Raw genomic sequence first — 72,089 nt, 5'->3', positions numbered from 1 at the left:
GTTTGACTTTGAAAAATCACTAAAAATAGTAGAAATGGAATTAAATAATGAATAAATTATGGAATCGAATCTCGATGAGTCTATTTTCATATGGAAGAAGCAAAACAGGTATATGAGCTATATTTTATGAGATGTTTAAATTTTTGTGAAACAGGGCCAGAGCAATTTCTGGATCCCCTGTTCTGACTTTGGAAATTCACCATAAATTTTACAAAGATAATTAGAAGTCATACTTTATATGTACAGATTCCTTATTGAGTCTAGTTTTATTAGAGACAAACGGCATAGTCATTGAAGCTCTGTACAGAGAGATATCTGATTCGTAATACACAAAGGTCAGAGTAGTCAAACCCTGAAATAGGGAGATTTTAAATAATAAACTGTACTAATTGACTTGACCAAAATTCTAGAAAAAATTGGTAAGTAGATATATGAGTATAAATTCAGAGAAAATTTACGGATTTGGATTTCGAGTTTTATAACTCGAGATATGAATTATTTAGCAACTATGACACAGTTGGACAGCTTGTCTGGAAAGTGTGATATAAATTGTTTGAATTTGTTTAAGTGCTCAAATAAGTTTAGTAATGCCTCGTGCTCGACTCATGACGGTCTCGGGTAAAGGGGCGTTACATTTATTGGTATCGAGCCTGGTTTAGTCGATTCTCGAACGAATTTGATGTGTAAGGTGTTTAAAAATACATGCCATATAAATCAGTGATAGTGTGATGTGAATGATCCGATCTAATTACTAATTTTGTTATAGATTGTAAAGATGTCCGATAGACCGATGGTGCTAGTCGGAAGAGGAAGTTAATAGTAGAATACGACTTCGAAAGCAGGGAACAAGTGGTAATGTCCTGATTTCTTTGATGATAGAGGAAGAACTTAAAATATGATTTACGGATTAATGAATCGGTGGTATCATGAAACAATATAAGGAAGAAGTCAGCACAACAACCTCCTCCTCCCCATCTGTACCACCGCCATAACCCAGTTGCTGTTCCTCCTTTAATAGATGAATCTAGCAAAAGAACACCAATTGAAAAACTTAGAAAGTTTGGAGTGAAGAATTTCGAGGAGATCGGACGATGATCCGGTTAAAGCGAGTATTGGTTAAAGAGTTTGAGAGAGTTTTTAAACAGATGATGTGTTCTCCTGAGGACTATTTGGGATGTGCGTTTCGCTATTGAAAGAAGAAGCGATAATTGGTGGGAAACCATTGAGGCAAATGGTACCGCAGATAAACTTACGGGAATTCTTCCAAAACGAATTTAAGAAGAAGTATGTGGGAAAGAGATATTTAGATAAGAAGAAGAGAGAATTTCTTGATCTTCGACAAGGAATAAAACAAGTGGCGAATATGAAAGAGAATTTGTGTATCTCAAGAGATATGCTCGGATGTTAAAAACGACAGAGGAAGAAATGTGCATTAGATTTGAAGAAGGGCTTAATGATGTATCATGTGCTTGACATAAAGAAGAATTTGTTATTAGTGTCACAACTCACATAAAATGGAAATTATGTAGTATTTTCGTTTAAGTACACTTGTAATTTTTCAAAAAGATTGGTTAATAAAATTATTCATGAATTACATTAATACTTTGTATATTGTCTTCACATGTTTTTTGCACGCAAAGAAAAATGGAAGCAAATGTTGCTCATTGGTTGTTTAATATTTAACTAATACTAAGCAGTATTACATAGTCGGATCATAATACAGAAAGAAAACTTATATTAGTCGGCGAACCTAAACATGTCCTTAGTCTAATTGAGAATGAGCAAACTGATTAAAAGACTAATATGTCGTCTATCAAGTCCAATCGGGAAGATATTTTGTCTTGGGCATCGGAGCGGATGACTCCTAGAAGATAGAGATGTGACTGACTGGAATGACAATACATCGGATAAGATCCAAATAGAATAGATCCTGAATCTGTTTATGGATTTATTCACTTGTGACATTCATAGTGTGACATGCCTAAATCCTAAGTAGATGACGAAATACGTATGCGTGACTCGTACAATTTGATGTAAGTAAAAGTCTGAGTTCGAATAGATAAGGAATTGAAAGCTAGTGCGTTGGGTATATGACTTTTCCAGTATGTAGTGTCATTCACAATAGTGAAATTCATGCCCGAAACATGGGTAAATGATATCATTTTATTAGCATTACATGGTTGATGAAAAGTAAACGTGGTCATAGGTCATTTGTCTTTGTGATGGATGACTTGATCACTATTTAACAATAATTGACTTTTCATGAAGGAAGATGTAACGATTACCATGTGATAAAATCGGATCATATTGTGAGAATGAATATCATCCCAAAGAGATTAAGGATATCCTATGAGGATAACACACTTATGACAAGGTCATTGGACGAGCATTAATCAAGTTCCTTTCGTAATGGTATGCGTTGGGGAGAGCTTAGTCATGATACTATAGTGGAATGACTTCATAACTAAATGAGTTTATAATTAATAGGTGAAAAACTAGAACTTAGCTATAAATCATTTAAGCCTTAATTGTATATGTTCAATTGGTCCCTTCGCTAGCTCATTGAAACCAGAAATGAATTGCATGATGAATCAAATGAATAGAAATGGTAAGATAGAGAAAAGGAAAACATTCAGAAATGATTATAGATTTCTTGGAAATGGAGAAATAGAATCATTTGGAAATGAACGTGGTTTTCTCAAAATGGAAATGAAAAATGAAAATGAGAAATGATTTATTTGCAAATGAACATGGATTACTCAGAAATGATTAGAATAATGAGTTTATGTTTTTGAGTTATTTTAAAGTTTGAAAATGAAAATAAATCATTCGATCATAGTGAACAAGTTAAATAGTAAAATATTAAATATAGTTTCTCAGTAAAATCATCATAATTTTAGTGGGGTAAAATTGAAATGAGAAAATTATTTAATTGAATATAAATATTAAAGTTTATTGGAAAATAGAAAAACAAAATCTGGTTAGATAAGATTACAAAGTATTAGGTGGAAAAGTTTGGGAAGTATTCGAAATTTGACCCAATGTGAGAGAGGTCCAAAATCCGCACATGGAATATGGAGGGGCGGTAACCCTAGTAAGAATACTAGGGGATGTTGTCCTACTTCTACTTTAAGTAGGAAGTTGTTTTTCTAATGAAAATAAACTTCTACAATTCAACAAGGGTTCTACTTCCTCTTCATATAAATAGATGGCACCGATAAGGCTATTTAAACACAATTTTAAGATGTTATTACTATGTAGAAAAATAGAGAAAATTTATTCTCAATTATTAAATATATTTTTCCGGAATGACGATTCTGTCGGTTTCTCTTTTGAGAAAAGAACTTTCGTTTTCACCCTAAAAGAAAAGAAAACTATTTCTAGTTTCTATGTTTGATTTGATTTGATCGAGCCCACACTCAGAAATTCAAGTTAGGAGAATAGTGGAGTAAATAGTTTGTTTGAAAGCTGGGAACGACAAGGATCCTTCTATCCGAAAACATAGGTACGATTTCGGTCTAGGGTTTATTGCTATAAATATCACAACCCGGGTTGATTTTCAAAATTTTGATTTTCCGTTGTGCAAGACAACCGTTTTCAAACCATACTTTTTTCAACAGTTTACAAGCCTAACGACGTGAAGGTGTATCGAAAATTAAAACTTACCAATAGACCAATCATGGAAGGAAGGCTATTAGAGTCAATCTATGTAATATTAACAATTAACTTTCATCAAATCATCCCTAAACCCGAATAGATTTATGTACTAAGTATCTTTTAGAGCACTTATCAATTCATTGAAGAACATTATTGTAAGGGTACATTTGAGATTGTAAAACCTTTTGTTGTTGGTTTTACAAAGTAAGATCTCAAGGAAAAATTTAGTGGAGAGAGGTTTAGTCCCTAAAGTACAAAAGTAAAAATTCTTCACTAAGGTGTGCTAGAACTAGGATTACTTGTTGTATTAAGTTCAAGGATAATGAATTCATCTCACTGAGCTAGGCTCCACAGATGTAGGAAAATCAAATTGTGTAAAAAATTTGTTGTCCCATTTTTTTCTATTATTTATCACAATGTCACATAGAAGTGCCCACTTCTACTATCACTTTTGCTCATACTTTATTTCTTGCATTTGAAAACTAGCACAAGTTAACCATTGTCTATAGAATACAAATGTATCTTATTTTTTGCTTTTTTATTTGGGAAATATGATTGTTGAGAAATTCTATAGTATTTAGGAGTAACCAAAGGTAGTTTAACATAATTAATAAAGTTATGAGCAAAACAAGAGAATTTTTTGCTTTGTTTGGTAGGTTGCCATCTAAATCTTTGCTTAAGAGGGTCCAAGTCAAGTGGTGTGCACCAGTAGTGAGCTTATTCAAACTCAACACCGGTGAATCATCAATAGGAAACCTCAAAAAAGGTGGAGGTGATGCCATCATCAGAAATGAGAAAGGAAATTAAGTGTCGTATAGGCACATTCTATCGGCTACCAGTGTTGAGACTAAGTTGTGGGCACCCAAAGATGGACTTTCCTTAGCACTACAACTGAATATTTCTAATTTAGAGATTGAGCTTGACGGTGAAACAATGATTAAATTTATTAAAATTGATTGGAATAACAATATTTTTCTTGTTGCACATGTAAACGATTGTAGGTTGCCTATATCTAAATTTGAGAAAGCCTCGCTTTTACATATCTATCACGAGGGAAATCAATGTGCAAATATAATTACTGAATTAGAGAGCAGCTTTCAACAACAACAAAAAAAAATTCTAACACATTTTATTCCAGTGTTAAAAGTAGATATCTATAGTCCTATTTTGTATCCAGAATAATTTATGACAATCTCTGTTTGGATCATAGCATACATGGTAGAGGTTGAGATAAAAGGAATTTGAGGAAATGGCAAGTGGATGATGGAGCACTGACCAACAAAGCTAATTATGACGCATTGAGTTAAACCAAACTCAATCTTTTGTATCTTTATGCATATGCTGAATCATCTTCTAAATTTGTCCTATTCCAATTCTATGACGTGACCTACATTTCTTACCTTTTCACAACTTGATTGAAACCAATTTAATCCATCTCTATTTGTGTACCTTATACCTCTTTGAGTCTAGACAAAATTTTTGAACTCAAAAAAAAATAAATTTATATAATTAATGTTTCTTTTATGAAAAGTATAGATAGTTTTTATTTTAACATTCAAGAATATCTTTATGCAATATTTTTTACTTCTATTTGTACATACTATTCTATATATGATTTATATCATATAATAGTTAAATATTAAAAAGATGTCGAGTAGTTGAAATTTAAGAACTTTGACAAGAGGAAAATTATAAATTATCAATGGTTAAAAGAAGTGTTTTTAGAAAATTATATGAGTAGGGTAAACAAGTTTTATGTATGAATTTTGGTGAAGTAAATTTGAAGTTTATATATCAAAGCCCAACTTAATCAAATATATAAGATATGAATTCTATTTGATGGATGAACAATTAAACCTTATCGCATCCCTATCTAATATTTCAGTAAAAACAAGCAACCAAGGAGAAAAGTAATTCCTAAAACTCTTGTCAAATGCATATAAAAAAAAAGAAAAGTTGATGGTTCATGTTCATGCAAGGTTTCTTTCATTTCAGTTTACGGCAGCAATTTGGAAATGGTAAAGCAAAAAGACATTGATTCCATCACCATCGAGCTGGGGACAGGAACAGATTCACAGTATTTCACCACCAAAATCAAAATGAGCTTCAGCTATTTGACCCCCCCCCCCCCCCCATGGCCCCATCTAAAGGTGTTCACCAGGTCGATTCCCGTTACATGATGGGTGCTTTTGATAGGTATAGGCCCCATCCCATGGGACATATTGTGTAATATTACAAAATAAGGAAAGGTTAGGGCCTGATTGTGTAGTTCCTTTTGAAAGCGAAATCTTTAATGTCATCTTTCAAACATAATCCTTAAGATATCATGATAACAACTAATAGGAAGAAGCAATGGATGTTATATTTTGGCTTCTTACTTACGGCACTGTCTTATTCATGTTACATTGTTTGCTGATTTGTGATTAAGTCTAATCGACCATAAATATGGTTTCTTTTTCTATATAATTTTTAAATTATTATCTAATAGTAAAATTATTTTATTTTAGTGACATGAGTTTTAATTTAATATTTGAATGATACGGGTTCAAATTTTTTATTCACTAGAGCGAGCTCAGTAACTTTAGTCACGAATTTTAAAGTTATTCCATATCTAAAATGAGGATCAAACTCTCGACTATTGGTTAAAGTAAGAGAGACCCATACAATCTCATCTAACTCCTTTAATTTTCTGTTTTTATTTTTATTAATAAAAACTCTATATAATAAAAAATATTAAAATAAAATATGAATCATTTCAAATACACTTATGATAGAATAAAATAGATGAATTGTTGGGTCTAAATTAGTGATAAAAGTTTGCTGAAGCCTCACTTCACTTTGTGAAGATAAAAGTAAAACCAGTAAAAGAAGAAGGGGACAAAAGACTTTTGGTTCATCATGTTTTCTTTATATCAAACGAAAATGGGGGAAATGATAGTGATTTGGGTCAAATTTTGCTATTAGTCCTTGTAAGTTATGGATTTAGTGTTTATATTATATGTTATTTACCATAAACGTGCTAATACTTTATGTTATATAATTTTTATATTATTTTCATGAATAAAATGGTTTTAGTTGTTTAAGCTATCAATCAAATATTTATTGGGGACAAAAATTAAGGATGTTGTTTAATCAATTTTCTCATTCACGTCTGGCTTCCATTAAAAGAAATAAATGCGATAAATGAATAAAGGCTAGAACGAAGCTACTGAGTTGTTCTGAATAAAGCAGCAAACAGAAGAGTGCATTCTATTTATTCAACCTCTGAGTTGTGAGTAGAATGAAACACTATTTTATTTTTTATTTTTGAATTTAAATAATAGAATTATTGTCGTAAAAAGTTAAAATACAATGGTTATTGTTTTATGTCTACTTAACGATTTGGACAGATTGATATCAACAAAATAGAAAAATATCACATTTATGTTAATCAATTTGTAACTTTCAAGATTAAATATGGATTTAAATGGATGACGCGTTTATTTCTTATTAATATAAAAATAATAATTGAACAGTTTGATATATCATAGTTCCTAATAAAATTAACTCTTGATTGTTGAATTTGATATTTCAAGTGATTCAACAGATTTAGTCGGCCCCTCTTAGCAATAACTTTTTTTTTTTACTTAAATTTTATTTTAGTTAACTCTTTGTATTTTTAACATAATGTAAGCCAGTAAAATTGTTAACCACACTAATGAAAATCATTCAAAATAATGTGAAATTTGGTTTTAGAGTTACCTATAGGCCGAGTCGGATCAAGTCTTAACAAAATTTAGACTTAATTATTAGGTTCAGGTCTAGCTCAATTCCAAATATTAGTTTTTTTCAAACTCAATCTAAATAAAAATGCTAAAATTTGTATTCAGCCCTCACGTATTAATTTTTTAATTTAATTTTATTTAAAAATTTTAAAAATATAATACACCAAATACACTAAAAATATTAAAATAAATATTTCCCAACAAATTAAAAATAAATTTAAAAAAGTCTTTATATTTAAATAACACCAAGATAAGTACAACTTAACAAGCAAATGCATCTAAAATAGTAGCAAAATTAACAATAAAACAAGTATTGTACAATATCCAAAAATTTTAAAAACAAAATAGTAGCAACATAATAATGAAATAGTAACAAAATAGAGACAAAAAGTGAGAAAACAACAAGAATTTTTTAATTAAAAATTCAAGCTGGGTCGAGCCCTGACCAAAAAATCTTACCCAAGGCCCGACCCGGCCCATTTTCTAAACGGGTCTTATTTTTTTACTCAAACTCATTTTTCGAATCTATTATTTTTTTTCCCAAACCCTCCAATTTCAGCCAATCCACCTAATATGACCACCATGTTATGAACAAAGATATAATAAAATCATTCAAGTAAAAGTAAATGTAATAAATAAAGCATTCGTTTCAATTGATTTAACTTCCTCGATTCACGGGATTAAATAGACATGATTCAATCCTTTAAACATGTTTTCAAAGTGATATGATATTCATTAATGATTAGATACAATATACAATGTCACCACGATCCAAAAAATCCAGTTCAGCAAATTGTCGATCACATAAATATGAAGACAGGCCAGTTTATCGTAATGTTTTAAAAAGTGAGCACTTCCTCAAACACATTTGAGTCATTCTATATTTTTCAACAGTTCACTTAAATTTAATCATTCATTCTCATAGGGATCACTTTAATATGCTAACTTGTTCTAATTATTAGAATAAACAAACAATTATGAATCAATTTACTCTAATTAACTGTATATTATTCTAAATATCAAACAAATGATCCTACTTGAAACAGCACTAAAAATAATTGTTGGAGACCATGACTACTCTAATATTTCATAGCATGTTAGAACAAAGTTCGTTGGTTGGTATGTTTGACATCTATGGGCTATGACTGTAGCTTGCTAAACGAGATATTGATACGTTTCAAGCTAACACTTTAAACTGATCAGCATCATCTTTAATTACTTGAAGAAGTACAAATATCTAAGTTGCTAAGTTTATCCTTATCTTATCAAATAAGGACATTTGAAACAAGAGAAATTATTTTATGACCCCTTTCCACCACATCATTCATCGTTCTTTTTCAATTATTTAACAATATTTCACTAATTTTTTCATGTCATTGATACATAATATTAGTAATTTTTTACCCTAAACCCCAAATCCAGAATCCAGGATATTAAAATCTAACCCCAAACCTAACACTAAACCTCAAGCTCAAATCTTGAACTTAAACCTTAAACCCTAAACATTGAACCCCAAACTAGAGTCTTAAACCCCAAACTCGAATCCTAAATCCTTAAATAAATAATGCAACTCGTTAACCATGTACCAACGTTGGTAATGGATCAATGGCATGGATTTAAACAAATAGGATTGCAAGGTCGCCTCTCATCCAAGCGTTCTACAATGCAAAACAAATTGTATGCTGAGTTATCAACTCAGTGGTATTTCTACAAATTCAATATCAAAACAAATAAGTTAATAAAAAGACTCAATAATTACACCTATTCAAAACATACTACTAAGTACATCATTTATTCCGCTTAAGTTCATTTAAATGAGTTCCATAAACTAGTTCAAGAGTATAACATGTTAGCATACTATATTCCAAATCGAGTCGATTAATTCATCCCAACCGTCTGGATCATAACCCGCTATGCATAATCTCTTACAATTGCAACTCATGTTAAATCTCATTATCAAATTTTATATTCTAACACTGACCAATACAATATAACATGCTTATATTCATATAAGTTTCAATATTCAATATATGTACGTACTAACTTACCATGACCATTCATACACAATTTAATTTTTATCCATCATCATCTTTAAATATTAATATTTATTCAATTATACTGCATTTCATCACATCATATTACACCACTAATTCAAATCAAACCATTCATTAACTTTAATCATTTCCATCATATAATATCATTTAAAATTTTTCATGAGTCTTATATGAGCTTACATAAGCTTTAGAGTTGACTAGAGAAGAAACAAAGTTTAAATTTTCTCATTGATTATAATTTCAAATTTATTATGGAGGTAATAAAGCATCCTATTTTGGTGCCATGAAACTAGGTTCTCTTAACAATTAATCAATTTGAACCTGTCACCGTATAACCACTTTCAATTGGGAGTCCTATTTTTATTTGAATTAGTGACTGCATAACTGTCAATTGGGAACCCGAGTTGTAATGTGACATATTCTAAGGTGATATGCACTCCCCAAACGGCATATGAAATTTGTTCGTGTTTAAGCACCACTAGATTCCCGTAAAATCAAACATATCTTAAAACTATCACAATTTCTCCCTAAAACACAAGCACAAAGAAAAAAAATTCTTCACCCCTTATTCTAAACATTGATATATATATTTTTGTTCTATCCCCTACTATTAATCACAAAACTTTCTCTTTTTTCTTTTTCTCTTCAATGGAATTTTTTAAAAAAAAAATTATTTACTTCAACATATACATATTTTGCACCGAAGATTAGGTATATATAGGCTTTTGGTGTTGCCTAAAAGCTTTGCGGGGGCCCATTAGTACGGCTTGACACATCGTCAAACAAAAAAAATTTTGATTTCTTTTACTGTTTGATAAAATTAATTTTTTTTTAAAAATTTTTTTGGTGCCGCCTTACACACTGACAACACTCATTAAATTTTTTTCCTCCCTAAATATTTGTATATTTAACAAGTATTTAAAAAAAACATACTAATATCGTGACAGCACCTAAAATATATATATTTAAAAAGATGATAATTAGGTCATAATTAAGGGATAGTGTCGCCAGTATGTCAAATCACACTAACTCATTATAAAATTAAATATTTTCATAATTGATGAATTAAATTTAGTTATTTTAAAAAAGATCCCGAAAGCTGAGATGTAAGTTAGCATTTGAAGATTGAATAAATTTAAGAATATAAAATAATAAATGAGAAAGAGGTTATTTTGGTCCTCTCGATGTAACCACCTTTTAATTTCCCCGATACGAGCACCACCCATGTGCAGCCTCACCCTTTCCCCTGCCTGTCAGCTTCATCCTTTACAGATTTTGTTGGCATTCAATTAAATGATGAGAATTCAATTAAAACTTGACCCGTCTTCCATTTGGATTATCAGTTTTCTTCAAAGCCAAAACTAAAGCATGTGGTCAAATGCTAAAATTGTTCTATTTTATGTATTTTTAAAAATAACTTTAGTATATTAAAATGATTTTTATTTATATGGGGGTAAAATGACATTGAATCGTTATGTTATACATACATACATATTATTTTTATTATATTTTTTTATTTTTATCTATTTTATCTTATACATATCTCCTCTTAAAATTAAACAAAACAACGAAAAATTAAAATTAATTTGAATTTATTTGGACGATTTTTGATTCATAAGTTAAAATTCATAATTATATAAACCAAATTTATTTTTATAATGTAAAAATAAATATTTTAATATTAAAATAGTGGAAAACAACTTAAAATATTATATGAAAGTTAATTTTCAAAAATATAATATAAAAATGATTGATTATTTTTATTTACTTGAAAATTTATATATTTTAGAAATATTTGTGAAAGAATTTTGAAACCTTACAAAATAATCTTAAAAAACCATAAAGCAAAACCATTTTTGTGAAAATAAAATTTAAAAAGCCCAGGATCCCAAATTAGTTTGAAAAAAATAAATAGAGATAAAATCGACCATTCATCATAAAAAAAAATTTATTAATGAGATTAATGGTAGGGTTGAAATATGAGTAAAATTAATTTATTTGATAAAATAAGAAACACTTGATACCGGAGTTCAAAGTCTAAATCCCTAATTAACGGCTGTAATTAAAGAAGTCAAGAAATGAACAAATTTGGTGACATGTCCTCTACCGAATCATACAAATAAATGTTCTTCTTTTTTAAATATGGATTAAGTTGTTAGTAGTAAAAAAAAATAGAGATGGAGAATAAAAAATTTCTTTATGTCTAAAAAAATTATTGCATTACACTACTCTCTTAAATTTGTTTATCCTCCATCTTTGAAAACAGTGGGATTCCAAGTGCAATGCACCTTCTTATCCTTGCCTACTTTTTCTTACTTTTTTTTTATTTACACACCAATCCTTCTCTTTTATCATCTACCAAGTGAGACTCTAATTTTAGCCTTTATTCCTTTTCTTTTTTCTTTTTTCTTTTCTTTTTAATATTTGTAACTTCCTTTATTGTTTATTTTTATAAATAGGGTTTGGAACAGGAGGGTACGGTGGTTTTTTCTCCTCTATATTTATCATTATACTATAAAATTTATAATATTAAAATTTATTATTATATTTTATTTTCATTGATATTTTTAAAATACGAGTACATTTGTAATTCAACTCTTATATGATTGAAATATACTACAAAACTTAAAATTTTATTAAATTTTGCTATCAACTTTACTTTTTAATTCAATTTTACCGCTCAATATTAATTTTGATGATTTGAAATAATTTTATTTTAATAATTTAACTTATAAATATTAAAACTTAATAAATTAAATTAAAATTTCTATTCAATGAAATAAAAACTTGAAAAATTTCGAAAAAAAAACAAGTTCATTTTTATAAAATAACCATTTTATTTAATTTCAGTATATTAATTAACTTATTGTTGTTAAATATTAAAGTAAAATATAAAAATTATTATTAAGTTTTGTTTTCAAATTAGTTTAAATTAAAATTGAATAGCAAATTTCAATACAAATACTTTAATGGTAAAATTCAACTAAATAAAAGTAAAGCAACAAAATTAAACATGAAATTAAAGTATAATGATAAATTTATCTTTAATTTATAAGAATAATGACAAATAGCAATTAAAATGAAGTAAACTGGATTTTCACTTAAAGTATAGTGACAAAACTGTATATTAACCCCAAAACTTTAGATATTTTTATAAAATCAAATTTTATCAAAAACTAAAATTAGATATGACAATAGATAATATAGACATGGATATTTGTATAAATCTGAATTTTTTAAAATAATGTTGGATAGTTATAGAGTCGAATGAGATTTATATTTAAATATTTTTATTACAATTTATATTGGATTTGAAGCAAATACATATATTAATTATAGGAATTCACTTGATTTTGCAGATAACATATTTAAATGTTCAAATTCTCATCGTTTGAATTAAATTTGGGCTGGAATTTTAAAATTCTTTTTACTTATATTTAGTAAATGTAAAAATCCATAAATTTATAATTATATAAACCCAAATTCGAATATGACAAAAACTGCAAATAACATAACTTGTCGTCATTCCTATCCTAGTCTCAGTCGATCATAAGGCTGCCCAAACATATCCCGGTCTTAAGGGAAAAATGTCACACCCACTAAGCAATTACTTACTAAATGTGTCTTTTTACGGATGAGATTGCCTCTACTTCAATTAAAAACAAGGGATGATGTGATATTTGGTTCACTAATTTATTATTATTTTAATGTGATATCTTTTAACTTTTTACCGTTTATCCAAATAATAAAATCGTTTAACAGTGCTAATATTTGAAATGATAAAATGTAGAGATCAATCATAAAATACCATGTATTGTTAAGTTTTTATTCAAATAATATTTTAAAGGATCTCATAAGTTATACCAACAATATTTATAATAATAAAAAGGTATATGAATTTAAAATGAGAGAATTAAGAAAATAATATTAAAAAAATAGAGATTAAACCAAAAAATAACTTTTAAAAGTTTACACTTTCGTTTTCCTTTAATAGTTTATATTTTATAACCTTTAATAGATTAAATTAAAATTTTATCATTTTAGAATTAAAAGTATAATTTTATTATACACTAATTTAAAACTTCATAAATTTTAAATTTTTAATTTTAGGGGAATAAGACTTTTTTTAACCTTTCGCTGTTACTCCTAACTCCAACAATGTCCATCCATCATTCTATCATGACACCCATGAAATAAAGAACTCAATAAATAGAGTACACACCCAACCATCTACTCCCCATCAAAAAGAGATGATAACTATAATCAACACACTATCAAGATTCACTCAAACTTTTTTAAACCCTTAATTTTATTGATTCTAGTTCTCCACATCATTCACGATGTGAACCGTTGTTTCACACTCTTCACTGTGTAAATTACCTCCTATTACACACAGTCAAACATCCCGAATAACAACTTTGGTGTTATGACAACATTAAATATAAAACCTTATAATAATGAACTCCATTTCACCCAAATCGAATGCATCAACCGTCGAGAGTAATAAAAGAGCCAAGGGAAGCAGAAAAGAACGTGGTTTGAATGGAAAGCTGAGTTCGGGTCCACAGGGTGGAAGAAACCGCTTGCACCTGGCGGTTTGAAAGGTCCCACCCCCACACCTCATTAGCCAAGATGGTGTGACGTTCCCACTCGTCGCCTTTCTATATATTCCCCCACCTCCTCCTCCTTCCCTCATTACTCAAAACAAAACTTGTCTTTAATTTATACCACTGCTTCATTTCTTCCTCCCTAAGCTACCTAAAGCCTAAAGGACACCCAATCTCTCAAGTTTCATTTCATAAATTCACCACGAAAATGGCACTTTTTCCTCTACTTGTCATGGTTTTTCTTCATTTTTTCTCCTATGCTTATGGATATGGTGGGGGATGGGTTGATGCTCATGCCACATTCTACGGCGGTGGTGATGCCTCTGGCACAATGGGTACGTTTCAGATATGATTTTTTTTTTCTTAATTATAAACGTGAAATTTTGATGTTGATTTTATCATAAGATAAAATTTTATTTTGGTTTACTTGTCCACATTAAAGTAAGGATGTCGGATGTATCACACTAATAAAACTTCGTCAATGATGTTTTTCTTTTTTTGGGGGGGGGTGTTAAATTTTGAAGTGTAAAGCAATTGTTTTGATAATTTTGAAGGCGGGGCGTGTGGATATGGGAACCTATACACCCAAGGGTATGGGACTAATACAGCGGCTTTAAGCACTGCGCTGTTTAATAATGGCATGACTTGTGGAGCTTGTTTCGAGATAAAGTGCGTGAATGACCCACGGTGGTGCCTGCCTGGCTCGATTGTGGTCACTGCTACCAACTTCTGCCCACCAAATAGTCCACTCCCAAACAATGCTGGCGGCTGGTGCAACCCTCCTCTGCCTCATTTTGATCTCTCTCAACCTGTTTTCCAACGAATCGCCCATTACAAAGCTGGGATTGTTCCTGTAGCTTATAGAAGGTATTATCACCCTTTACTGACGTTCCCAATCACAATAATAATAATGATAATTTATTTATTTCAAAAAAGATAAAACTTCAAATGATTGGTCGACTGAAAAACTAAGAAATCGACTAGAACTCTTAAAAGACTAAGAACCGAAAAAAATTATGAATTTTGGAATTTATTAATAAATGAATTTTTTTCATTATATTTTTGTCCTTTTTACCTGAATTGGATTAACTTGTATAATAATAATGAGGAGAGAGGAGATAGATAAACTTTCATCTTTGGTTTTTCAGATAAGAGTTTGGTATTGTGTGGAGTTTTTGTAGGGTAGCGTGCAGGAAGAGAGGAGGCATAAGATTCACAATCAATGGACATTCATACTTCAACCTAGTCCTAATCACCAACGTAGGAGGTGCAGGCGATGTTGTATCGGCTTCCATAAAAGGTTCAAGAACCGGTTGGCAACCCCTGTCGAGGAACTGGGGCCAAAACTGGCAGAGCAACACTTACCTTAATGGACAAAGTCTGTCCTTTAAGGTCACCACCAGTGATGGTCGAACTCTTGTCTCTAACAATGTCGTCCCTCCTAATTGGTCCTTTGGCCAAACCTTCACCGGCTCACAGTTCCCCTAAACTCTCCAGAATCCGTAATATAATAGTGATGATAATCGTAATATTGCATTGCAGTCTTATTACTGTTTGAATTAAGCCGGGGTGTAAAAGATTAATGTTTTTAGGGGTAGAGTGGTCGAAATGAATAGATTAATCATAATATGAGGTTATAACTCTATATCAAGTAAAAAAAAAAAAAAAAAACCTTTAAATTCGTAGAGTGGTTGAAATGGTGAGAAGGCTTTTAATTTTAAGATGGGCCCTCGTCATTGAAATTAAAGTTAAAGGTGGTGGTGGTGGTTGCTGTTTTATTTCTGTTCTGCTCTCTTTTGACAAAGGCGGAGACAGAGAAATTGGCAGCGGTGGCGGTGGGTATTTGATTTAAAAACCTGCCGGCCGCCTCTTCTTTTTGGTTTGCTACAATTTTTGCTTTTAGGTGAAGCAATCTGTAATCAGCATTCGAGGGATAATAAAATTTGTACTAGTTTTATATAAATTTGTTTTATTTTCATAACATGTACCTTCAAAACAGAATAGTAACTTTCCCTTTTTTTACCGTTAGATGTGAGCCCCTTTCCACAGTAATGATCTAGCTTTTTATAACAACTTTTCACTTATAACAGTATTATTTATAATTATGAACAACATTTTTATTAAATTAGCACTTTATTAAAATTTTAAATAAATAATTATTTCATATAAACAAGTCTATTAATTATAATGAAAGTTATTTTAATTAAAATATTATTTCAATAAAATGTTAAATTTGATGTGAATAAATCTATGATCGTATTTTATTAAATAAAATAACCTTCGATGAGTAAAATTAAAATATCATTGCAATAAATTATTAAGTTTCAGTAATTAAATATTTTACTATAAATTTAGAACACTATAAACATATATAAATTGATTACTTAAATTTATTAACAAATGATAAAAGATGAGCAAAAATGGTTGCACATGTTATATATCTTTTATTTTGTTGATTTGATCCTCACTTTTTTAAAACATAATTCTCACTTTTTATTGATAAAAATTCACTATATGAATTATATGTTAAGCTTATAATGATTATTTCTTTATAATAGTATGTTACTTTATGTGTATAATAACCACCTCTTTATAACAAGTAAAAATTGAGCAAACAAATAGGACTACTTTAGAGCGGGTTGACTATATTATATTTTCATCTTGCAAGTATCTCATGTTTAGAATTAAGGATAATATATTGATTGAATCTTAGCTCAGTTGGTATTGATATTGTTACCAGTGTAAGAGGATGTGGGTTTGAATATACCGAATCACATTTTTCTCCTACTTAAAAGGTTCCGCAAGTAGCCTTGAAATTTGCCTTGTGTTTTTTTTTTTTAATTTATTTTTTTTAAATAATTTACTATACCCTTATAAGATAATTGTTAACCTTTGACCCTGTATTTGAAGTCTAAAACCTCACTAAAAGTATACCAAATATTTTCTCAATAAAATATATATAATATTATAAATTTATAATTAAAATTAAAATAATATCAATTTTAAAATTTTAATAAAAATAAAAAATAACATTTTTATTAAATATATTGGATAGACTCAAATAACTTAAATTATCTATTTAAAATCCAAACGATTTGGAAAATTTTAAGGTTACAGATCAAATATTGAACAAATAATGTTAATATTAATATAAATTTGATTTGATTAAAGGAGAGTTTTAGGAGATGACAATAGAGGAGGGTGACAATGAATATTATCTAATCTATCAATACTTTAGTTTGGCATGCTTTACCCCACGCTAAATAATTTAATGTATAATTTTAAAAATTATTACTACTTTTATGGATATTGGATGTATTCATCTCTGTCCCATCCTACTCGCTTCAATTTAATTTTTACTATTAACTATAATATTTCTAATCTTTTCAAAGGTAAATAAGTATTTAAGGTGGAAGTACCTGGTAGGTCCATCTATTAGAGGACTAGATCAAATTAGTTCTTCTACTATTAAATGGATTAATTGAGTCTCTGTACTATTAAAAAGAATCAAATAATGTCACATATTAGCGAGTTAACATTTAGTATTTAAAAATATCATTTACTAATTAATAAAGTTAATATTTTTAGACTTATCTTTTGTTTGGAGTTGGACTACAATTAAATAAAAAAATTTATGTCAATTTTAACCAATAAGAGTTAAATCTATTACAAATTAACCTTATTTAATTCTTTTTAATAGTATAGGGATTAAATTGATTCATTTAATAAGAATACTAATTTATAATAAGGTAGTATACATAATTCTTCAAATAAACATGAAACATATAAGTTATTTCTATAACACATTTTACATCGTCACTCTTTTAATAGTTGTATATATAAGGAATGGAATTTTATATGGTGAGCAGAGCAAGGCATGACAACACAAGTAATCATCATAAATGTTCCTTATCCTTCGTAAAAAGAAAATCAATCTTGCTTTCACTTAAAAGAAAACACTTAGATTTACAGTAAATTAGTTCAAAATCTATCAAGCACTTTAAGTTTGGCCCTCTCTAGATAAAGGCCTTGATCCTTAGTCTTCTTCTATTATTGTTATAACTGTAAAATTATTATACAAAATTGAATAAATAAAAGATCTGTGTCAACATTAATAATAAAATTAAATGTGAAAATATACTTGAATTCATCAATTTCTTAAAATTTTTGAATATTATAGTTTTGATTTTTCAAATTAATACACAAGTAATATAGAGAATGTGACTCTCTTTTTAAAGATGAGATATTAAAAAGTTAGGTTATGTGTAATTTGGGGATCATAACTCTAACATATAATTTTGCATATTAACTTAATTTCTAATCAACACATCATTAATTAAAAATTAGTTACTAAAATATCTACACATATCGACCCATCATTATAACTTGATATATGATAAAACTACTTTTGATCCCTCCAAAACAAGGGAAAAAATGCTTAATATCTTTAAAAATAATAAACTTGTAAATTAATATATGATAAATTTGTAATTTAATATTTCAAATTTTGAAAATAAAATTTAATAATAAATTACTAACTAAGTCAAATAGTAAATGATTAGAGAATAAGTGTAACTAAAAGTAAAGCTTAGTAATAAATAATAAATAAGTCAAGCGGATTGATTCTTAGCTCGATTGGTATAAATATTATTGTCGGTCAAAATGACTATGTGTAGTTCTAGACATTGTATAAAAAGAACATATATGATAAGAGTTTAAGATAATAAATTTTTGTTTATTCAAATTTGGGATAATTTTTGAATCCTAATAAAATAATTTTAATTATATAATAATTTGAACATAATTTTTAAGTTATAATTAATTATATCACTTATTATAATCATTATAAATATTAATAATTTTTTATTGAATAAGTAACCTTATAACTTTCTTTTATTTTACTAATAAAAATTCAAGGGTTATTTTTAATTTTATATGGTGTTGGATAAAGTATAGTAAATGTTGATCCTACATTAAATTTTATTAAAATTTAATTTTAAAAGTAATAAACTAATTTTATTAATTTCACTTATAAATATAATTAAAATATTATTATAATAATATTATTTTAATACTTTTAATAATTTATTATTATTATTATTATTAGATTATACATCTCCATGTGTCCATTTGTATGCGATTTGGTAAAGCTTGGCTCATATACAACACACAAATCGAGTTGGGACGTAACTTTTTTTTTAAAATTTGAATGGATCGAAATTGCTATTTAATAATTTAAATTTTTTATTTAATTTATAATAAAAATATATAAATATAATTGTAAAATATTTTGTTATTTTTTGAATAATGAATCGGGTGTTTTTAAAACAAAAAGATTACCGACCCGGCCCAAGCTATGCAATCCTCTGGTTTAGATTTTGTTAGACATTTTATCGAACATTTCACCGTCCATTTGGCTGGCTCTCTCCACCGTCTCTAAGCTCTCCTCTTCTTCGTGAAGAAACGAAATTTCAGTGTGTTTTTATCCACCGAAATCATAGCCTGACCCCTCCTCCTCCTCCTCCTTTCTAAATTGTAAGCTGTCATTGTTTTTTCTTTTATTTTTTTCCTCTTTAGCTTCACTGTATGATTGATTTCCTTTTCTATCTCAATGAATTCTTCACATCTATTGTTGTTTTTTTATTCCTCTACGATTTTCTCTTCTGGGTATACTCCATTTCTGTAAATTGGGTTTCCTTTTGGGACAAAGACAAAATATTTGTTTTTTTTATTGTCAATAAGAGAAAATATTTGTTCTCTCTGTTGGGGTTAAAAATTTTCTCTCTTTTTTATTTTATTTTATTTTATTTTCTATTTTTTGATATTTCCTTTCTGGGTTTTTGAAAATTTAATCATATTCAACTTAAAACCTTTTTTTTCCGCTTGATAAGATATGCTCTGTTTGTGTGGAAAAGGGAACATGATGATGGGTGTCAACAAATGCTTTTTCTTTTTTATGTTTCGACATTTTTCTATTAAATTTTCAGATAATTTTCCAGTTTTGAGTATCCGTGTTTGAAATTCTATTGAAGATCATATGGTTGTTTAAGGTTGGTGCCTGGAATGAGAACAACACTTGCACAGCTTTATTTTGCTTAGTTAAAGTGAGTAAATGTTGAGATTTTTTACTTAGAATGAAAATATGGTTTAAGAAAAGGACCTAAGATTTTCTTGTGAATTTGCAGAATGGGAAGGGTTAAACTAAAAATTAAAAGGTTAGAGAGCTATAGCAACAGACAAGTTACATATTCTAAACGAAGAACTGGAATCTTGAAGAAAGCTAAGGAATTATCAATACTATGTGACATTCATATTATCCTTCTCATGTTTTCTCCAACCGGAAAGCCTACTCTATTCCATGGAGAGCGCAGGTATTGGAAGAATGGAATCATATTTTAATTTCTTGGAGGGCCTAAGTTTATGTTTCAGAAGAGATTGCTGAATTAATGCTATTACTTTTTGTGCATCCCCTGAATTAATGATATCTATTTATTTTCCTTTGATAGAGAAATCAATTTCATATCAACACAACTTATAACATGAGTGTAAGAAGTAGAACATATATATTGAGAATTTGTGTATGTTTTATATTAACAGATACAGATATCCTTTCATTTTTTTTCTTAGACAGTTGTGATGATCAGTTGGATTAATTAGTAAACATGGTGGACTAAGATGTTTTTATTTTTTTGGCTAGAGTGGACTAGGATTTTAATAAAGTATGTTCTTTGCCTTCTTTATCTCTGAATTTGTGCTGTATTTTGATTTTCTTATTTAATTAGAACCATTATTACTGTGATTCTTCGCTTTCCTCATAACACAGCGTCAGGCACATAACAAGCTATTCTGAAATAGCCATAGATATATTGTTGTCTAAATAATCATATATTTATGCATTATTGTGTATATAAAAGAAGATACCATGTTTGTAGAAGAAAATAGAGTAAGGTAATGGGGTTCATATTTTGTGCTTGTTTTCTTTTCTTTTTCTTTTTTTCTCCCAGCACTATTGAAGAGGTTATTGCGAAGTTTGCACAATTAACACCACAAGAAAGGGCAAAAAGGTGTGCACTTTGAATTTTGACCTCTTGAATAATCTGTTCGTATTCAAATGGCATTTTAGCTAACTGGTTTTCATTGGTCTTCAACAGGAAGCTGGAGAGCCTTGAAGTAAGACTCCTTGAAACTCATTTTCTTCAATATCTTCTGCTTCAACTTAAGAGTAAAGCATTATTGCACTTTTATCATTCTAATTTTTGAGTCGTGTTATTGAGAATATAGGCACTGAAGAAAACCTTCAAGAAATTGGATCATGATTTAAACATACAAGACTTTCTAGGTGCAACGTATGTGACCGTTATTTCATTTTCTTCTAGATAATGTGTTTCTATTTAAGAAAGATATTGGGAAGAATCTAATTTCTTTTCTTTTTATTTTTTCCATTCTTTTTTTACCGGTGCTGCAGTCAGTCTGTTGAGGTATGAAGTTTGCGTGCATTACGTGTGTCCCATTTGATCTTAGATTTTCTGGTTATTCCTCTTTTTTTTTTTTAAAGTTTCTTGGATATTTGGTACTTTCAGGAAATGACTAATGAAGTATCAATGTTGCAAGCTCGGCTTAACGAAGTACATAAGAGACTGAGGTGCACCTTTGGAGCTTTTGGTTGTTAAAGTATTGCTTTTTCTTTTTGGTCTTGTTTATAAAATGTTTGCATGAGATAAGAAGAGGTCTTACTGTTTACAATTATGTGTTACAGCTAATTATATTCTTAAACTCTAATGTATACTGCAAGACATGCAATCTTTGTCCGTTGCAACATCTTTTATACAAATCTTTTAGGCCCTAATTAACCACTTTTTCTGAGTTTGGTGGTTTAGGTTAATGTTTGCCCGAGTATAGAAAATACAAGATGCATTTTGATGCCACTATGGAAGTTTCAGCATTTTCTGCATTAGGATTTTACGTGGCATGTTTGTCGCCAATTTGAATAGAATTAAGATATAGTGGGAATGAACTTGATTAATATATTTAATGTTACTATATACTATCGTGGGGATATTATAATGAGAAAAATATAATTCAAGGGATTTGCTTGTCATTTAAGGTTGCATCATGCAGAAAAAATATAAACCTGGATTTAAAAATTTTGATTTTCACATCACTCTGTGAAAAATAAGTGTCTCTGATGCTGAAAGCCTTATTCAGCTCAAATCTTTGCTTTAACTCAAACCCTGTAACTGCTCTCAATCTATAGCTCACCTCTAACCTTCGGATGGTAGCAATTATGTTGATTTTTGGTTGTTCTGTACCCTGTCTATCTCTTTATTTTGGTTGTGTTCCTTCTTAACTGTTTGTGTTTTCCGATACAGTTTGGACAGTAACATGTGCATATTATCACTGCAAAAACATGATTAATTTCTTTATGGAGTCATTCGGGTAATTCTTTTGTTATCATGCAATGATTTCAGCTACTGGAATAATCCGGATAAAATTGACAACATAGAACATCTTAGGCAGATGGAAGATTCACTTAGAGAATCCATTGAGCGTATCCGGATACACAAGGTATGTTGTTTTCTTTCAGTAATAGTGATCTGCATGCACTTTTATACTTTCCTTTCAACTTCAGAGATACAGAAACAAATATGCTCATTGGCATGCATATATATGTTTATTATATATATATGTCCATATGTAAAGTATGATCAAGCTATTGCATGTATTTACTTGATTCAAATGATAGGGTTGTTTAACTCTATATTTGCTCCAACTCTTCATTTCTTTTGAAGTATCTGTGTCCAATACTCATGCCTAGCAGACGAATATGGGGATATAACCTCCAAGGATCTTTCAAATACATGAAAAAACTTATAAAATCTGACCATGCTCATGTCTAACATATACTCGTATCCAACACTCACACCTGTGTTTGATTAACATAATTTTAACTACAATAAAGGTTAGCAAGACCGGATCCTGCTGAAAACTGCCTTGTTCTTTAGCCTCTTTGCACTGATAAAGTTACCAAGTTAATACCAAGCCATGTTTAACTATAAATTACTTATGCACGGTACTTCTTTGGCAGGAGAACTATGGAAAGCACCATCTTCTGCCACTAGAATCCACTAGCCAGGTAGAAAAAGTATTTACTCTCGGTCTTTCTTTGGTTTGGGGGAAGTATCTTAAACTTACTCTGGCTTACAGTTTCAGAACGCAATGCCTTTGCCTGTGATGATTGGTGGGGTGCAAGAAGCCCAACCTGTTACATGGCTTCCGAACAATGACAATCAGCAAATGTTATTGCATAATGAATCGAACTTTCTCCCTAATCTGTAAGACCATTATGGATACACGACTTAAAATTGAATTCCTCTTAGTCAACTTGGATATTCAATTTTATGAAAATAAAATGTCTCTCAAGGCCAACCAGCAGATTCGTGGTTGTTTTCAATCTCAAATGATTTATTGCGGAGTGGCATATAAATTGCATTCTTATTTTTTGGTGTTTATTTGATCCAGAGATACAGAGTGCCCTACAGATGGCTCCCTTGCAGGCTATTCTGGTTTCTTTGTCCCTGGTAATCAAACCGATATTGGCAATTCAGTACAAGTTGATAATACAATACAGGAAAGCAATGTCCTGAATGAGTTAGGGAATAATGCATTCTTAAATTCCCAACTCGGTAAGCAATACTTATACCCGCAATTTAGTGCCTCAAATTTGCAAGATGACGAGAAGTTGAAGTCTGAGATGGTAGGGAACTTACAAGGCGGTCCTGGAGTTTACCAAGTTATTACTGACTTTGAAGCCCCGAGAACTATGTCTAATGGTGGTCATCAAGCTTGGATAACTTCTTCAGGTCCCTGTGGCATTGCCATGTTTGATGGGAATTCTTACCATCAGGTGAGGAACATCATTTCCCCTGTTCTATCCTTAACTATAGGACATAAGTTATTTGATTGTCTTATACGCAGATTTGTTTTATTTACTTAGCTATAGTTTAGTGTGTTCTAGGAATTGAATCTGCCTGCAAAGTCATTGATTCAGATTGTTGTTTATCGCAGCAAACAAAATCGACTTTTATGAATCAAACACCTCCATCTGGTCAATGTCATAATTTGTAGTTGAAGTGACTCACAGATATGAATCAGAATCCAAACTTTTCCTGCTTGTGCCTTTTATTGTGATAGAATTGACCCAGCAATGGAGTTTTTCTGATGGAATCTGATATCTGGCCAGTGTTTCCTGCTTAACATGATAAATGGCTCCTGTATATGAACTTTCTTTTCTTTTCTTTTTAATTTGTTTTAAGCATAGTTTTAATGGGGATGGGTTTGAAAGTTACTCCCAAATCCCCCAAAATGTACACTAAAATACTCTTTTGTTGAAAATTAAGATGAACATTTATTATCATTAGTTTGAAAATATGAATAAGATTAGATGCTATCTGAAATTTTACTTGTAAATTGGAGCTACTTTGTTTGCAATGAGAAGACGATTGAAATCTTGAATGAAAAAACAAAAAAGGAAACTCAAAAACTGGGAAATTGAATTTAATAACCCCTGATTGTGTTGATGATGGTGTTGTGCCATGGATCAGAGAGGTGCTGCAACAGGTTGTCAAATGGTCCTTTCCCAGTCACATTGTGTTGAATTATGAATCCCAAGAAGGCCAACATTGCCAATCTCCCATTGGCAAGCTCCTTTTCCTTGGCCTCAAGTGTAGGAGCAAAGTTGAGGGGGTTGAAAATGCCACCAGGGTATCCGCACTCGTGTGGGGGCAGGCTGTATTGCTTGAAGATGGGATCTTGGTTCACACATCCTGGGTTCTTGATGTCTTGCCACCGTCTGATCTCGACGTAGTGGAACAATATGAACTCGATCACAAATAGGGTGGAGGAGGATGCGAAGTATTCGGATTTTCCAGCATCGTACCATTGGGGAGCATTGATCAGCCCAATCTTGGTGAATACTTCAGGCAAAAGCATCCCTGCAACACCCAACATTGCCCAGCGGCCATTCACCAGCTCTGCTTGCACGAACCATCTCAAGTTCTCCGGATCCTCCGCCAATCCAAGAGGGTCGAATCCATTGTCACCTGGAAGACTGCATTTCCATAATGTTATAACCAATGTTAAGAATCAAACCGAACTAGCTAAATCATTGGTTGTCAGATTGATTCACAATAATTGATTCTATTTTCGCTTATACACTACTGGTCAAAGTTTAATTCCTAATTCAACTCTAACCACCACCTCCTTTGGTTTAATCTACTGCTGATAGCTGATTATGTATATTTCCTTTAAATACCAATGAATAAAATAATCAGTGTGACCCACCAAATAGCTAATTGAGACATTAGATATTGCTTCAAAACAAGAGTTTTCATATGTTAAAAAAATAATCTATATTTTGGTGCAAATGCCATTGTCTGAGATACTGAATTAGTATCTTCACTTTATTTTGTATCAAATAGTATAACTAAAAGAATGTACCTTCCAGTGAGGTAAGCCGGTGAAGGTAAACCAGGCAACCACTCCCCTTTCTTGGCTTCAACTTTGAATGAGCTGATTGATGAAGATGACATTGGTTTGAAGCAAACTTGCCGGTTTAACTTACCGGAATTCCCGGTAAGAAACCTAGTTTTCGATGTGCATGGGCGGAAAACGGCAGCTGAGGCTTGTGTAGTGACGGCAGACATGATTTCCGGGAGAAAGAAAGGATGGGTAAGGGAAAGTAAATGTTTTAGTGCATGGCTTAAGCCTTAGCTTTGTACTATGATATTGCCATTCATGTGTGGTTGTCAGTAAAGGTTGGATTTGATTGTTTGATTTCGTTGAATCCAACGGTTGAGATAAACTAAGATTTATCCCTTTATCTATAATCCCTTTCTTTGTTGTTATTGGCTGAGAAATGATAATCTGGGACCAATTATACATTACTTACATATCTGCCACGCTCGTCTTTTACATCCAATCATTGCTTGACATGTGTTTATGGGACGCAAAAGATGTTATCCATGGGATTTTGGTCTCATCTATAATCCATTCTGTTTTTAAATGTAATTCTTCTTTTTATCTTATGTATTGTAAGCTTCTACATGACGAATAGCCTTCAATTACAATGAATTTAATCTTTCAATATAATAAGATTATGTGAATTTAATATTACTGGCTACTATGTTACATTATCTTTCCCTTTATATTTTTATTTTTATTTTATGAGAAATTATATAATGTTAAAATAAATTTATGAATTATAATTATAATAATTCATTAAAGAAATATAATAATTTTAATTTTAAAATATGACATCTACTATTTCACCATTTTTATTTTTATTTAGACTTAAATTTTATTTGAAAAAAATGATTAAATTAATTAATATGATAAAATAAAGGGAATAAGTCGACATCTTGACACTATTTAGGAATGTGAGATTATAAGATGCTCAAAATGTTAAGAATCCAAATTGACTTAATGTTATTCCAAAATATAACATTATAAACCATAATGTACTATTCAACTGACTAAGGCTCCATTTGTTTGGCAGTAAAATATTTTTCGAAAAATGATTTCTGAAAAATGATTTACTTTTCTAGAAATGATTTACTTTTCTGGCGTTTGGATGAATCTATGTAAAATATTTTCTGTTGTTTGGTAAATTTCCTAAAAATATTTTCCGGAAAATTGTTTTACATATATTACAATCATTTATTTATAAATAAATAAATCAAATTTAATATATAATAATACTCAATTATTAAGCTAAAATATTAACCGTCATAAATTAAAAACAACCAAAGTCTATTTACACTTTTTCAGATAAACCACAATTAATATTACAAATTTTGATACCTGATCATAATTTTTGGACTAAAGTTCATACCAGACAATAATATACAAATAAAGTTCATACCAGACAATAATATACAAAGAAGGAAAGAATTAACAAGTTCTTGGACTAAATTTCAATTGTTTTTTGATTAATAGCTTTATATCTTCATTTCTCTTTCTCTAAAAAATCAGCATCCAAGAACCTTGAAACAAATACCCAAAGCTTATAAATGTCTTCAAGACTAGTAAGGAACCCAATTGTAGCAGTAACATCTATCCCAGGCTGAAACTCATCTTTTTCCTTCATTTATTTATGTTTAACACTGAACCAAATGTGTTGTAAACACCCAATGCACAACGAAATATTGTTCCTATTAGTCAGTTTTTGCACTAATGCAGGATCAATCCTTTCCCCTTTCCAATCAAATACATTGAAAGCCACTGTTGGACCTCGATCAAACATTACTTTTGGACCATAGATTTTGACAGCATGGATTCTAGTTTCTAAATGTGGATGTTGGAGACTCATCAATGCATTGACCAACTAGTTAATCAAGGTCCTTGTTCTGCTACTTTGATTAGTACAAGACCTAATGAATCTGCATGGTCCAAGGCCTTGCATTGTAAGGTGTTGCTGGTTCTTGAATCTACAATGGTGCCTTTCCTTTGGGTGCTTCAAGCTTCAATGGTGGAACAAGGCTCACGATCCTAACATTAGTGGTTGAACATTTCAAAACAGATAAACCAATGGATTTCTTGATAAACAAGCAGCAAAACTCTGATGGGTTTTCACAAAAAACTCTTAAAAATTAACAAATATGGAAATCAGGGTCAAACAATGAAAGCATTAAAGTCTCCATTTCTTTAACACCTAATGCAGTTGCATCAAGCAATACATGCCATCCATTTTCTTGAACTAAACTCATCCATGTATATGAATATCTAGACCCAGTAACATTTAATTGAAGTGGAATGACAAATAACCCTCCTTTTTTCATTATCTTTTTCCTTAACTTCTCTGTTTGAATTTGCAAATTAGGCCATGAAAAACAAGCTGACATGTTTGGTATAAAATTTAATCCAAAAACATATGAAAAAGGGGAGTGATTACCTAGGACACAAAATTAAACACTATTATTCAATTGAATCAAAATACATCTACAGACCAACAAACAAACGTAAACTTATGCTAAAATCAACGATTAAATTCTCTTTTTTTCTTAACAACCTCTTTCTTTTTGGACAAAAAAGATTTTCATAAAGGAGAAAAGAAATCTACTTAAACACTTGATTTCTGGGCTACCTCAATTAAGAATTTCGCTTATTCTTCAGAAACAGCAATTCTAAAAAAAAGTGTGATTGAAGAGAGGTGAACTAGTTATTTCCTTTGTTCTCCCCCTTTATAGCAGTATATTCTAGGAAATGAGGTTGTTATAAGAGGCCTTTGTTAAGCATAGAATTGAACAAACCTGCAACGTTTACTTTTTCCTTCTCAGCGTAGAAAGTCTTAGCCCTAATTACATCAAGGGTAGTGACGCCAAACAGCTTTTTTTCATCATATGTCCTTGCCTTCTTGAAAACCTCAGCTGCAATTGGAACAGTTGAACTGACAGGGTTGCTTATCATATTTACAAGTGCCTGTGCCATAAATTCAGTTCATCAAAGAAAAACTTAGCGAAAAAGAAAACATTATACTTGGAAAAAGGTATATATCTCTCTCTCACTCTTTCTCATATCAATTTTCTGTAATAGTCGAATTAAAGACTTGGTGCTAAAGGCCAGTGCTTTGCCAATTATTACATTGTTACTAACTTTGGGAATCCAGGTTGGGTCTTCACAGAATATTAGCAGAGCCAGTTTCCCAAAGGATTCATTTTTGGGACGGCCTCTTCTGCCTTCTAGGTTGGTTTTTTTTCTTTCATTTTTTTTCCAGTAAACTATCCATGAAAGTTTCAGTCTTTCTTACCTTCGAGAGATGAAGATGAATGCCATCGCCAACTGGTGCAGTGCAGATTTTGACAACGAAAGGTGAAAAGGGGTAAATCAAAGATCCACACCAGCGATTGGTGCTGAAAACTGTTGTTGGTTGGCGGCAAGCATTAAATCGGGGTGGGAATGAAGGGGATTCGTTTGCAGGTGAGGAGAAAATTTTTGGAAAATGTCTTACCAAATGAAAATGGTAAGACGTTTTCCTAAAATAAAGGGCTTTTTTTCCTGTGTTTTTGAAATGATTTTACAATAGGAAGTCATTTTCCACCAAACAAACAGCGGAAAAGAATGAAAATGTTTTCTGTAAAATATTTTACAGGTAAACAAACACAGCGTAAATGCACTCTCAATTTCATGAGAGTTTTAGGGGTTGGAAAGTGATTTATATTTTTATTTAAGTTATAAGAGTTGAAAGGAGATCCACTTGAAAATATTTATAACACTCCGTGAAAATATATCTTGTCAAAATCTCCTTAGAAAAAACTCTATAAGACAAAAACCTAACAAAGAAAGAAGAGCTTACAACTTTTCATTATAATTTGTCTCCTTAAATATCTTTTCCAAGAAAATCTATTGGACTAAAACTTTGATTAAAAGAAAAGAGTACGTGTTTTAGACTCTTCCTAAAGGCAATATCACATTCCATCACATATTTGAGTCGGTACATTCTAATCATACGTACTAGCCTTTCAAATGTTGTAGTTGACAATGCTTAGTAAAAAAATCTGTCAAATTATCACTAAAACGAATTTATTAAACTTCGCAAGATCATGATGGAGAATAAATTCAATAAAATATATTTTGTTCTTTCTTTTTTGAAGTAACTGCCATTCAATTGGCTATACATGTTGAATTATTTTTGCATAAGATAATTGTCACTCTTTTTGTGTAGGATAAATTACATATATTCTAGATATGTTAAGTCAATAACTTTAATCGAACACACCTTTAACTTGCTTCAAGCACTGTAATTATTTATACATAATTTGAAGAGATAACAACTAATGTTTATTTAGTTAAACGCTATATAAAATGATTGATGAAACGTGACTCTATCTTGTCAAACTCATTTTATACTAACTTGAATACTGGTAGTTAATCTTCAAATAAATTAATGTGATTTTGTTACTTTAGTAAATCAAAATAAACTACCACGACAAATTTGTTAACTCTTTATAACAGTGCACACACTACCATCAAGGTGTGGAAAGATATGAAACAACATCTGAAACTACACTGCACACCGTCAACTGCTGCACCAACAACTTTTCAAAATTAATTCCCAGTATTATGTAACCATAAGTTTGTAGTTTGATCTTGGGTTTTTTCAATTTTGAAGATTTTGTTTCAAGAGTTTTCTTTTATTTACCTTTTGATTCTCTTATCGGTTTGTTTTTAATTTGGATTTTTTGTGTTCATATGTTTTAAAAATTTATAAAGTGTAAACTAGAAGAAGAAGAAAGGATTATAGGGTTTTTAATAAGTTAAAATTTTAAGGGTAAATTATCCCGTTATTCACTCTAAATAATGATCGTTCTCATTTTCATCACCTTAATTTTTTTTTTAATTTAATCACTTCAAAAAAGAAATTTATCAAATTAAGCACTTCACCATTAAATGATAACATAAAGATTAACAGTGTATCTTCGCGCATTGCTTTGAGTGGCCAAAATATGAATGACTACTAATTAGAGTAAGTAATAGGTAATTTATCCTAATTTTAGAATGAAGTGAGTAATTTGATTAATTTCTTTTTGAATGATGAACTTAAAAGATTGAAGTAAAATATTTACAGTTAGATTTCTAAAATAGAAACACTTTAATTTGATAGAAAAACATAAGAAAATAAAAATAAAAGAAATTTTAAGAAAATACAAATAGATTGGGAATTTAATCTAAATATTAGATAATTTTTATATTTTTTGGTGAAAAATATATAACTTGAAGTAATACAACTAAATATACAACAGTGAATGAAGGTTCAGAAGCAAAAACTTGTCTCCAAAACTTTGACAAATTCGTTAAAATCAATTCGGCCATCACAATTATCATCAAACCCTTTAATCATTATTTTGCAGTCATCTTCCGAAGCTTCCTCCATCAAACCTAACGAAATCAATGCATTCCTTAACTCCTTTGCATCGATGAACCGATCCTTATTTTCATCCAATACATCGAATGCTTCTTTCACTTCCATTAAACTCGGTTCTTCTTCCTCGAACAGTCCACCTATTTCACTCACCCCCGCTTTCTCCATCACCCTTTTCAATTCTGAAAACGAGAGATCTCGGCCATCATTGGTTTCTGCACTTTGATCTTCGGCAGCTGCATTCAAAATTTCATTGCCGTTTCTGCAAATTTTCTGGGGTGTAGGTGGTTTAGGATTGGAAGGAACCCAGATATAAGAAAAGACTCCCAGGAAAGATTTGAGTATACTGACAATGAAACGAAAGCTTGAATAGAAATCATGCAGTATTATTACCAAGTTCAGAAAGACAAGAGATAGGATGATTCCCCACAGAGGAATCATCTCGCTTCTTGACCACGATGATTTCTGCATTTTGTTTTATGAAGTTGAACTAGGATCAATCCAAAAACCACGAAAGATGATGTATATGAATTCAAATTGCAAAGGAATGGATGGTGTTGGAGTGTGGATGCCACACTGCCCTCACATATATAATATATGTTGAAGAGTCGAATTAATCAAGAAGCTATATGAATGCCAAGGAAAAACAAGTGCATTCATCTGTAATTTCCACGCATTGACGTTGATTCTTACCTGCATTTTATAATGTTCGATACCATGAAAAAAATCTTATATAACTTTTTTTATAAGATACGATAAAAATATCCTATATAACATGAAGTAGTGATGTATTAAAACTTATATAAATATAAAATATTTTAAATAAAATTATGATAGACATACACAAATTAAAATGTTAGATTATTACTACACACAAAAAAAAAAAAAAGTTAGATTATGGCTTACCTTTTCCGTTTCCTTAAGGGCAAAGGGTGCAACCATTGTAACTTCTTAGCACTTTCTTGGTGGGTAAGACTAAATGTATGGAAAATGTAAATGGTTTATAGAATAAGTTGATGGAAGTTTCTATGAACAATCTCTTCACTACTTTTCGTCGATGGTTTATAACGTGTTGGGATCATTAGGAGAAAGTTTCCCATTATTTATATTCTTTATTCCTATCATTGGAAATCATAATTTTATTACAAAATTCTTAATATAATTTTTAAAATCAATGTGAACACATCTCAACAATTTTCTAACTAAAGTTCCTGCTTTTCAGGAGCTTAATTCAACCAGAATATAATATAAAATTATTTAAAATATTCTATAATATATATAAATACGTTAAATTTTAAATGGAACAAATATACTAAAGTTTATATCAATATAAAATATATTTTAGATAAAATTACATCATAAAATAATCCAGCATACAAATAATACATCTAATTATGGAAGAGGTAAAATGTCAAAAAAAAAAATCTTTATGTAGGTGAGCCATGTTTAATCTAGCATAGTGATAGTTTTGACCCTTCAATTTCACATAAAAAGTCATTTTAGTTTTTTATTTAATTTTAGTTTTTTTAAAACTTTAAAACTTGTATTTTTGTCAAATCATCTCAAAATGAATGAAAAAATTAACATTTGGTAATTTTGTTGACATGTCATGTAACACCCTTTACCCGTGTTCAATGCCGAAACAAGGTACGAGGCATTACCGGACTTAAACACAAGAAAACATACATTTTCGAGTCATAAATTTTTGTCCAAATTAAAATTTTTTTAAAATCGAGCATAAAGTCCCTAACATGGGCCTACGAGGCCCAAAACATGCTTTAAAAGCAGTTCGGGACTAAACTGAGAACTTTAGAAAATTTTATGACATTTAGAGAATTTTTGCTAAAATAAGGGTCACAAGCCTATGTGGCTTGGGACACGCCCATGTGGGTAGGCCGTATGATCACACACGCCCGTGTCCTTAACCCGTGTAACTCTCCGTTTATAACATCATCAACAAATTGAAGTCACACGGCCAAGACACACGCTCGTGTCCCGAGGCCGTATCCTTCACACAGCAGAGACACACGCCCGTGTCTCTGCCCATGTGCTCAATATTGAGCATTCTGCTTAGCAACAATTTAGGTGTAAAGGACACACAGCCGGATCACACATCCATGGGGCTGACCGTGTGTCACACACGGCCTAGACACACGTCTGTATGTCTACCCATGTGGACAAAAAAAGGCTATTTACCAAGTCATTTTGCCACCCTCACTTGCACACATCTACACAACTTCAATAGCATAATTCATAATACAAACAAGCAGCCAATACCATCATAACTAAGGCTTAAACATGTCATTTAAAAGCCAAGATATATCATGATTAAAACATCATACTTTTCCAAACTTAAACATACCACAAGCACATCCATAATCAAGATAATAACATGACATCCTTATGCCATTATTTATCATGCTTAGAATATCAACCTTTCCACACCAAATCATGCAAAATTTTACATTCACAAATGGCATTAATATATGAATATACTCATTGTCGAAACCATCTTTCGAAAATTTTATACTTAATGAAAAATGGGGGATCGACTTTTTGAGAAATGAAAACGTGGAGTCGCCACCAATCCTTTTTGGTTAGGTGTGATCGAATCACCTAGAAATTTGGTTGTTTTAATAAAATATTTCTTTTTACTAAAATAACGGTTTTGGTCTTACGTGTAACGGCCTAATTTTCAGTGGTGTCGGAAATGGTGATTTGAGATCACTAAATTCGACAAATAAGATTGAACAAGATAGTAATCTAATATTTATGAGTCAAGTAAAAATTTAGAAGAATTTGTGAAATGGTGAAATTAGTGAATTAAAAGAATTTATTAGGTCAAACGGGTCAAAAATGAGGTATCGAGACCTCAAAGTTGAAAATCGAGCTATAAATATTTTTATAAATATTTATGGAGTGTCATTGAGTTAGTATTAAAGTTTAGTTAGAAAATTTTAACGTTTGGATGGCTAATTAATTAAAAAGGACTAAATTGAAAATAGCGCAAAATTTTTAAATTGTGAGTAAATAGCTTAAGTATTTAAAAGATGGATTTAAAGAGCAATTAGACCCAAAGGTTAATGGCTGGACGGTCTGGGTATGAAATAAGCAAGAAAACAATGTGAACAAGGGCAAAATTGGAAATAGCATAAAAGTTAATAGTTAAATAATGATGTAATTGAAAAATCTAGACATTTCTTCATATTTTCTCAGCTAAAACGCCATAGAAGGTCTGGAGAAAGCTGGTTTTCATATTTTACATCATGTGAGTTTAATTCTTACTTTTCTTGATAATTATTATGTTTTTATGACTTTTACAATTAGGTCCACTTGTAGAATTCATTAGTTTTTGATTTTATGGGTGAAATTGGAAGTTACCCTGGATGGATAAGGGAATTTTATGATGAATTATTATGAAATTTAAGTTCTAATTTTATATTAAGGTGGTTTTATTAAGTGATTTTGATAGGAAATGATATTTAGGACCTAATTGTGAAAAAGTTGTGAATTGAAGGTTTCTGTTGAAATTAAGAATATAAAAGGTTTTGAAATAGTTTATAATGATAAAATAAAGTGTTGATTGAGAAAAATTAGTTCAATTGATGGGTGAATTGAGAAGGACTAAATTGTGAAAATTGTAAATTTTGGGGTAAAAGTGCAATTTTGAAATTTGAACAGCATAAATTGTGAAGTGAAATAGAATTGAAATGGATGCTAATGAAGGAATGATTTTATAATTATAGATCAAGAAAACGAATCTGAATCGTGGAAAGGAGAAAATTCAAGAATAGTCCCCAATTTCTACGACTTTTACAAATTAGTCCAGGTAAGTTCATATGGCAAAGTTCAATGTTTTGATATGAAAATATTATGATTGTTAAAGTATTTTATTGTTGATGAATACTATCAATTTGCATTAACTAATGAATAATGTGTAACTAAAAGTACAAATTAGTAGGAACAATGGATTTGAGTGCTTCTATTCGTGACCTCGATGAGTTGATTGAAACATATGTGACAAGTGTGCCCGTTTAAGACCATAGCTGGGCTATGGCATCGGTGCAATGTGATAATGTGACTCAGATAAGACCATAGTTGGGCTATGGCATCGGTATAATGTGATAATGTGATTCCAGTATAAGACCATGTCTGGGATATGGCTTCGGTATGATATGTGAACCGTGTAAGACCATGGCAAGGCTATGGCTTCGGTGTGTGATGCGTATCAATGTGAAAGTCCATGGTTTACTATGGCAATGTGATAATGAAGCACTCAATTCCCTTATTGTTCCCTAATTTGACAATGAAGTAAATGAGAAATGGGCCTAAGGGAGTTAAATTGTGAGTTGCCATATGGAAATTATTCCAATGAGTTATTAATGAAATTGTGATTTGGAGGATGAAATAGTTAAACTAATAGATAAATGATTGTGTACGATATTTGATATGATTTGTGTTTATATGCCTATGAGCTTACTAAGCTTCAATAAGCTTACTTGTGTGTGTTTAATATTTTATGTAGATTGACTTGAAGTGAAGTGGGTAGATCGGATCAACACAACAGGCACACTATTCAGATCAATTCGGTAGTTTTTGTTTTATGTTTAAAGATTTATATGGCATGTATAGAGTTTGAATGAATTGAAGTAAAGATGTTATAAACTAGTTAACAATATTTGTACTAAAACAGTTTTGTAAGTAGCAGTAGTTTGACTTTGAAAAATCACTAAAAATAGTAGAAATGGAATTAAATAATGAATAAATTATGGAATCGAATCTTGATGAGACTATTTTCATATGGAAAAAGCAAAACAGGTATATGAGCTATATTTTATGAGATGTTTAAATTTTTGTGAAACAGGGCCAGAGCGATTTTTGGATCCCCTTTTCTGACTTTGGAAATTCACCATAAATTTTAAAAAGATAATTAGAAGTCATACTTTATATTTACAGATTCCTTATTGAGTCTAGTTTTATTAGAGACAAACGGTATAGTCATTGAAGCTCTGTACAGAGAGATATCTGATTCGTAATACACAAAGGTCAGAGTAGTCAAACCCTGAAATAGGGGAGATTTTAAATAATAAACTGTACTAATTGGCTTGACCAAAATTCTAGAAAAAATTGGTAAGTAGATATATGAGTATAAATTTAGAGAAAATTTACGGATTGGGATTTTGAGTTTTATAACTCGAGATATGAATTATTTAGCAACTATGACACAGTTGGACAGCTTGTCTGAAAAGTATTATATAAATTATCTAAATTTGGTTAAGTGCTCAAATAAGTTTAGTAGTGCCTTGTGCTCGACTCAAACACGGTCTCGGGTAAGGCGTTACATTTATTGGTATCGAGCTTCGGTTTAGCCAATTCTCGGAATATGTATGATGTGAAAAGTGTCTAGAATTACATGCCATATAAATGTGATAGTGTGTGTGTATGATCCGATCTAATCCTTGTTTTATTATAGATTATCTTCGATTTGAAAAGATGTCGATAGACCGAACAAACCGAGCAAGAAGAAGTTAATAGCGAGTACAAATCTCGAACAAGGAACAAGTAGTGAAGCTCTGATTTCATTGATGCGAGAACAAGAACTCAAAATATGATTTATGGATTCATGAATCGGTGGTATAATGAGAATGTGCGAGAAAGAAATCGACTCGCAACCTCCTCCCCTATCTCAACATCTGTAGTACCCCGGTTGCTCCTCCACCTCCTCCGACAACCGAATCGCAAACGTTCTCCATTTGAAAAGCTCGAAAACATGGGGTGAAGAATTTGGGGAAGAACAGACGATGACCCCGTTAAAGCTGAATATTGGTTACAAAGTATAATGAGGGTTTTTAAGCAAATGGCGTGCTCACCAGATGATTACTTAATATGTGCCGTGTCATTATTGAAAGAAGAAGCTTATAACCGGTGGGAAACAATAGAAGCTGTTGTATTTATTGAGAAGATCACTTGGGAATTTTTCAAAATGAATTTAAGAAGAAATATGTCGGTAGAAGATATCTGGATAAGAAGAAAAGAGAATTTCTCGACTTGCGACAGGGAAACAAGTCAGTGGCTGAATATGAAAGAGAATTTGTTTATCTGAGCAAATATGCTCGAGATATAGTACCCACTGAAGAAGAAATGTGTATCAGATTTGAAGAAGGGCTTAATGATGAGATTCAAATGATGATAGGGGGCATTGAGATACGAGAATTTGTTGTTCTATCAGATCGTGCTCAGAAGCTTGAAGAAGTATATAATAAAAAGATGCAACGAGATAGAAGAAGTAAAGAATCTTTCAAAAGAAGTGCATCTAAGTCATTTTCGGCTTTACCAGTGAAGAAATCTAAAGAGGAATTCAGTCGAGCCACTTCAGTACCAGAAAGATCAGGAAAAAGTAGGCCAAGACAATCTGATTACAAAGCATCTGACAGACCTACTGTTAGTGTGGGTAGTGTACAAAATACCCAAAGGCCCAAGTGTCAACATTGTGGAAGAAGTCACCCCGGTGAATGTAGAAGTAAATTAGGGGCTTGTTATAAATGTGGGGCCACTGATCACTTTATTCGTGATTGTCCCCAATTACAAGTAGAAGAAGTGGAACAGAGGGAGAAACCGAAAATTCTTCCTCAAAAAGGAAGACGCTCTGGTCAGAGGAAGAGCAGAGCTACAGGGGCTACTCGTTCGGGTATGAAAGATACTGCTAGCCGATCAGAAGTTAGGGCTCCTGCTCGTACTTATGCCATTCGAGCGAGAGAAGAAGCAACAGCTCCAGATGTAATTGCTGGTACTTTCTATCTTTATGATGTTCCTGTGTATGCTTTAATAGACCCTGGGTCTACTCATTCATATATTTGCACTATGTTAGCATCTGAAAAGAACTTATTTGTTGAGCCTACTGATTATGATGTACAAGTTACAAATCCGTTAGGTCAAAGTGTAGTAGTTAATTTAATATGTCATAACTGTCCACTGAAAGTTAAGGGCTGTGATTTCCCCGCTGATTTGATGCTGCTACCCTTTCGGGAATTTGATGTTATCTTGGGCATGGACTGGTTAATGAAACATGATGCAATAGTGAATTGTCGAGAAAAACGAATTAGTTTGAAATGTCAAACAAGAGACATTATTTTGGTTGAGTCTGGAAATTTGGATGACATGGTTAGAATGATTTCCTTTATGTCTGCTCAGAAATTGTTGCGTAAAGGAAATGAGGCTTATTTAGCCTATATTCTTGATACTCGAAGTTCTGAATCAAAGTTAGAGCAACAATCTATTGTAAATGAATTCATGGATGTATTTCCTAAAGAATTACCAGGGTTACCACCCGATAGAGAAGTTGAGTTCGTGATAGATATGCTTCCGGGAATAGCTCCCATATCGGTGACACCGTATAGAATGGCTCCAGCAGAATTAAGAGAGTTAAAAACGCAGTTGCAAGAGCTGTTAGACAAAGGGTTTATCAGACCGAGTATGTCGCCGTGGGGTGCACCTGTCTTATTTGTGAAAAGAAGGATGGTTCATTGAGGTCAGTGCATAGATTACGAGCAAATTGAATAAGGTAACAATTAAAATAAATATCCTTTGCCTCGTATTGATGATTTATTCGATCAGCTTAAGGATGCTAAGAGTTTTCAAAAATAGATCTCAGATCTGGGTATTATCGATTAAAGGTAAAGGAATGTGATGTCCGAAAATGACTTTTAGAACTCGGTATGGTCATTATGAGTTCTTAGTTATGCCATTCGGTTTGACAAATGCTCCTGCTGCTTTTATGGATTTAATGAATCGAATTTTCCATCTTACCTAGATAGATTTGTGGTTGTGTTTATTGACGATATCTTGATCTATTCAAAGACGTAATCCGAGCATGCTCAAAGACTTGAGAATTGTACTACGATATTAAGGAAAAACAGTTATATGCAAAATTTAGTAAATGTGAATTTTGGCTTCATGAAGTGGGATTCTTGGGTCACATTGTGTCAGTTGATGGTATACGGTAGATCCGAGTAAGGTGTCACGGTGATTAATTGGAAAACTCCAAAGAATGTTACGGAAGTGCGAAGTTTTCTTGGATTAGCTGGTTACTATCGTCGATTTGTGAAAGATTTTTCACCGATTGCTTCACCGATAACTAAATTATTACGAAGAATGTTGAGTTTGTATGGTCGATGAGTGCCAACAAAGTTTTGATCAATTAAAGAAAATGTTGATGACAGAGGCTCGGTGTTAACTCAGCTGAATCGGTGTGCCATATGTAGTATATAGTGATGCGTCTCGAATGGTTTAGGTTGTGTATTGATGCATCAGAAAAGTTGTAGCATATGCTTCTCGACAGTTGAAACCACATGAGAGGAACTACCTACACATGATCTTGAGTTAATGCCATAGTATTTGCTTTAAAAATTTGGAGACACTACCTATATGGAGAGAAATGTTATGTGTATCTGAGACCATAAAAGTTTGAAATATTTAATGTCGCAGAAAGAGCTGAATTTGAGATGAGGCGATGGTTAGAGTGTTGAAAGATTACGATCTTATCATTGATTATCATCCGGGTAAGGCAAATGTAGTGGCGAGATGCACTTAGTCGAAATCATCATTATTTGCTCTTGAGCGTTAAATGCTCATTTGTCATTAATGAAAATGGTTCTATATTAGTTGAATTAAAGACAAAACCAGATTCTTTCAACGAATTCGGAATTGCAAGATGAAGATCCCAAGTTGGTGTTGAAACGACAAATGGTTCGGGATAATTTGAACTTCGATTACTCTATTGATAATAGTGGTATGTTATACCATCGTAATAGAATTTGTGTCCCAAATAATCTAGAATTGAAGAAGGATATCTTATCGAGGCTCATAGTAGTATGTACTCGATTCATCCGGTAGTACGAAGATGTATTGTGATTTGAAAAAATGTATTGGTGGCACGGTATGAAACGGAAATTTGTGAATTTGTGGCAAAATGTTTAATCGCCAACGGTAAAAATTTGAACATCAAGTGCCTACGGGTTTGTTACAACCCATAATGATTCCGAATGGAAGTGGGAACATGTGACGATGGATTTTGTATCCGGATTGCCGGTGACTCAGAAGAAAAAGATTCGATTTGGGTGATAGTAGATGATTAACTAAATCGGTAGCATTTTATTCCGGTCGAACAGATTTTCACTTGATAAGTTAGCGGAATTATATGTGTCGAAATTGTGAGATTACATGGGGTGCCGACATCAATTATTTCGATCGAGATCCGAGGTTTACTTGAGATTTTAGAATAAACTACAGGAAGCTTTAGGTACTAAGTTAAAATTTAGTATGACTTTTCACCTCGCATGATGGACAATCGAGCGAGTGATTGATTTTGGAAGATATGTTAAGGTGTTGTATACTCGAGTTCGATGGCGGTGGGAAAGGTACTTACCTTTATTTGAATTTGCTTATAATAACAGTTATCAAGCTAGTATCAAAATGGCACCGTTTGAAGCTCAGTATGGAAGGAAGTGCAGAACCCGTTGTATTGGTCGAATTAAGTGAATCGAAATTAGTGAGTGGATTTAATTCGAAACTAAAGAGAAAGTTCAGATTATTCGGGAAAGTTTGAAAGTCGCTTTCGATCGTCAAAAGTCGTATGCTGATTTGAAAAGAAGAGATATAGAGTTCAATGTGGGTGATCGTGTGTTCTTGAAAGTTTCTCCGTGGAAGAAAGTTTTACGGTTTGGTAGAAAAGGAAAGCTTAGTCCACGATTTATCGGACCATACAAAATCATTGAGAGGATCGGTCCGGTAGCTTATAGATTGGCCTTGCCTCCAGAACTTGAGAAGATCCATAATGTATTTCATGTATCTATGTTGAGACAATATAGATCGGACCCTTCACATGTGATTCCTCATACCGAGATAGAGCTACAATCGATATGACTTATTCGGAGGAACCGGTGAAAGTATTAGCTCGGAAGTTAAAGAACTACGGAATAAACGAAGTACCGTTAGTAAAAGTGTTATGGCATCGACATGGATTGGAGGAGGCAACCTGGGAAACAGAGGAGTCAATGAGATCACAATATCCAAATCATGTTGTGTAACAAATTTCGAGGACGAAATTTTTAAAGGGGAGAGTTGTAACGGCCTAATTTTCAAGTGGTGTCGGAAATGGTGATTTGAGATCACTAAATTCGACAAATAAGATTGAACAAGATAGTAATTTAATATTTATGAGTCAAGTAAGAATTTAGAAGAATTTGTGAAATGGTGAAATTAGTGAATTAAAAGAATTTATTAGGTCAAGCGGGTCAAAATGAGGTATTGAGACCTCAAAGTTGAAAATTGAGCTATAAATATTTTTATAAATATTTATGGAGTGTCATTGAGTTAGTATTAAAGTTTAGTTAGAAAATTTTAACGTTTGGATGGCTAATTAATTAAAAGGACTAAATTGAAAATAGCGCAAAATTTGTTAAATTGTGAGTAATAGCTAAGTATTTAAAAGATGGATTTAAAGAGCAATTAGACCCAAAGGTTAATGGCTGGACGGTCTGGGTATGAAATAAGCAAGAAAACAATGTGAACAAGGGCAAAATTGGAAATAGCATAAAAGTTAATAGTTAAATAATGATGTAATTGAAAAATCTAGACATTTCTTCATATTTTCTCAGCTAAAACGCCATAGAAGGTCTGGAGAAAGCTGGTTTTCATATTTTACATCATGTGAGTTTAATTTTACTTTTCTTGATAATTATTATGTTTTTATGACTTTTACAATTAGGTCCACTTGTAGAATTCATTAGTTTTTGATTTTATGGGTGAAATTGGAAGTTACCCTGGATGGATAAGGGAATTTTATGATGAATTATTATGAAATTTAAGTTCTAATTTTATATTAAGGTGGTTTTATTAAGTGATTTTGATAGGAAATGATATTTAGGACCTAATTGTGAAAAAGTTGTGAATTGAAGGTTTCTGTTGAAATTAAGAATATAAAAGGTTTTGAAATAGTTTATAATGATAAAATAAAGTGTTGATTGAGAAAAATTAGTTCAATTGATGGGTGAATTGAGAAGGACTAAATTGTGAAAATTGTAAATTTTGGGGTAAAAGTGCAATTTTGAAATTTGAACAGCATAAATTGTGAAGTGAAATAGAATTGAAATGGATGCTAATGAAGGAATGATTTTATAATTATAGATCAAGAAAACGAATCGAATCGTGGAAAGGAGAAAATTCAAGAATAGTCCCCGAATTTCTACGACTTTTACAAATTAGTCCGTAAGTTCATATGGCAAAGTTCAATGTTTTGATATGAAAATATTATGATTGTTAAAGTATTTTATTGTTGATGAATACTATCAATTTGCATTAACTAATGAATAATGTGTAACTAAAAGTACAAATTAGTAGGAACAATGGATTTGAGTGCTTCTATTCTCGTGACCTCGATGAGTTGACGAAACATATGTGACAAGTGTGCCGTTTAAGACCATAGCTGGGCTATGGCATCGGTGCAATGTGATAATGTGACTCAGTATAAGACCATAGTGGGCTATGGCATCGGTATAATGTGATAATGTGATTAGTATAAGACCATGTCGGGATATGGCTTCGGTATGATATGTGAACCGTGTAAGACCATGGCAAGGCTATGGCTTCGTGTGTGATGCGATCAATGTGAAAGTCCATGGTTTACTATGGCAATGTGATAATGAAGCACTCAATTCCCTTATTGTTCCCTAATTTGACAATGAAGTAAATGAGAAATGGGCCTAAGGGAGTTAAATTGTGAGTTGCCATATGGAAATTATTCCAATGAGTTATTAATGAAATTGTGATTTGGAGGATGAAATAGTTAAACTAATAGATAAATGATTGTGTACGATATTTGATATGATTTGTGTTTATATGCCTATGAGCTTACTAAGCTTCAATAAGCTTACTTGTGTGTGTTTAATATTTTTATGTAGATTGACTTGAAGTGAAGTGGGTAGATCGGATCAACACAACAGGCACACTATTCAGATCAATTCCGGTAGTTTTTGTTTTATGTTTAAAGATTTATATGGCATGTATAGAGTTTGAATGAATTGAAGTAAAGATGTTATAAACTAGTTAACAATATTTGTACTAAAACAGTTTTCGGTAAGTAGCAGTAGTTTGACTTTGAAAAATCACTAAAAATAGTAGAAATGGAATTAAATAATGAATAAATTATGGAATCGAATCTTGATGAGTCTATTTTCATATGGAAGAAGCAAAACAGGTATATGAGCTATATTTTATGAGATGTTTAAATTTTTGTGAAACAGGGCCAGAGCGATTTTTGGATCCCTGTTCTGACTTTGGAAATTCACCATAAATTTTAAAAGATAATTAGAAGTCATACTTTATATTTACAGATTCCTTATTGAGTCTAGTTTTATTAGAGACAAACGGTATAGTCATTGAAGCTCTGTACAGAGAGATATCTGATTCGTAATACACAAAGGTCAGAGTAGTCAAACCCTGAAATAGGGGAGATTTTAAATAATAAACTGTACTAATTGGCTTGACCAAAAATTCTAGAAAAAAATTGGTAAGTAGATATATGAGTATAAATTTAGAGAAAATTTACGGATTGGGATTTTGAGTTTTATAACTCGAGATATGAATTATTTAGCAACTATGACACAGTTGGACAGCTTGTCTGAAAAGTATTATATAAATTATCTAAATTTGGTTAAGTGCTCAAATAAGTTTAGTAGTGCCTTGTGCTCGACTCAAGAACGGTCTCGGGTAAGGGCGTTACATTTATTAGTATCGAGCTTGGTTTAGCGATTCTCGGAATATGTATGATGTGAAAAGTGTCTAGAATTACATGCCATATAAATCGTGATAGTGTGTGTGTATGATCCGATCTAATCCTTGTTTTATTATAGATTATCTTCGATTTGAAAAGATGTCGATAGACCAGAACAAACCGAGCAAGAAGAAGTTAATAGCAGAGTACAAATCTACGAACAAGGAACAAGTAGTGAAGCTCGATTTCATTGATGCGAGAACAAGAACTCAAAATATGATTTATGGATTCATGAATCGGTGGTATAATGAGAATGTGCGAGAAAGAAATCAGACTCATAACCTCCTCCCCTATCTCAACATCTGTAGTACCCGGTTGCTCCTCCACCTCCTCCGACAACTGAATCGCAAACGTTCTCCATTTGAAAAGCTCGAAAACATGGGGTGAAGAATTTTGGGAAGAACAGACGATGACCCGTTAAAAGTGAATATTGGTTACAAAGTATAATGAGGGTTTTAAGCAAATGGCGTGCTCACCGGATGATTACTTAATATGTGCCGTGTCATTATTGAAAGAAGAAGCTTATAACCGGTGGGAAACAATAGAAGCATTGTAAAATTTACCGAGAAGATCACTTGGGAATTTTTCAAAATGAATTTAAGAAGAAATATGTCGGTAGAAGATATCCGGATAAGAAGAAAAGAGAATTTCTCGACTTATGACAGGAAACAAGTCGGTGGCTGAATATGAAAGAGAATTTGTTTATCCGAGCAAATATGCTCGAGATATAGTACCCATGAAGAAGAAATGTGTATCGATTTGAAGAAGGGCTTAATGATGAGATTAAAATGATGATAGGGGCATTGAGATACGAGAATTTGTTGTTCTATCGATCGTGCTCGAAGCTTGAAGAAGTATATAATAAAAAGATGCAACGAGATAGAAGAAGTAAAGAATCTTTCAAAAGAAGTGCATCTAAGTCATTTTCGCTTTACCAAAGTGAAGAAATCTAAAGAGGAATTCAGTTGAGCCACTTGAGCATCAGAAAGATCGGGGAAAAGTAGGCCAAGACAATCGATTACAAAGCATCCGACAGACACTTTGTTAGTGTGGGTAGTGTACAAAATACCCAAAGGCCCAAGTGTCAACATTGTGGAAGAAGTCACCCGGTGAATGTAGAAGTAAATTAGGGGCTTGTTATAAATGTGGGGCCACCGATCACTTTATTCGTGATTGTCCCCAATTACAAGTAGAAGAAGTGGAGCAGAGGAGAAACCGAAAATTCTTCCTCAAAAGGAAGACGCTCCGTCGAAAGCAAAGGTACTGAGGGCTACTCGTTGGGTATGAAAGATATTGTTAGCCGATCGAAGTTAGGGCTCTGCTCAGTACTTATGCCATTCGAGCGAGAGAAGAAGCAATGACTCCGGATGTAATTCTGGTACTTTCTATCTTTATGATGTTCTGTGTATGCTTTAATAGACCACGGTCTACTCATTCATATATTTGCACTATGTTAGCATCTGAAAAGAACTTATTTGTTGAGCCTCATCGATTATGATGTACAAGTTACAAACCGTTAGGTCAAAGTGTAGTAGTTAATTTAATATGTCATAACGCCCACCGAAAGTTAAGGGTTGTGATTTCCCCGATTTGATGTTGCTACCCTTTCGGAATTTGATGTTATCTTGGGCATGGACCGTTAATGAAACATGATGCAATAGTGAATTGTCGAGAAAACGAATTAGTTTGAAATGTCAAACAAGAGACATTATTTTGGTTGAGTCTAGAAATTTGGATGACATGGTTAGAATGATTTCCTTTATGTCTGCTCAGAAATTGTTGCGTAAAGGAAATGAGGCTTATTTAGCCTATATTCTTGATACTCAAGTTCTGAATCAAAGTTAGAGCAACTATCTATTGTAAATGAATTCATGGATGTATTTCCTAAAGAATTACCAGGGTTACCACCCGATAGAGAAGTTGAGTTCGTGATAGATATGCTTAGGAACAGCTCCCATATCGGTGACACCGTATAGAATGGCTCCAGCAGAATTAAGAGAGTTAAAACGCAGTTGCAAGAGTCATTAGACAAAGGGTTTATCGACCGAGTATGTCGTAGTGGGGTGCACTGTCTTATTTGTGAAAAAGAAGGATGGTTCATTGAGGTCGTGCATAGATTACGAGCGGTGAATAAGGTAACAATTAAAATAAATATCCTTTGCCTCGTATTGATGATTTATTCGATCACTTAAGGATGCTACAAGAGTTTTCAAAAATAGATCTCGATCCGGTATTATCGATTAAAGGTAAAGGAATGTGATGTACCGAAAAGCGACTTTTAGAACTCGGTATGGTCATTATGAGTTCTTAGTTATGCCATTCGGTTTGACAAATGCTCCTGCTGCTTTTATGGATTTAATGAATCGAATTTTCCATCTTACCTAAATAGATTTGTGGTTGTGTTTATTGACGATATCTTGATCTATTCAAAGACGTAATCCGAGCATGCTCAAGACTTGAGAATTGTACTACGATATTAAGGAAAAGCAGCTTATATGCAAAATTTAGTAAATGTGAATTTTGGCTTCATGAAGTGGGATTCTTGGGTCACATTGTGTCATTGATGGTATACGGTAGATCCGAGTAAGGTGTCACGGTGATTAATTGGAAAACTCCAAAGAATGTTACGAAGTGCGAAGTTTCCTTGGATTAGTGGTTACTATCGTCGATTTGTGAAAGATTTTTCACCGATTGCTTCACCGATAACTAAATTATTACGAGAAGAATGTTGAGTTTGTATGGTGCGATGAGTGCCAACAAAGTTTTGATCAATTAAAGAAAATGTTGACAGAGGCTCGGTGTTAACTCAAATTGAATCGGTGTGCCATATGTAGTATATAGTGATGCGTCTCGAATGGTTTAGGTTGTGTATTGATGCGATCAGAAAAGTTGTAGCATATGCTTCTCGGCAGTTGAAACCACATGAGAGGAACTACCCTACACATGATCTTGAGTTAGCTGCCATAGTATTTGCTTTAAAAATTTGGAGACACTACCTATATGGAGAGAAATGTTATGTGTATCTGAGACCATAAAAGTTTGAAATATTTAATGTCGCGAGAAAGAGCTGAATTTGAGACAGAGGCGATGGTTAGAAGTCTGTTGAAAGATTACGATCTTATCATTGATTATCATCCGGTAAGGCAAATGTAGTGGCGGATGCACTTAGTGAAATCATCATTATTTGCTCTTGAGCGTTAAATGCTCATTTGTCATTAATGAAAATGGTTCTATATTAGTTGAATTAAAGACAAAACCAGTATTCTTTCAACGAATTCGGGAATTGCAAGATGAAGATCCGAAGTTGGTGTTGAAACGACAAATGGTTCGGGATAATTTGAACTTCGATTACTCTATTGATAATAGTGGTATGTTATACCATCGTAATAGAATTTGTGTCCCAAATAATCTAGAATTGAAGAAGGATATCTTATCGAGGCTCATAGTAGTATGTACTCGATTCATCCGGTAGTACGAAGATGTATTGTGATTTGAAAAAATGTATTGGTGGCTGGTATGAAACGGAAATTTGTGAATTTGTGGCAAAATGTTTAATCGCCAATGGTAAAAGTTGAACATCAAGTGCCTACAGTGCTTGTTACAACCGTAATGATTCCGAATGGAAGTGGGAACATGTGACGATGGATTTTGTATCTGGATTGCCGGTGACTCAAGAAAAAGATTCGATTTGGGTGATAGTAGATGATTAACTAAATCGGCGCATTTTATTCCAAATCGAACAGATTTTTCACTTGATAAGTTAGCGGAATTATATGTGTCGAAATTGTGAGATTACATGGGGTGCCGACATCAATTATTTCGATCGAGATCCGAGGTTTACTTGAGATTTTAGAATAAACTACGAGAAGCTTTAGGTACTAAGTTAAAATTTAGTCTGACTTTTCACCTCGCATGGATGGACAATCGAGGCGAGTGATTGATTTTGGAAGATATGTTAAGGTGTTGTATACTCGAGTTCATGGCGGTGGGAAAGGTACTTACCTTTAGTTGAATTTGCTTATAATAACAGCTTATCAAGCTAGTATCAAAATGGCACCGTTTGAAGCTCTGTATGGAAGGAAGTGCAGAACCCCGTTGTATTGGTCAGAATTAAGTGAATCGAAATTAGTAGGAGTGGATTTAATTCGGGAAACTAAAGAGAAAGTTCAGATTATTCGGGAAAGTTTGAAAGCTGCTTTCGATCGTCAAAAGTCGTATGCAGATTTGAAAAGAAGAGATATAGAGTTCAATGTGGGTGATCGTGTGTTCTTGAAAGTTTCTCCGTGGAAGAAAGTTTTACGGTTTGGTAGAAAAGGAAAGCTTAGTCCACGATTTATCGGACCATACGAAATCATTGAGAGGATTGGTCCGGTAGCTTATAGATTGGCCTTGCCTCCAGAACTTGAGAAGATCCATAATGTATTTCATGTATCTATGTTGAGACAATATAGATCAGACCCTTCACATGTGATTCCTCATACTGAGATAGAGCTACAATCAGATATGACTTATTCGGAGGAACCAGTGAAAGTATTAGCTCGGGAAGTTAAAGAACTACGGAATAAACGAGTACCGTTAGTAAAAGTGTTATGGCATCGACATGGATTGGAGGAGGCAACCTGGGAAACAGAGGAGTCAATGAGGTCACAATATCCAAATCTGTTTTCAGGTAACAAATTTCGAGGACGAAATTTTTAAAGGGGGGAGAGTTGTAACGGCCTAATTTTCAGTGGTGTCGGAAATGGTGATTTGAGATCACTAAATTCGACAAATAAGATTGAACAAGATAGTAATTTAATATTTATGAGTCAAGTAAGAATTTAGAAGAATTTGTGAAATGGTGAAATTAGTGAATTAAAAGAATTTATTAGGTCAAACGGGTCAAAAATGAGGTATTGAGACCTCAAAGTTGAAAATTGAGCTATAAATATTTTTATAAATATTTATGGAGTGTCATTGAGTTAGTATTAAAGTTTAGTTAGAAAATTTTAACGTTTGGATGGCTAATTAATTAAAAGGACTAAATTGAAAATAGCGCAAAATTTGTTAAATTGTGAGTAATAGCTTAAGTATTTAAAAGATGGATTTAAAGAGCAATTAGACCCAAAGGTTAATGGCTGGACGGTTTGGGTATGAAATAAGCAAGAAAACAATGTGAACAAGGGCAAAATTGGAAATAGCATAAAAGTTAATAGTTAAATAATGATGTAATTGAAAAATCTAGACATTTCTTCATATTTTCTCAGCTAAAACGCCATAGAAGGTCTGGAGAAAGCTGGTTCTTCATATTTTACATCATGTGAGTTTAATTCTTACTTTTCTTGATAATTATTATGTTTTTATGACTTTTACAATTAGGTCCACTTGTAGAATTCATTAGTTTTTGATTTTATGGGTGAAATTGGAAGTTACCCTGGATGGATAAGGGAATTTTATGATGAATTATTATGAAATTTAAGTTCTAATTTTATATTAAGGTGGTTTTATTAAGTGATTTTGATAGGAAATGATATTTAGGACCTAATTGTGAAAAAGTTGTGAATTGAAGGTTTCTGTTGAAATTAAGAATATAAAAGGTTTTGAAATAGTTTATAATGATAAAATAAAGTGTTGATTGAGAAAAATTAGTTCAATTGATGGGTGAATTGAGAAGGGACTAAATTGTGAAAATTGTAAATTTTGGGGTAAAAGTGCAATTTTGAAATTTGAACAGCATAAATTGTGAAGTGAAATAGAATTGAAATGGATGCTAATGAAGGAATGATTTTATAATTATAGATCAAGAAAACGAACTGAATCGTGGAAAGGAGAAAATTCAAGAATAGTCCCTGAATTTCTACGACTTTTACAAATTAGTCGAGTAAGTTCATATGGCAAAGTTCAATGTTTTGATATGAAAATATTATGATTGTTAAAGTATTTTATTGTTGATGAATACTATCAATTTGCATTAACTAATGAATAATGTGTAACTAAAAGTACAAATTAGTAGGAACAATGGATTTGAGTGCTTCTATTCGTGACCACGATGAGTTGATGAAACATATGTGACAAGTGTGCCCGTTTAAGACCATAGCTGGGCTATGGCATCGGTGCAATGTGATAATGTGACTCAGTATAAGACCATAGTGGGCTATGGCATCGGTATAATGTGATAATGTGATTAGTATAAGACCATGTCGGGATATGGCTTGGTATGATATGTGAACCGTGTAAGACCATGGCAAGGCTATGGCTTGATTGTGTGATGCGTATCAATGTGAAAGTCCATGGTTTACTATGGCAATGTGATAATGAAGCACTCAATTCCTTATTGTTCCCTAATTTGACAATGAAGTAAATGAGAAATGGGCCTAAGGGAGTTAAATTGTGAGTTGCCATATGGAAATTATTCCAATGAGTTATTAATGAAATTGTGATTTGGAGGATGAAATAGTTAAACTAATAGATAAATGATTGTGTACGATATTTGATATGATTTGTGTTTATATGCCTATGAGCTTACTAAGCTTCAATAAGCTTACTTGTGTGTGTTTAATATTTTTATGTAGATTGACTTGAAGTGAAGTGGGTAGATCGGATCAACACAACAGGGCACACTATTCAGATCAATTCCGTTAGTTTTTGTTTTATGTTTAAAGATTTATATGGCATGTATAGAGTTTGAATGAATTGAAGTAAAGATGTTATAAACTAGTTAACAATATTTGTACTAAAACAGTTTTCGGTAAGTAGCAGTAGTTTGACTTTGAAAAATCACTAAAAATAGTAGAAATGGAATTAAATAATGAATAAATTATGGAATCGAATATTGATGAGTCTATTTTCATATGGAAGAAGAAAAACAGGTATATGAGCTATATTTTATGAGATGTTTAAATTTTTGTGAAACAGGGCCAGAGCGATTTTTGGATCCCCTGTTCTGACTTTGGAAATTCACCATAAATTTTACAAAGATAATTAGAAGTCATACTTTATATGTACAGATTCCTTATTGAGTCTAGTTTTATTAGAGACAAACGGCATAGTCATTGAAGCTCTGTACAGAGAGATATCTGATTCGTAATACACAAAAGTCAGAGTAGTCAAACCCTGAAACAGGGGAGATTTTAAATAATAAACTGTACTAATTGGCTTGACCAAAAATTCTAGAAAAAAATTGGTAAGTAGATATATAAGTTTAAATTCAGAGAAAATTTACGGATTGGGATTTTGAGTTTTATAACTCGAGATATGAATTATTTAGCAACTATGACACAGTTGGACAGCTTGTCTGAAAAGTATTATATAAATTATCTAAATTTGGTTAAGTGCTCAAATAAGTTTAGTAGTGCCTTGTGCTCGACTCCGGCAACGGTCTCGGGTAAGGGGCGTTACATTACGAAAATATGAGAAAACGGGTTCGGGAGTCGGTTACGTATGAGGAAGGATTAGCACCCTCGTTACGCCCAAAATTGGTACCAAATCGATTAGATACTGTCCTTATGTCTGAGATTTAAAAAAGTTTTTGAAATGTCTAAGTTTATATGTTGAAAACCGCAAAAGGATGCCTAATTATTTAGTCCAATGAGAAAATCGAAACCCAGCACAGTAAGGCACGACTCTTTGAATTTCTAGATATTGGACATTGCCTTATTTTAGAATTTGGAGAACATGAATGAAATTCTAAAGGAATATTCGATTATTTTGAACAAACAGGAGATCACAACCCAGCATGATAGGGCACGATTCCCCAAATTGCCAAACATCGAACATTACCTTCGTTTTAGAGAATTTTTAAAGACATGGGTGAAATTCCAAAGGAATATTCAATTGTTTTTAACGAACGGGAAATCGCAACCCAACACAATAGGGCACGATTCCCGAATTGCCAAACATCGAGTATTACCTTCGTTTTGGAGAATTTTTAAAGACATGAGTGAAATTCCAAAGGAATATTCGATTATTTTGAACGAACAGGAAATTGCAACCCAGCACGATAGGGCACGACTCCCCGAATTGCCAAACATCGAACATTTCCTTCATTTTAAAGAGTTTTTAGAAAACATGAATGAAATTCTAAAGGGACATTCGATTATTTTGAGCAAACGAGAAATTGCAACTTAGCACGTTAGGGCACGATTCCGTGAATTGCCAAATATCGAACATCACATTCAAAGAATTTTTAAATGAATAATTATAAAACTAGCTTAAAACTCATTAATTCGACTTGAAATAAAACGAAATTAATCTTAAAGATTTGGACCTTATAAAGCCAAATTTCATGAACCAAGTGGAAAACAATGATGAGATAATATACACATGAGATACAATCAATTAACTAACTAAAAAAAATTAAGTATAACTAACCTAGAAAATATAATCCGATTACAATTATGCATGGGAAATAATTGATATAATAATACAATGACGAAAATAATAATATAACAATTCAACACAACCAAAACAATACACATAATAATATGCCACAATAATATACATAGCATGATATAGAATAACCAACATAAGATATAAAAAAAACAACATAGCAATTAGAAGCCAATGTGCTATAAAACGGGTTTAAAATAATAACGAATAAATGGACCCATAATATATAGGTTGACAAATTTGTATAAAAACTAGGGATAGCTATATAATTTTTGAAATAGATATTATAAAATAAAAGTTTGAATCAAATTGCATGTAAAATATTTTAAACACAAATTCATTTAAAATTGACAAAGTTCATGATAATTTAAATAACATATAATATAAAAGAATAATAAAGATACATGACAAGACATAATACACAAAATAGATTTATAAAACATATGTACATGTAAATTTATTGTAAAAAGATCATGAGATTAATAATAATATATATAAATTTTAAGTTTGTCTAAAATTATATACACAACCTTATATCAAAACATTTAAATAAGAGGCTATGTAAAACACAAAAGTAATATAATATCAAGAAATATTCAAAATAATAATTTTATAATTACAAAGATGAAGTTTCTAAAATAGTTTCATATATACATAAAGAAAAATACTTAATAAATCATAAAGCAAAAAGTGTTTTAAATAGAAAAATCTATTAAAATAATAATGTATTAATATATACATTAAAAACAAGTACATGTTAAATGACATAAAAATGATAATATGTAAGGACTAAATTAATTTTATTATAAATTACACAATAGATTTAAGAACATGATTATATATGTAAGAAAACTATATGTATAAAATGTATAGATTTAGAAATATATAGATTAAACATAGGCATTAATAAATATATATACACTTATGATAATTACTTAAAAGATATATTACGTAAGACTATATAATGAAATACAAGAATAAATTTAAGAAATCATATGTATAAAATAATATAAGGTTAATAATATATATATGAAATAAAATTAACTTTAATTCAAAGTATACGTATATATATATATTAATATTTAAACAAGAGGTTATGTGAGAGTATTAAAATAGCTTAATGCAAAAAGAAATTTAAAGTGATGATTTTATAAAACAAAATAAAGTTATGCATGTACAAATATATATATAGAAAATAAAAATATTATACAAAATATTAACATAATCTAAAAAAAATCTTCAAAACAATTGCAGATAAGTAATTAAGAGTACAAAGGACTATAAAATAAAGAGACTAAATTAGAATTAAACTAAAACAAAAGGGGTAACTTAAAAATGAGGTAATAATAATAATAAAAGGACCAATAGGTGATGCGCACAAATGCGTAGGGACTCAAGCTGGAAATAACCCAGCTCCCAAAACGCAGTGTTCAGGCGCGGATCCCTTCGCAAACGAATGTAGATTACAGGGCCAAATTAAAAGAGAAATAAAACAAACTAGATGCAATTGACTGCGCATGCGAAAGGGGAGGACTTGGCGTGCAAATATCCCCTCACCACGAAAACACGGGGGTCTCAGGGGCGACGGGCAGGATCGGGTCAGGCTGGCTCCAGACGACTTCGTTTTAAACCATTGAAGAGGGTTTAAACGGCACCGTTTTCGCTTCCTTATAAAGGCCAAATGAGACCCTTGTTCAGCCGAACCATGGAAACAACCCTAGCCTCATCTTTTTTTTTGCCTTAGTCGTACCTTAAATCCCCTTTTCCAGTATCAGACCACCATCAAGAGTGGCGCATCATGTTTCGGGTTTCGACTCGTCGCTCTTTGGCCTCAAAACCCTCTAGCTTCGATTTCAACGAAACAATGGAGTATCAACGACGGGTTCGCAAGGTAAATACCAGTACAAAGAAAGATTTCTTTCGTTTATCCTTCTCTTTTGCTTTTTTTTAAAATACAACAATGGAAGATTTGAGCAAATACTAGTAAAAGGAAAGAAAAGATTATAGAAATGGAAAGTGGAAATCACCTCCTCTGCTTTTAATTGCTTTGTACTGCTTCTGTTTGTGTGCGTTTTTTTTTTGTAACCAAAATACAATGGAATTTTTTAGGCCTTTATAGCCGAAAAGAAAGAAAATCAAAAACAAAATACAATTTTTCATTATTCCCTATTTACTACTGCTCTGCTGTTGCTTTTGTTTGTTTTCTTTCGTAGGTACGGGAATGCGTTGGCATCGCACGAGAGGCGGGCGTAGTGTCTGAAAAGGCGTGTGTTTGGTCGATCTGGTCTTGAAGGCGCATGGAGCGTATGGTGCTGAAGGCGCGGCGTGGTTGCTGGAGGCGTTGTCCAGTTGAATGTGGTTGCGGCGCAAAGGGGAACAAAACCCTAGGGTTTTTGTTCCTAAAATGTTTCGGGCCTTTTGGACCGATATAACTTGGCTCTAGGTTTATCTGTAAACGGGCTTGTTATTTGGGTCTTGGGTCATATAATTGGGACAGGTCATGGACTGTTATTAAAACTAGACTATTATAATATTTATTGGGTTTTTATTTTTTTATTTTTGGTTTGTTTTTTGTTTTGTTTTGTGTTTGCATAGGCCCGGGCTAAAATTAGTCATTACAGCTGCCCCTCTTTGCTCATTGTCGTTTAACGAGAATGGAGCAAAGACTATAAAAAGGCCAATTTTGCCTGGGCTAGCTGAGTCTTGGCTCTTCTTGGCACTTCTTTCCTTCAAGTATCTTCAATGTGCTTCACCGCAACTTCAGAGAGGTATGGTTCATGTGTTTTCATCCTACTCTACTGCAACTTCAGAGAGATAAGGATTGTGACTTCGATCGGCTCGACTGTAACTTCAGGGAGACAAGATCTTGCAATCTTCAACCTGTTGCCCTACTACTTAATGGGTTAAGGCTTGTTTTCTTCGATCTGCTCCACTAGAGACGAGATTTGCAATCTTCAGCCTACTCCACTACAACTTTAGGGAGATAGGATGGTGACTTAAATCTGCTTCACTGCAACTTTAGGAAGACAAGATTCGTTGTTTTTGATCTGTTCCATTGCAACTTCAGGGAAACAAGATCTACAATCTTCAGCCTACTCCACTACAACTTTAGGGAGCTAGGATGGTGGCTTAAATCTGCTTCACTACAACTTCAGAAAGACTAGATTCACCGTCTTCGATCTGCTCCACTGCAACTTCAGGGAGACAGGATTTACAATCTTTAGCCTACTTCACTACAACTTTAGGGAGCTAGGATGGTGGCTTAAATCTGCTTCACTGCAACTTCAAGAAGATTAGATTTGTCGTCTTCGATCTGCTCCGTTGTAACTTCAGAGAGACAAGATCTACAATCTTCAACCTACTCCACTATAACTTTAGGGAGCTAGGATAGTAGCTTAAATCTGTTTCACTGTAACTTCAGAAAGACTAGATTTACCGTCTTCAATCTGTTCCGCTGCAATTTTAGGGAGACAAAATCTGTAGAATCAGTTTCATGGGCCTATGCGTATGTCAAATAGTTAGGATGCTATGATCGAAATGAATCAAATGTTCCTAACTAGATGTGGTGCTTATGTCAAACAATTAGAATGCCATGATCGAAATGAATCAAGGGCTTCTAACTAAATGAATGATTATGAATGTAGAAATGTCATGAGAGTAATTCCTTTTTAAATGCTTAAGGTATCATTGCTCATAGTTCATCCGGGTTCTATCATTGATGTGCTATAGCGTCTTCTTGCTTAACCGTTATCTTTGACAGAAAATTTGAAGAAATAGTCACAATTTGGACTATTCTTTTTCCAATGTTTCCCACTCTTGAGTCTGGTTAATTCTGACTAGTGGCCCTACTTCAGGTCCTTATACTATTTAGAGACCTTTCAGAGTAATATGCATAACTTCTTTTGTGTGAATATTATAAGTCCAAAAATCGTGATTTCAACAAAATGCTTGAAAGAGACTATTATAATGGACAAGATGGAATTTTATTGAGCAAAACTCGAAGTGAATACATTAAACAGGATAGCAAATCTGCTAAGGCACAAAATAAAATGAGAAAAAGGTACCCCAGATATCACAGCACGAGCTTCACTATTCCAATTTCTCAAAGGCTCTTTCGAACTAAATGTGTGTTCAGGAGATCCCGCGTATTTTGTTGATGCTCTAAGATGTACTGTTCTTCCCTCTTGTTGATTCTGGGAGGACAAGAATACCACATGTCTCATGTTCAAAATTTAAGTTGCCCGTTTTTGGGTTTTCAACTCAAAAACCCCTTTGGTCTCAAAGTGCCATTTGCTGGTTTTCACATTGGCCTTTCCTTTTTCTTTTTTTTTTTTAGAAAGAGCCCTTTGTGGGTTTTCCTCTCAGCCTTTCCTTATTTAAGTAAAATACTTCTTGACAGAATTTGAATTTACATGATTGGACAAGTTTTTACCATCCATCTCGACTAGAATTAATACTCCTCCGGAGAAAGCTTTCTTCACCACGTAAGGTCCTTCCCAATTGGGCATCCATTTTCCTCTAAAATTCTTTTGTATAGGAAGAATCTTTTTCAAGACTAGGTCCCCCCATGGAATTCCCTCGGGCGGACCTTTTTGTCATAAGCCCGCATCATTCGTTTTTGGTACATCTAGCCATGACGGATAACTCTTAGTCTCTTTTCTTCAATCAAGTTCAATTGATCGTATCGAGACTGGATTCATTCTACTTCATCTAACTTTAGCTTCGACAACACTCAAAGGGATGGGATCTCGACTTCGATTGGCAAAACCGCTTCCATTCCGTAGACCAAAGAGAAAGGCATTGCCCCAGTTGAGGTTCTGACTGATGTTCGATAAGCAAAGAGGGCAAATGGTAACTTCTTATGCCAATCTTTGTAGGTCTCGGTCATCTTCCCTACAATCTTCTTAATGTTTTTATTGGCCGCTTCCACTGACCCATTCATTTTCATGCGATATGGTGACTAGTTGTGATGTCTAATCTTGAATTGACTGCAGACTTCTGCTATCGTACTATTGTTCAAGTTTAATGCATTGTCAGATATGATCCTCTGCGGCATTCCATATCGACATATGATCTCTTTTTTCAGGAATTTGCTCACTGCCGACTTTGTAACATTGGCATATGAAGCGACTTCTACCTATTTGGTGAAGTAGTCGATAACCTCAAAGATGAACCGATGCCCATTGGAAGCCTTTGGCGATATTGGTCCAATCACATCCATACCCCACATAAAGAAAGGCCATGGGGAAGTCATGACATGCAGTGGCGAAGAAGGCACGTGAATTTTGTCTCCATAGATTTGGCATTTATGACATCTCTTGGCTTAATTGACACAATCTCCTTCCATAGTGGACCAATAATACCCGAATCTCATAATTTGCCTGGCTATTGGAAAGCCATTAGCGTGTGTCCTATAGACGCCTTTATGGACTTCTTTCAAGATTTTGTTAGCCTCTACAGCATCTACGTATCTTAATAGCACTTGATCCTTTCTTCTCTTGTATAGGATCTCCCTATCTAGGACATAGTCAATGGCCAATCTTCTTAACGTCCTTTTATCATTCTCACTTGCCTGGTCCGAGTACTCACAATTCTTCACGTATTGCAATATATCGTGATACAAAGGGTGATCATCTTTCTCTTCGCCTTCCTCAATATTGTAACAGTGAGCCGGAGTTTCATAAATGCTCATCCGGATGGGTTTGACATCTTCTTGTTTGTTCACCTTGATCATAGAAGCTAAGGTAGCCAAAGCATCGGCCATCTGATTTTCGTCTCGTGGAAGGTAGCAGAAGGTAATGTCATCAAACTCTTTAACCAATTCAAGGACCAGTTTTCGATAATCGATCAACTTGGGATCTCTGGTCTCCCATTCTCCCTTGAGTTGAAAATCACTAGTGCAGAATCCCCATACACCTCTAGCACTTTAATCTTGAGTTCTATGGCTGCACGGATGCCCATAATGCACGCTTCATATTCTTCTATGTTATTCGTACAATCAAAATCCAATTTACTAGTAAATGGATAATGATCTCCGTTTGGGGATACCAAGACTGTCCCTATTCCATTACCCACGACATTTGATGCCCAATCGAAGTTTAGTTTCTAGGGAAGTTCTTCCGGAGCACTTTCTTCAGTGGTCACAACACACATCAGGTCTTCATTCGGGAAATCGAAGTTCAAAGGCTCGTAGTCTTCCAAAGTTCTACTGGCCAAAAAATCTAATATTGCACTCCCTTTTACTGTTTTCTGGTTTACATAGACTATGTCGAATTCGGAAAGCAGGATTTTCCATCGGGCCATCCTTCCATTCAAAGCTGTTGACTCCATCATGTACTTCAAAGGGTCCAGTTTTGAGATGAGCCAAGTAGTGTGATACAACATATACTGTCTTAACCTTCGGGTTGTCCAAACCAGGGCACAACATAACTTTTCTATCGATGGATATCTTGTCTCACATTCAGTGAATTTTTTACTAAGGTAGTAAATGGCTTTTTCTTTCCTTCTTGACTCATCATGCTGACCCAGTACGCATCCCATGGAATTCTCAAATACTCCCAAATACAGTATCAATGGCCTATCGAGGTTAGGTGGCATCAGCACCGGAGCGTTGGATAAGTATTGCTTGACCTTGTCGAAAGCCCTTTGGCATGCTTCATCCCAAACACCTGGGTTGTGTTTCTTGAGGAGGCGAAAAACAGGGTCACATTTCTCGGTTAGTTGTGAAATGAACCGAGCGATGTAATTTAATCTTCCTAGAAAGCCTCGAACCTCTTTCTGGATATGCGGTAGAGATAGCTCTTGTATGGCTTTGACTTTGTCTGGACCGATCTCAATCCCTTTCTCACTAACCACGAATCCGAGAAGCTTTCTGGACTTGGCTCCGAAGGTATATTTGGCCGAATTGAGTTTTAACTGAAACTTCCTCAACCTTAAGAACAATTTTCTCAGGACTTGTATGTGCTCCTTCTCTGTTCGGGACTTTGCGATCATATCATTGACATAGACTTCGATTTCTTTATGCATCATGTCGTGAAAAAGGGTTACCATGGCCCTTTGATATGTTACCCCCGCATTCTTCAATCCAAACGACATCACCTTGTAGCAAAACGTCCCCCACATGGTTACAAATGTGGTCTTCTCCATGTCTTCAGGATGCATCTTGATCTGGTTATATCCGGAGAAATCGTCCATGAATGAAAACAGTGAGTGTCCTGCTGTGTTGTCCACTAGAGTGTCAATATGAGGCAGTGGGAAATTATCCTTCGGGCTGGCTTTGTTCAAATCTCTGTAGTCCACCCACATTCGCACTTTTTCGTCTTTCTTAGGGACGGGGACGATGTTGGCTACCCAATCTGAGTATTTTACCACCTTTAAAAACCAGCGACAAACTGTTTGCGAACCTCTTCTTTTATTTTTAGCAAGACGTCCGGCCTCATTCTTCGGAGTTTTTGCTGAACTGGCTTACATTCTTCCTTTATGGGGAGCCGGTGCACCACAATATCAGTGTAAGGCCTAATTTTTGTCCGGGCTTATACCAAAAATCAAAAAAGAAAAAAACAACAAACACAAAATAAACTAAAAATTAAAGTCCAAATATCCATAATAATGTCCAAGTTTTACACACCATCAGGCCAAATAATGAACTTTCTAACCCAATTGAACAAACACCCTTAACCCAATTATGACCCAATTAAATAAACCCTAAAACCCGAGGCTCAATACACCCAAAATTATCTCAGCAGCACTAGAAGCTTCTGGAACGTGCCAGAATAGGCCAGAGAGTTAGGGCTCCCACGAGTGGCTCCTCGCACGGCCTCCTTCAAGACGCCTCCCGCCTCCAGCCTGCATAACCGAGCCTGCAAAAGAACACACCAGAAGGAGCCAATAACAGAATTCATAGTAGATGACAGTAGGAAAATAGGATTTTTTTTATTTTTATTTTTATTTATTTTGTAAATTTGGCTATAAAAGCCATTGATGTACCTGCAATTTTTTTATGCACACTACGCATATTAATCAAACAAAAAAAATCAGTCAAAGTTCAAGGTGATTTTCGATTCGAGTTTCTCTAAGTTTTTTTTCCCTTTATTTCTTTTTCAATTTGTTTTTTAGAATATATCATTATTGCGTCTTTTTTAAAAAAAATAAAGAAAAACAAAGGAAGGGAGCAATACTGTGCGAGTACGCCAAGGATCTTCTCTTTACTTCGTTGGAATTGAAGTTGAAGGAAGATCAAGGCTGAAATGGCTCTTCAAAGACTGCAAAGGCTGCAAAAAAAAATCAGCAGTTAAGGGATGATTTGGGGTTTGCTAAAGGCAAAGGAAAAGTCAGCTGATTTAGCCATTCTTAAAGGATAAGGAACGGCGCCGTTTAGACCAACTTCAATGGTTCAAAAGCGACGCCGTACAATAGTCACGATGCGATGACCCGGCCTGCGTTTGGATGAAATCCATGTGTTTAGGCTTTGGAGGGAAATTTGTGCTATTAATCCTTTCCGTTTGCACAAGCATTCGATTGTGCCATATATGCATTGTTTTATTTCTAAATCTATCCCTGTAATTTTCTCGTGTTTACAAATGGGTCTGTGCTTCAACACAACGTTTTGGGAGCTTGAATTATTTCCAGTTCGGATCCTCCTACATTTGCAAGCATGATGCATGAGTCCCTACCTTGATTTCAAAAGCTTATTTTTAAATTATCCTTCATATTTTAACTCAATTTTAATTCAGCTTCTATTTGTATAGCTTACCATACACTTACTGTTTGTACATGTGTTGATCCCTCTTGGTTTGTAAAATATTTCCTTGAATGACTTATATGTATTTATACTTGTATTAATAAGACTTTAATTTATAATACTTGATTATTTAAAATTCATTTAATTTTTATATTTATCTATGTTAATATTTTTCTGCATTTGTGTCTGTATTTAAGTTGTAGTCTAATTTTAATTATAAAATTTTAATGCTTTGCATAATGTTTAACTCAATTTTTTACTTGTACTTATATTATTTAAATCAAGTCTTCTATTCATTATGATTTTGAGAATTCATTTAATTTTTCTCATCTATGTATGTTAAATTATGTTGGGATAGCTATTTTATATTATATTGTTTAAATCATTTATATAAAAATATTTTGTGCATATTTCATTTTAATGAGGTTTTTATTTTAAAATGCTTATTGTTTTAAAATTCATTTAATTATGTATGTGAAGTTACTTGAGAACTTCATTTTGTGTTTATAAAATTATTATTTTGAAATTACTCTTTATGTCATATTATTTTAATATATTATGTAGTATCTCATTTAAATGTTTTTATGTATATATCATACTGTTTTAGAACTCCATCTTTGTATTTGTAAATTTGTTATTTTGAAATGTTTCTCCATATTATGTTATCCCAGATGTTATTTAGCATCTCCTCTAAATATTTTTAAGTACAATGGTATGTATATAATTTATATGATAATCTAATTTTACGTGTACTATTAATTTCATACTATTTTTTAAAAATGATTATTCCTATGTTTATTTTTATATGCATGTTTTAATAAAAAACTATCATGTGTGCTATACTTCGTCATGTATTGTTATTCCTTCATATTTAATATATTATTTAAGTTATCATGTATATTGTCAATTTTTGAATGAATTTGTGTTTTAAATATTTTATATATAATTTGATTTGAGTTTTTATTTTATAATAACTATTTCAATAAACATATATCCCAAGTTTTTATGCAAATTTGTCAACTTATATATATATTATGTGGTCATTAATTCATCATTATGTTGAAAATGTCTTATACTATATTAATTTCTAATCCATTTTATTTTGTACATATTTTTGTACATCATTTTATATTGTGTCATGTCAATTATTGTATATATTATTTTTGTATTAATTATTCACTATCCATGCTTAAAGAATTTTTGGTCACATTGTACTTAGAATAATTGTACATAATTGTTGGATTTATTAAGTGAGGTTTATTGTACTATATGTGCGTATATTGTTTCATACTCATTAACCCTTTTTTTATACAAATGTTTTGTTACAATGCATTAAGTATTCCATCTTTTTTAAAACAAATAAACGTGTTTTGAGCGAATTTTCAATTTTCTTTATTATTCAAAAATTCTTAAATAAGACAATATCCAATATTTGGGAATTCGAAAAATCATGCTCAATCGTGCTGGGTATGATTTTTTCGGTGAACTGAATATTTGGATAACCTTTTATAATTTTAGTGTACGAGTTTTCAAAAGTCAAAAATCAATCGTATTTTTAAAGGTATAAAGGATCGTATCCAGTCGTGCTGGGTATGATACTGCATATCTTTGAAACGAGAGAATTTTGACCGCTAATTTGAACTATTCAAACATTTTAAAAAAAATCATACTTTGAAAAATCCTTTCTTTAAAAAACCTTTTGGTATAAGGACAGCATCAAATCAATTTGGTACAAATTCTTGAGCGTAATGAGGGTGCTAACCCTTCCTCATGCGTAATCGACTCCCGAACTCTTTTTTTTTATTTTACGTGAACCAAATTTATTTTTTTTGGAATAAAAACGTTTTAGTAGGTGGCCCAATCACACCTAAATCAAGAGATTAGTGGTGACTCCACATTTATGTTTTCCAAAGTCGATCCCCATTGTTTTCAAAATAAAAAAGGGTTTCGATAGCTTAACGACTCTACTGGGGATTGAACAAAAAGAGCCAGGCTATAAAATTGATATTTTGTTGTCCTTTTATCAAAGAATTGAAAATTTGTTTTGATAATTATGATTCTTTTAATTGCATTGGCTTGTGTGATTGTTGTGGTTTGAGTCTTGTCTAACAAATATGACATTGCATTGCATGACCGCTGTGGTTATACCTATTAAGTGGGAGTAAGAAACTATGCTTTCGTGAGGTCTTCACCTCCGTATGGGCTAGTGGATTGCTTCCGGGATACATCTGTACCTATGATTTCGTGAGATTTTTATCTCCGCATGGTCATAGGGAAATGTATTCCCCTAAACTGAACTCGATCCATATGAGCCTATAATGGGTGAGGATTGAGGAATCTATTGGTTCGGGTACTTTACTCTAGAACCGAGCTACATATAGTGAACCTTAAGAGCTATCCTTAGGCAGAGCCGCGTCAAGCCTTAGTCATTACCCATATGTGTGTTATGATTATCTTTGTTGTTATACTTGTATTTTATTACTCATATTTGATACTAACTTGTGTTTTGTTTTGGTTGTGTTTTACATGACATTGCATACTAAAGGAGGGTGTTGCTTCGTATTCGATTACTACGTTAGAAAGTTTAACATAGAGAATAAATTTCTTAGTAAAGTTGAGGATAATGCGACCGTTCGTGCATGGTCAGAGAAGTTACAAACAGAGAAAGGGGATAGCCTGACAGGATATACATTAGAGTTGCAGAATTTTACTTGCATCAATGTAACACAGAATGAGCTGCAGGAGTTGAAAGACATATGGACTCATTGGGATGAGGGCACTAAACTGTTGTTCCACCAGAGTTATGGTGATATACCATACTTGCTTGATGTTAATGTGGATAAGCGTTTGTTCCGAGGTATGACTCAATTTTGGAATTCTGCTTATAATTGTTTCACTTTTGGGGAAGTAGATTTGGTTCCTACCTTGGAAGAATATACTACTTTGTTGAGGAGTCCAAAAGCTCAAGTGAGAAAAGTTTATGCTAAGGTTTCTAATGGTCAAACCTTTGCGAAGAGGTTAGTGAATATTTCGGGGATGAGTGAATCTTGGGTCACTGCTAGGATTCAACAAAAGGGGGATAGTAAGTGTATTCCCTGGGAAAATTTGAGAGATTTGGTTTTGATGCATCCGAATGAAAAGAAAAGGGTTGATATCTTTGCCTTAAGCATCTATGGATTGGTAATTTTTCCTAAGGCTTTAAGGCATGTTGATGAGGTAGTCACTGATTTGTTTGATCGTCTCGAAAAGGGAGTCACACCTGTACCGACAATACTGGTCGAGACGTTTAGATCTTTGAGCATATGCCGGAGGACAGGGGAAGGTCGATTTATTGGATGTGCATAGTTGTTGATGGTATGGTTTCACAGGTATTTTTGAAAAGTGAATAGGGTTTCGTACCGGGTTTTCTCTGAAGGTTACTCCCCATTAAAAGAAGAAATGGCTAGGCAAAGGAGAGATGATATTTCAAAAGAGAAATGGATGAAAATTCTCCAGAATCTCAAGGAGGATGATGTGGAGTGGAGAGCTTTCTAAATGGTTCCTGATGAAATCTTGTATCGATGTGGAAGCTATAATTGGGTGCCATTGTTAGGAATTTGGGGAGCTACTGGATATACTTATTTACTTGCATTGAGGCAATATAAATCGAGGCAGTTCATACCTACGACGTACGGGCTAGCTTAGTGTAAATTCCCATATTAAGGAGACCACTATAGGAAGAAAGTTCGAGAGTTATCTGATGCTTGGAGGCAAACGCGCTGAATGAAGAGGCTGACTGTTGGTTCCTTGGTAACACCTGAATACAATGGATGGTTTAGGAAACGGGTCAATGATAATATTCCTAGACCAAGTTTGGAAAGCGCTCGACCAATGAAGGAACAGTTACAAATTGCCCCGTCAGAGTTGGAAACTATAAATCAAGATTTTGAGAAAAAGAGTTCTGAGTTTGGGAAGAAGATCGAGCAGTTGGAAGAAGAAAAGATGCACCTAAAGTTAGATGTGGAGATTCAAAAGTCAGAGGAGGAAAAGTTACTGAAAAGGAAGAATGAAGTTGAGGAAGATTTGGAAAGCTTGAAAACAGATTACAAGAAGTTACGCTTGTTGATGAGGACTGTTGGATTAGGAAAGACTTCGGAACAATGGCGCCAAGAAGTTTGAGAAAAAAGAAATAGGGTTGATCAATGGGAAAAAAAGTTCCAGGACGCTTAAGCTCGGAATGAAACCTTGGAGAGAAATCTGTCGGAGAGTAAGAATGAAAAAGATGAATTAAGAGCCAGAGTAGCGGAACTGGAGAGATCTCTATGTTTATACTGGAATCGCAATTCTGTAACAGAGTTGAGAGCAAGTTTAAGTAAGATCGAGGAAATAAAAGGGAAAATAGAAGAGTTAGAGGCAGCATTGCAAAGTTGTGAAATGAAGATTGGGTTCTTAGAGGAAAATGAGGAGCAATGGAAGAATCAGCTTTATCATTCTCAAGACCAAGTTAGAAATAAGGATTATATCATGGGAGAAGCCGTAACACAAATTCGAGAAGTAGCTGATTATTTGCAGTCTTTGGCGGTACAGACAGACGTATTAAGTGTGAAGTACGAGTTGGAGTCAGATAGGGGACAGGAATTAGCTTCGTTGCTTAGGAAAATTAAGGCCCTGAGTGTTAGGGCAAAGTCATATTTGTAACTCAGTTTTATGTAAAGAATTTTATTTTCTAGTAAAGTTTTCTAAAAGGAATTGAATCAGAATTGATGCCTTCTTTGCATTCATACATTTGCATTACATTACATCATATGCATTAAAGATCATAACAAGATTCTAATTAATTAAAAATTATCTCAGTAATCTGGAAACCAACAAAAATACACCAAATACGCATCCCTACGGTACGACGAAAAAGACTAAGTCAATGGACAAAAAGACTAGAAAAGTTAGAGCAAATGCAAAAGGATATGCAGGAACAAATGCAGTCACAGATGCAAGAGCAGCTGGTTAAGATTCAGCAAGAGATGAAAGAACAAATGATGGAGTCCCAAAGAGAAATGATGAGTCAGTTGTCCCATTGCTGATGGGAAGAGTGGATAAGGGAAAAAGCCCTATGGACAATGTTGGGGAAAATAATGAAGACCCTCAATATCCTCCTGGTTTCACTCCTATACATGTGCAGACACAATCTGAGATTAATGTGCAGAAGCCATCTATTACGATCAGGCCTCAGCAGTTTCAAGCTGGGGTTTCAGTACCAATAAATTTTCAAGCTGGTTTAGGTTATAATCCTAGTAACAACTCAAATAATCCAATGGTCCCTAATTTGGATGAGGTCGCGAAAGAGGAAAGAGCAAAGGTGGAGTCACAAAAGCAGTTAGAAGAACGGTGTAAATGGTTGGAGGAAAAGGTCAGAGCAATGGAAGGTGTTGATAGACACCTGGAAATTGATGCAAAAAATCTAAGTTTGGTCCCAGACTTAGTACTGCCATACAAGTTCAGGATGCTAGAACTTGAGAAATACAATGGAACGAGCTGTCCTGAAGCTCATATTACTATGTTTTGCAGAAGGATGACAGGGTATGTTCATAATGATTAATTGTTGATTCATTGCTTTTAAGACAGCTTGGTAGGGGTAGTTGCTAAATGGTACAATCAATTAAGTCGAAACAGAATTAGTTTATGGAAAGATTTAGCACAGGCGTTTATGAAGCAATACAGCCATGTGAAAGATATAACTCCCAATAGAATTACTTTGCAGAATATGGAGAAGAAACCAAACAAAAGTTTTAAGCAGTATGCGCAGAGGTGGAGGGAAATGGCCATTCCAGTTCAGCCACCGCTCTTAGAGAAAGAAACTACGATACTCTTTATTAACACCTTAAAGGCTCCGTTTATAACTCATATGCTAAGAAGTGCCACGAGGAGCTTTGCGGATGTGGTCATGACAGGAGAAATGATTGAGAATGCCATAAGAAATGGAAGGATAGACGCAGGAGAAAGTGCTAAAAGGTCTGTGCCACGGAAGAAAGAGAATGAGGTGAACAATACGAACGTGGGATATTCAAAGTTTATTACTGTAATTCAACCAAAAGTGACAACTGCCGGTCAGGGTTCATCACGGCAGGAGTCAGGAACCAGGCAGAATAATGAGAAGATTTAATTTACACCAATTCCCATGACATACAAAGGGTTATATCAAAGTTTGTTCGATGCACATGTGGTGGCACCTTTTTACTTAAAGCCATTGCAGCCTCCGTTCCCTAAATGGTACGATGTTAATGCTCAATGTGAGTATCACGCAGGAATTGTGGGTCATTCGATAGAAAATTGCACCATTTTTAAGAAGCTGGTTGAGAGATTTATCCAGATAGGTATTGTGAAATTTCATGATGTGCCCAGTTCTGAAAATCTACTGCCTAATCATACTGATAGCGGGGTAAATGCAATAGATGGAGGTATTGGAAAGAGGACCAAGAGGTATGTTTCAGAAGTAAAGACCCTTTTGAGACGAGTTTGGAAAGAGATGGCAAGAAGGGGGTTAGTTACTTCAAATACAGAAAGAAATGATGATGGGATGGAGAATTATTGTGAGTTCCATCATAAAGAGGGACAGAAAACTCAAGAATGTGAAGAATTCAGAGCTGTTATTCAGGGCCTGATGGACAGCAAGGAAATGGAGTTTTATGAAGAGGTCAATGAGGAGGAGTATATATGTGCGTCGGAATCCACATCAAGTCCAAAATTCAATTATCCTGTAGTCATTATCTAGCGTTCTAAGAATGAAGCAGGAGTTCAAATGACGCCAAAGATTATAATTCAGAAGCCAGCAGTTTTTTCTTACAAGGATAGTAAACAGGTCCCCTGGAACTATGACTGTAATATGACAATCCCGGGAAAGGAGAGTTCAGCTAGCCTGTTAAAGGAGGATCAAAATATAGGCTCTCGCACACGTAGTGAAAGACGATATGATACCCGAATAGAACCGGTGAAAAAAAAGAATGTGCTGATCGAGCAAAAGAAAGGAAAAGCAGTTGAACTTGATTTACCTGTTAATGAACTGAAATTTATGAAACATAACGAGTACAGTGTGGTGGAACAGTTGCGTAAATAGCCAGCCAGCATATCTATATTGGCTTTACTCCTGAGTTCAGAGGTGCATCGGAGTGCATTGATAAATGTGCTAAACGAGACATATGTAACCAACGATAATTCCATCAATAAGTTGGATCGATTGGTTAACAACATAAGTGCAGACAACTTTATCTTTTTCAATGATAATGAGAGTCCACCAGGAGGAATGGGATCTACCAAAGCTTTGCATATAACTACCAGATGTAAAGGATACACGTTGTCGGGGGTATTGGTAGATAATGATTTAGCGTTGAATGTGTTGCCTTTGTCCACACTAAACAAGTTACCTGTGGATAGTTCTCACATGAAAGGATGTCAGAACATAGTATGAGCATTTGATGGCACGGAGAGGAGAGTCATAGGGAGAATAGAGGTACCTTTATTAATTGGCCCAACCACATATGAGGTAAATTTTCTAGTAATGGATATTAAGCCCTCTTACAACTACTTGTTGAGGAGACCTTGAATACATGCGGCAGGGGCAGTGCCTTCATCATTACATCAAAAGCTAAAGCTGGTGTCGGAAGGGCGGTTGATAACGATAAATACTGAAGAAGATATTATCGCGGCCGTAAGCAGTGATGCATCGTATGTAGAGACAGATGAGGAAGCCATTGAGTGTTCTTTTCGGTCTTTGGAGTTTGTGAATGCAACATTCATCACTGAAGGAAGTGGAATTTTAGAGCCGAAAATGTCTAAATCTACGATGATGGGTTTATAGTTGATGGTAGGCCGGGGACCTGTATCAGGAAAAGGACTTAGAAGATATCTTCAAGGAAGAATTGCAGTTCCAATGCTAAAAGACAAACGAGATCGCTTTGGTTTGGATTTCAAGCCAGACGCAAGGCAAAGAAATAATGTATTAGAAAGAAGGCAAGAAAGAAGAAGAGCACGAGTGAGTGGTGGGGAAATCAAGTGGGAGCCCATGATAATTCATCATATTTCTAAGTCTTTTGTATCCGGGGGCATTATTTATCCTGAACAAGGGATGTTAGAGAAAGAAAGCATGGAAGAAGCATTGGAAAATATGTACATCAATGCCATATTTGAAGAGACAATTGAAGAGGGGATTTCGTCAAATATTCGTCCATATGAACCTGGGAGCATTCTAGACAATTGGACTGCGGAGGATCTTCCTGTAGTTTTTAGAGCTTACTCAGAGTAATGTTCGAAACAAACTTGTTGTTTTAAGCCTAGAAATAATAAAGATTTCTTTGTGAAATAGGCTCATGTTCAAACATCATTATTTCAATGAAGTACATTTTTTTGCCATCATTTTGAGTAAATATTATTCTTTTCACAAGCAATTGTGTTATTCTTTCTATCTAAATAATTATCTTGATTCTTTCTTCAATCATTCTTTTATTCGTAAACATATCATACAAAATAATAATTACCAAATTTATTCATTCTTTGTATATTCTTGTACCTATAATAGGTCCCTGGATATCAATGTCATGAGCGACGCTGTTACTGACTTAGAATCACTATTTGAGCAAGACATGTGTTTAGAGGGATCTCAAGACTTTGAAGATGACAGAGATTGTGATTTATCTCCGGACTTGTTAAGGATGGTAGAACAAGAGGAAAAACAAATTTTACCTTATAAAGAAACCATAGACATGGTGACTTTGGAAGAGGGGAAAGTTGTAAAAATTGAAACATGCATAGCTGAAGAAACAAAGCGAGACTTTGTTGGGTTACTTCAGGAATTCAAAAATGTTTTTGCGTGGTCATACCAGGATATCTCGGGTTAAGCCATGATATTACAGTACATTGCCTTCCTATAAGAGCAGATTGTAAGCCAGTACAGCAAAAGCTTCGACGAATGAGGCCAGATATTGTCTTAAAGGTCAAAGAGGAAGTCAAAATGCAATTTGATGCGGGATTTCTTCAGGTGATCAAATACTCAGAATGGACAGCCAATGTTGTGCCTGTTCCTAAGAAATACGGCAAAGTGCGAATGTGTATAGATTATAGAGATCTAAATAAGGCAAGCCCAAAGGACAATTTCCCTTTGCCTCATATTGATACGCTAGTAGACAATACGGCTGGCTACTCTTTGTTTTCCTTCATGGATGGCTTCTCAAGGTACAATCAGATAAAGATGCATCCTGAAGATATGGGGAAGACTACCTTCATAACCTTGTGGGGTACGTTCTGTTACAAGGTGATGCCATTTGGATTAAAGAATGCCGGAGTAGCTTATCAAAAAGCTATCGTGACTTTATTCCATGATATGATGTATAAGGAAATCGAAGTGTATGTTGATGATATGATAGCCAAATCTCGAACTGAAAAGGAGCACATTGAAGTGTTGAGAAAGTTGTTCATGAGATTGAGAAAGTTTCAGTTAAAGCTTAATCCAACAAAATATAGTTTTGGGGCTAGATCCAGAAAGCTATTGGGCTTTGTGGTCAGTGAGAAGGGAATTGAAATTGATTCGGATAAAGTCTGAGCTATACAGGAATTGTCTCCACCGCGCACTCAAAAAGAAGTTCGAGGTTTCCTTAGAAGACTAAATTACATTGCGAGGTTTATTTCTCAATTAACAGAGAAATGTGACCCTATATTCCGTCTTCTTAAAAAACATAACCCAGGAGAATGGGATGAGGAATGTCAAAAGGCTTTTGATAAAGTTAAAGAATATTTGTCAAGTCCTCCAGTGTTATCACCCCCAAGTTCAGACAAGCCGTTGATATTGTATTTAACCGTGCTTGGTAATTCAATGGGATGTGTGTTTGGTCAACATGACGAATCAGGAAGAAAGGAAACGGCGATATATTACCTCAGTAAGAAATTCACTGAGTGTGAGTTGAGATATTTGCCTATTGAAAAATTGTGTTGCGCTTTAGTTTGGACAGCACGAAGATTGAGGCAATATATGTTGTACCATACAACCTGGCTAATCTCAAAGTTGGATCCTCTAAAGTATATGATGGAGTCAAATGCCTTGAATGGTAGGATGGCTAGGTGGCAAATTTTACTTTCTAAATTTGACATAATTTACGTGAGTCAGAAGGTTGTGAAGGGAAGCGCAATAGTAGATTTTCTGGCCAGCCGAGCTCTAGAAGATTATGAGCCCTTAAATTTTGACTTCCCTAATGAGGAGATAGGGTATGTGGCAGTTGTTGAAGAAGGCACTATAAAAAGTCACTTTTGGAAGTTGAATTTTGATGGAGCCTTAAACGCTGTAGGTAATGGAGTTGGGGCAGTTTTGGTATCCCCAGATGGAGATCATTATCCATTCACATGTAAATTGGATTTTGATTGTATGAATAATATGGCCGAATATTAAGCATGTATCATGGGGCTCAAGGTAGCTATAGAACGCAAGATCAAGGCATTGGAAGTATATGGAGATTCTGCGGTGGTAATTTACCAACTTCGAGGTGAATGGGAGACAAGAGACGCCAAACTAATCAATTATAGAAGGCTGGTGTTGGGGTTAGTTGAAGAGTTTGATGATATTACTTTCAATTACCTCCCGCGCGATGAAAACCAGATGGCAGATGCTTTGGCTACTTTGGCTTCCATGATCAAAGTAAGCAGACAAGAGGATGTGAAGCCCATTCAGATGAGTATTTATGAGGCCCCATCTTATTGTTATAATATAGAGGAAGAAGAAAGAGGTGATTATCCTTGGTATCAGGATATATTGCAATATGTGAGAAACCGTGAATATCCAGATCAAGCCACAGAGAATGAAAAAAGAACGTTGAGAAGGCTCACCTGCGATTATGTTTTAGATGGAGAGATCCTGTACAAAAGAAGGAAGGATTAGGTACTTTTGAGATGTGTAGATGCCTTGGAGTACAAGAAAATTTTGGAAGAAGTGCACGAAGGTGTTTGTGGAACACACGCCAATGGGTTCACAATGGCCAGACAAATTATGAGATTTGGATATTATTGGTCGACCATGGAAGGAGATTGCATCAATTATGCCAAGAAATGTCACAATTGTCAAATTTATAGTGATAAGATTCATGTACCTCCCTCGCCTTTGCATGTTATGACTTCTCGATGGCCATTTTCCATATGGGGTA

At 33.2% G+C, this 72,089-nt stretch overlaps 5 protein-coding genes and 1 long non-coding RNA gene across 6 annotated transcripts; 3 read left to right on the top strand and 3 right to left on the bottom strand.

Moving 5' to 3' along the window:
• Positions 1–13,993: 13,993 nt before the first annotated feature.
• On the top strand, positions 13,994–16,045 carry LOC108479697 (expansin-A1-like). The gene is made up of 3 exons (XM_017782434.2): positions 13,994–14,417; positions 14,637–14,949; positions 15,264–16,045. The coding sequence occupies exons 1-3, from the start codon at positions 14,291–14,293 to the stop codon at positions 15,568–15,570; spliced, it is 747 nt and encodes a 248-aa protein (XP_017637923.1). The 5' UTR covers positions 13,994–14,290; the 3' UTR covers positions 15,571–16,045.
• Positions 16,046–19,390: 3,345 nt separating this feature from the next.
• On the top strand, positions 19,391–24,549 carry LOC108479502 (agamous-like MADS-box protein AGL65). The gene is made up of 12 exons (XM_017782150.2): positions 19,391–19,617; positions 20,268–20,453; positions 21,087–21,146; positions 21,234–21,252; positions 21,364–21,428; positions 21,548–21,560; positions 21,663–21,724; positions 22,551–22,647; positions 23,168–23,215; positions 23,287–23,414; positions 23,602–23,986; positions 24,148–24,549. Exons 2-12 carry the CDS (start codon positions 20,269–20,271, stop codon positions 24,205–24,207), a joined length of 1,122 nt encoding a protein of 373 aa, XP_017637639.1. The 5' UTR covers positions 19,391–19,617; position 20,268; the 3' UTR covers positions 24,208–24,549.
• LOC108479504 (chlorophyll a-b binding protein P4, chloroplastic) lies at positions 24,463–25,907 on the bottom strand. Its single transcript, XM_017782154.2, has 2 exons — positions 25,579–25,907; positions 24,463–25,189 (listed from the first exon to the last, which is right to left on the bottom strand). The coding sequence occupies exons 1-2, from the start codon at positions 25,782–25,784 to the stop codon at positions 24,637–24,639; spliced, it is 759 nt and encodes a 252-aa protein (XP_017637643.1). The 5' UTR covers positions 25,785–25,907; the 3' UTR covers positions 24,463–24,636.
• A 935-nt stretch (positions 25,908–26,842) lies between these two features.
• LOC128285191 (uncharacterized) lies at positions 26,843–29,306 on the bottom strand. The gene is made up of 3 exons (XR_008275631.1): positions 28,886–29,306; positions 28,389–28,557; positions 26,843–27,627 (listed from the first exon to the last, which is right to left on the bottom strand). It is a non-coding gene; the product is annotated as an uncharacterized LOC128285191 (long non-coding RNA).
• Positions 29,307–30,797: 1,491 nt separating this feature from the next.
• LOC108478019 (probable calcium-binding protein CML45) lies at positions 30,798–32,031 on the bottom strand. The gene is made up of 2 exons (XM_017780459.2): positions 31,904–32,031; positions 30,798–31,462 (listed from the first exon to the last, which is right to left on the bottom strand). The coding sequence occupies exons 1-2, from the start codon at positions 31,937–31,939 to the stop codon at positions 30,890–30,892; spliced, it is 609 nt and encodes a 202-aa protein (XP_017635948.2). The 5' UTR covers positions 31,940–32,031; the 3' UTR covers positions 30,798–30,889.
• Positions 32,032–64,695: 32,664 nt separating this feature from the next.
• On the top strand, positions 64,696–65,610 carry LOC108478020 (uncharacterized). Its single transcript, XM_017780460.1, has 2 exons — positions 64,696–65,085; positions 65,164–65,610. The coding sequence occupies exons 1-2, from the start codon at positions 64,696–64,698 to the stop codon at positions 65,608–65,610; spliced, it is 837 nt and encodes a 278-aa protein (XP_017635949.1).
• The last annotated feature ends 6,479 nt before the right edge of the window (positions 65,611–72,089 follow it).

The sequence above is a fragment of the Gossypium arboreum genome, chromosome 12 (assembly GCF_025698485.1).
Source record: "Gossypium arboreum isolate Shixiya-1 chromosome 12, ASM2569848v2, whole genome shotgun sequence".
NCBI classification, from domain to species: domain Eukaryota; kingdom Viridiplantae; phylum Streptophyta; class Magnoliopsida; order Malvales; family Malvaceae; genus Gossypium; species Gossypium arboreum.
This window is presented reverse-complemented; position numbering and strand designations above follow the sequence as displayed.

Coding starts and splice junctions, on each gene's coding strand:
- LOC108479504 (XM_017782154.2), bottom strand. CDS start 25,784: ATGTCTGCCGTCACTACACAAGCCTCAGCTGCCGTTTTCCGCCCATGC. Junction 25,190..25,578: donor CCGGCTTACCTCACTGGAAG/GTACATTCTTTT, acceptor ATGGAAATGCAG/TCTTCCAGGTGACAATGGAT.
- LOC108479502 (XM_017782150.2), top strand. CDS start 20,269: ATGGGAAGGGTTAAACTAAAAATTAAAAGGTTAGAGAGCTATAGCAAC. Junction 23,415..23,601: donor TCGAACTTTCTCCCTAATCT/GTAAGACCATTA, acceptor TATTTGATCCAG/AGATACAGAGTGCCCTACAG. Junction 23,987..24,147: donor ATGGGAATTCTTACCATCAG/GTGAGGAACATC, acceptor TGTTTATCGCAG/CAAACAAAATCGACTTTTAT.
- LOC108478019 (XM_017780459.2), bottom strand. CDS start 31,939: ATGGTTGCACCCTTTGCCCTTAAGGAAACGGAAAAG. Junction 31,463..31,903: donor CCCTTAAGGAAACGGAAAAG/GTAAGCCATAAT, acceptor AACAAAATGCAG/AAATCATCGTGGTCAAGAAG.
- LOC108478020 (XM_017780460.1), top strand. CDS start 64,696: ATGAAGAGGCTGACTGTTGGTTCCTTGGTAACACCTGAATACAATGGA. Junction 65,086..65,163: donor CGGAACAATGGCGCCAAGAA/GTTTGAGAAAAA, acceptor GAAACCTTGGAG/AGAAATCTGTCGGAGAGTAA.
- LOC108479697 (XM_017782434.2), top strand. CDS start 14,291: ATGGCACTTTTTCCTCTACTTGTCATGGTTTTTCTTCATTTTTTCTCC. Junction 14,418..14,636: donor TGATGCCTCTGGCACAATGG/GTACGTTTCAGA, acceptor ATAATTTTGAAG/GCGGGGCGTGTGGATATGGG. Junction 14,950..15,263: donor GTTCCTGTAGCTTATAGAAG/GTATTATCACCC, acceptor GAGTTTTTGTAG/GGTAGCGTGCAGGAAGAGAG.